Source organism: Chroicocephalus ridibundus, chromosome Z, assembly GCF_963924245.1.
Source record: "Chroicocephalus ridibundus chromosome Z, bChrRid1.1, whole genome shotgun sequence".
In the NCBI taxonomy this organism is placed as follows: Eukaryota; Metazoa; Chordata; class Aves; order Charadriiformes; family Laridae; genus Chroicocephalus; species Chroicocephalus ridibundus.
In genome coordinates, this window is record NC_086316.1 from 2,651,988 (window position 1) to 2,724,076 (window position 72,089).

At 41.7% G+C, this 72,089-nt stretch overlaps 2 long non-coding RNA genes across 2 annotated transcripts; one reads left to right on the forward strand and one right to left on the reverse strand.

Annotated features, from left to right (window-relative positions):
• Positions 1 to 15,707: 15,707 nt before the first annotated feature.
• LOC134508563 (uncharacterized) lies at positions 15,708 to 28,592 on the reverse strand. The gene is made up of 3 exons (XR_010069086.1): positions 28,510 to 28,592; positions 16,149 to 16,363; positions 15,708 to 15,861 (listed from the first exon to the last, which is right to left on the reverse strand). It is a non-coding gene; the product is annotated as an uncharacterized LOC134508563 (long non-coding RNA).
• Positions 16,839 to 26,565, forward strand: LOC134508562 (uncharacterized). Its single transcript, XR_010069085.1, has 3 exons — positions 16,839 to 17,009; positions 19,025 to 19,171; positions 25,405 to 26,565. It is a non-coding gene; the product is annotated as an uncharacterized LOC134508562 (long non-coding RNA).
• Positions 28,593 to 72,089: the final 43,497 nt, after the last annotated feature.

Consider the following 72,089-nt stretch of genomic DNA (forward strand, 5'->3'; position numbering starts at 1 on the left):
AAAGCCATCAGCCCTTCTCTCATTTGGGGGTTATTGAGTTATGTAGTTTTTTGCAGGTACTAGAGGCTTTCAGACAACCCCTGTTGCCAACGAAAAATGATCAGATTTCTTAGGAAAAAAAAAAAAAAAAAAAAAATCCGCTAAATACAGATTCACTTCAGGAATCAAGAAGTAAATGTTGCTGATTTCTTGGCAGCGCTGCGGGCGCGGTACTGCCAAATCGCTCACTGTACAGCGTGAGGCTGAACCAAGAGGCATAAAGAAGAACTAACAGTGCTAGTCACATGCAGCAATTAGCTATGGTAACAGAATTGTTTTTAAACCAGGATTTGGACTCCATTTAAATAAAACTCGCCTCAAATTTACATGTTACAAAGCACTCTGCCTGCAATGGAAGTACTTAGTGTGCTGAGTCTCTGTGATTAGATTTTAATTTCAGGCAGCCAGGCAGGCTTGGATTTGGGGGTAAAAAATACTCCTTGCTTGTAGAAAACATATTAATTCTTTAGATAAATAAAGATTCACCCTTCCCACCCCTGCCAGAGAATTATTCAACAGTTTTTTAAAAAAAGCTATATTGTTAAATAGTTCTCTTCAGTCTTAAGCTGAAGACCAATATACCTTGATTAAGAAGTGATTAATATTACTTGGTGAGAAGTTAAGCTGTCATATAATAGTCTGGAGGATCCGCAAAAAGTCAGAAAGATATTACAACACAGCATGAGCTACTCTCTGATCTTCTAAATACCTGGACTATATTTGCTTCTACAATTTCTGTCTTATCTAACCTTCTTTATGTTCACCTGTAAGTTTATATTAAAGCCCCAATCAGTAGCATGGCTTCTAACACTGAGGATTTCATACTGTACAGAAATTAACCACCTCCAGTACACGCATTTGCACTTTGAAATCCTTCCTGCCACTGCAGTGCCTTCCCACGATAGGAAAGCCCAGACGGAAATACCAATGCAGACATGTAGATGTTACAGCATGGAGGTACAGACATACATAAATGTGCGTACCTGATTTTTAGAATCCAAATTACTAGAGGTTATTACGAAGACGACTACCAACAACAGCAGTGATAACAACAATTAGCCGTATTGGAGAAGTGTGACGACTGGTGGCTTCTCAGACAGTATTCTACCAGGTGTACTTTAACATCCAGCATAATGTATCCTTAAAAAACAGATGCTTATGCAGCCACAAAGTCTCCTCAGGGGAAAAATGTAATAATAATTTCATCCAGCTCTGAAAATCTGGTGAAACCAGCGCAAAGGCTGCACGTGGGCAAGCCTTGGCTGGCGGTGGTCGCCGTGCAAGATGGTTGCCCTCTGGATGAGGGGGAGAGCCGACGTGGGAAGGGCCGAGGGAGAAGCTCCCTTCGCCTTAGGGCACGTGGCTGAGCGAGCAGGAGACCCCCTTCTCCTGGCTCCCAGCCTTACCCGCCTGACCCTGCCGCTCTTGATGGCAAAGGGAAATTAATTGGCAAATTCAGCCGGTGCACAAATCGCCCTAATTTGCTGTGACTTTGCCAGCAGCGGTGGCTACTGTGTGCTCAGGGGGGTTGTTTCCCCAGACTGCCACTGGCTCTGGAGCAGAAGTGGAGGAGGATGGACCCCGTTCCTACATCGGGAGGCGGGAGGGCAGGACCTGCATCCCGCGGCCCGCTGGTGGCGATGCTTTGGGCGCCGGGAGCAGGGAGCAGAAGGCGCATCCCGAGGCCGGTGACTTCTGGGTCACGCTGGCTACTTGCCACCCAGCGAGGTTTTGCGCTGGTTTATGTAAAAGCAATTAGCAGGAATAAACTCCTCGTTAGCCCATGTGCTAAAAAAAAAAAAAAAAAAAAAAGCCTCCTCCCTCCGTTGAGCTGCTACAGTCCTTCGGTGAGATGCAGGCTCCGAGCCGGCCAAATGAAGTACAGGCTCTTCTGCTGAATCTGCCTGAAACATTTTTCTTATATCCCAGCTGTTACAGCACCCAGTCGACGGAGCTGTGAGATGAGGAACATATGCCTGTAACACTTCATTTCAACAGGCTCACTTAGTGTCTCTTACTTTGATCTTTCACTGTATACTTCCTGTAACTGGAGTTAGTTACAGGCTGAAACAAAGCCCAGAGTTACCAAAGCGGTTCCCCCCCACCCCCCCACTAAATATTCCTTTTGTACCAGATTCTGTTACCGAGTGCGTCAAATGAACCAGCTGGAGGACAGTGTCTCTGCGAAAACGCTGCTGCAGTTCAGACTCTTTCTATCTGCCGTTGTGGCCTTTGTGGTGCTGCACCATCCTGATAACTTTGGACCGGCTGCAGTTTTTCAGACCTGGTATTGCCCTTTATGTTCTCTTTTCTGCTAGAAACGGCCCAAACTAAATGCAATAAAGAACTGTGCAGGTCTCTGGCCGAGTCGAGGGGTCAATGCCTTGCCACTACTCCTTTATCCTTCATCATCCTTCGTAAAAAACAATGAATTTTCAATGCTAAGCTTTGGCCTGTGTATTTACTATTAACTATTCAGATAGGGCTAAATGTTTTCCCTCAACAGGAGTTCCCAAATGCTGCAATATTGTTCTCTTTGCACTGCGGACGGGCAGAGAATGATAACTCTCCATTGACGATAGAGTGGTCTTTTCCCAAAGAAGTGGTTGAACGTCATGAGCTAGTTTTGGCTACAATGGAGATGAAATGTGCCTTAAAATATACCCATGAACACACAAGCCTGCAGCGGAGTAAGCAGTCTCTGAAAACATTTAGTTTCCACAATCATGCATTCGCTTGTTTTTCCAGTATCACCCTTGTAGCATAACAATCTGATGAAAATAAAACACCGGCATCGCCCCATAATAAGATTATTTTCTAACAGCACTGCCTGGGTCTGTGTACACAGAATATCTTTCACATTTGTGTCAAGTGCTGTGATTCCAATGATCTTTGTTAAAGGAGAAACAAGTTTTACATATACATATGAGCAACACGCAGGGATAAAGCTTTGCTAGAATGCTGTGGTTTTTAAAAATTAAGTATGTAAATGTTGTGCTGCATAAGCATGAGGTACATTTCAAACATATGGGGATAGAAATCGAACTAGAATTCAGTTATTCTGGATTCTCATTCCTATGCTCATTTCATTACAATATGGAATTGCAGAGGGAGTCTCGCCATCTTCAGATTTCAAAGCGTCTCAGACTTCCTAATATGCATGTCAGGCTACTTGATTTTTATTATTCTTGTAAGGCAAGGTGACTGCTTAGTGCTTTACATCAACACAGTGATGATTCCTACAGAGTCAACAGAAAAGAGAAAGTTAGTTCTCTTATGTTTTCTCAAATTCTAAACTTTCTGTTTGCTGGTTTTGTGGTAGAACCCAAGAGCCCTACATTGAGGGGGGTTTGAGTTTCCCAGCACATACACTTAAGGAAAGAAAACCTGGAGGTGAATTCCCTGGTGAATATAAAAAAAAAATTGAAGATACTCGTTTAAGGCTATGGAGGATGTTTCCTTGTGTGTCCTCTGGCCTACGTGACAAACCAAAGCAGATTCATTTTAAAATTTTGAGTATCTTTGAGAAGATGTTCTAACACTGCATGCTTACCATTCCCCTTTATATTTGACTGTTGATAGGCTTTGTGGAGAAGGGACTGTGTCCAGATTTTTTAAACTATGTTAGCCACCTAAAGAAGCAGACAGCAGCTGGAGGCCCTTTAAAAGCAAATAGTTGCCTGATTTTTTTGGAAATAGCCCACTGAGGGCTTCTGTACTGTTAGGACCTTTGAAGACACATTTTTACCTGTATTGAAAACAGACAAAATACTGACAGAAATATATGACACAGAATCTGAATGCATTCAATAAGAAGTTGCAACACAATCTCTTCTGGGGGAAGATCAAACCTCTAAAATCAAACCTGGGAGAAGTCCACCTCTAAAATTTATTTGGGAGAGTTGTATTAACAGGAGGATGCATAGGAAGAAAAAGACTCAGTAGCAGAAATTAAAAACATTTTAATAAGATTATTGATTAATAAAGTCGATGTATGTATTAAAATAAGATTATAACCCAGAAATGATTACCAGTTTGAATAACTAGCCTGAAGCATCTGGAAAGGTCTGTTTTCACAGAAATGACTCACCCTGTGAAAAAGAGTTGTGGGGAGGAAAAATAATTTTAAAAGAACAAATGAAAAAGCTTTGAACAAAAGTGCTAAGCATATGGCTTGTTTACGTGTCTAGCTACTAATTAGATATCCTCAAAAAAGTAATTTGTGAACTTAATGTCCAGAAGACTGCAGCTCCAACTGTGTGTAGCAAACGTGCATCAGGTCTACCCCAAGGTCTGTGGCAGAGAACATTAGCTTTAAGCATGCTTTGCTTGCTTCAGCCTAAATCTTGTACAGTATATGAACAGAACACTTTCAGAATATTCCTGTACAGCAGAACAGACTTGCTGGTGACTGTCATTAGCTAGAGTCAGTCGTACTGGATTACTTCAGCAATCCCTTAGTCTTTGTCCAACAGCCCCCAGCACCCTTTGCTTGGCTGGAGGATTGCAGCCTCACCTCAGGCTGAGTCCAGAGGAGGCAGCTCATCAGGATTTCTGTTTCTGTTGTGTGGAAACTGCCATTTGTCCTGTCTGCCCTCTCCATAAATGTTGATGTTCTGCAGGTCTGTGTTGTGAAAAACCATCAATAACTGCAGACCTGCAGAAGGAACCAAAAGTCTCATCCAACATTGGAGTGACTGGGAAACAAATCATTCTCACACAGAACAGAGAAGACTTCTTAAAAAAAAGCTAACAAAACTTCCAGCTGTGGTATTGCGTTGATGGACCTGTCCTCTATGATAGCTCAAAGGCCTTTAGGACTAAGCAGCACGAGAAAGCCACAAAGTGTGGAGACACCATGAACTGGGGAGAGAGGTGTCCAAGAGTCGGGGTGTCATCTCACATAAGTACCATTAGGGTCACCTTGCAGTCTGACGTTTGAGGACAAGACAAATACAACTCTTTTTTCCTTCTGCAGAGGAGGGAAGGCCTAGAGAGAGCCCAGGCTAATTCAGCACCCCCATGGTTACAGGAAGCTTGCGATTTTGAAAATATTTTTCAAATATAATTAAGTTGAGGTGAAACATCTTTTAAAAAATACTGCTCAACAATGAAATGTTTCTGTCCTCCTCAAACTGTTAGGCCTGAAATCCTGCCAACAATACCCTTTGCAGCTGTTTATATTGGTTCAGTTCCCTTCCTGTTATCCATTTATTTGTTCTGTGCTTGTTAGCATTTTGTGCTAGTTCTAATTTCCTCTCCCTATCTAATCTACGCAGTTGACTCAGTTCAACTGTCAGATTCCTCCTTGTTACTGTTGCTTTTTCTCTTTTTTTTGTCTCAAGGCTCACATATTGTTTTAACTCCTCTTTAACTTAAGAAAAGCTGTATATCTCTGTGTTAAATACTGTCAGTATACGCTGCATTTGCTTGCAAAACAAGGCAGAGCTTTTGGTTTCCTATCAATGCATGAAGAGTCTTTGGGATTGCGATTCCCGCTAGCAGTAATGGGAAATGTGCTCATGCAAATCTCTCTTTTACCTATAGTCCCTGTTTATTTGTTTGGTCCCTAACATAAAACCAAAATAATCAGATCAAACATTCGGTGTCTTGTAGAATTTACTAATAGAAAATAGATCAGTCTGTCTCATTTTCACATTAAATTTTAGGGTCAAAATAGTTGGCATTTAAAACTCATAAATGTATACCTAGAGATGTTCTCACATTCTTGCTCCATTCTTACTCTGGCGAAACTGGAATAGAGTTCAGTAAGAGTTCAGCCTAAAACGAGTTGCATAAATCTGGTTAAAGAATCCAGGATTTGTCGATGCATTTTTAATATACTTGAATATTATGGATAATTCCATTGATTCATTCTGACTCCATAATCAATGCTCACATATTCACTAGCTTTCTCAGACAAAAGGGAACAGTGCACAGAGGGGTTAATTATTCAGAAGTGACATCAGTGCTCATATCTGCGGTTATTGTCCCACAGTCCATTTTGACCAACGTCTTTAGCTCCATTCACCAAGAGCACGATCCGGAGCTCACAGGAATCAATGGCAATAACCCAACCCAGTGCAGTGAGTTCCCCGGCCAGCACAAAAGGGACTGAGCTGAAATGTGGTTTGAAAGACCGCATTGAGGAGGCTTTGCCAAAACGGCTGCTCCTGCACTGAAGGTTCTGGCGATGGAAGTGCTTCTGTAGCAGAACAGAGTCAGCCCCTTGTTTTCCAGGGGCTTTGCAAATTTTGCAAATGCCCCTGGATTTGCAAAAGTGAAGGCTGTCGAAGGTTTTATGAATTTAAAGGAAGGCAAAGCAACGTAGGAACCTTGCAATGAAAGCAGTTCTGTTTCTAAATGGGTACAGCGGAGTCTCAGACAGGTGTGGTGAACTTCCTCACCCCCTGCACTTTATTATGAAAGGACATATGAAGCACAAATGTTCATGCTCCTTGAATATCTAGGAGGAAAGACTTTACAGACCTCTATCTTAGACTGAAATCTTACCATTGTATATACCTTAAAACACCTTTTCGCCAGCAGCAAATTTCTTAAACATTTTCTATTCCATCATGCGCCAGAAATGTGCTGAAAGCCATGCTGCGTAACAGCACTGGTTTAGTGATGGTATTGACGGCTGTCCTCAAGTCAGTCCCCAAATAATTTTTTTTTTTTTTAAGTCAGTGGATCCCCCTAAAACTTTCTCAGTCTCTAGAGAAATTAGGCCTCCGCGTATGCCAAAACCAACGACAAACAGTAGGTGAAGGCACCAATTAGGACAGAAATAAGGAAAGTGACTAAAAATCAGAGCCCAGGACACTGCTTTTTGAAACCCTAAAAGCTGCTACAGCATAAAGGCTGTCAGGCAGTCTGGAAAGTTAGTTAAGAGCAGGACCCCGAGAGAAAGCTCAAAGGTGTGTCTTGTTGGGCAGAGAGCTGACTGCAGCGTCGTATGTGGGAGCTCTGGGCTGGGAAAGTGCCCTTTGATGCTCATTACAAGTGTGGAGAGAAGACATCTGGACGTGTTTTGTAAATAAACAGGATTACACTAAATAATATACCTGACTCAGAGCATCCATTTCTAATGGTTTATTTTAATGATTTATTTAGACGGTAATTTCCTGCATTATTCTGCGTTCTGTATCGCCTATGTTTACTTTGCAGTTAGTGAGCCAGGCCGGCGAAATGAGCCGCATGATCTTAAGGCTCTCTCAGTGGCGAGTGATCTGAAAGCGATGTTTTGCTGCTTTCTGGAGGGAGCAAGCACGCCACTCGACGCTCCTCTCATCCTTCTGAAAAGCCAAATTAAATCACTTGCAAAGAAAATGAAATGTGGCATACAGGATCCAGGCTCGGGCGAGCTCTTAACCAAAATGATCGCTCACGGTTCAGCTCACAACAGAATACGCGGGAGCTGGGATCCTTGCTGCAAAGGCTGGGGAGCAGCTAGGTCAAGAGTGTGATAGGCAGTTGATGTCAGCTTACCACTGAAATCGTGTGTGATGTTCTGCACCGTCTTCTCACCGCTCGTGGGAGAGCATGAGAACATATGGCTTCTCTGGAGCAGCCTATGTGGTGAATTAACAGTGTATAATCTTGGAGAGATATATGCCGCCTTGGTCTAGCTTGGCTCTGGGTATCCAGACTGACTGACCTTCCCCTGACCAGCACACCTTACACTCCCTGGGGTCACTGACAATTTTTTTTTTTTTTCCTTTTCCATGTGTTTAACTTATTTTTCTCAGAGAGGGCAGCGGTGTGTGGCTTACGACACAGCAGACTCACAGGCACTGGAGCAGGGGCGCCTGCTCTTGAGGAGCTGAACCAGGCTGAAATTCTTTGCAGGCGCTGTAGTGCTGTATGCCAATAATATCTCACATGTGTCATCGGTCTTCTCTAAATGGGATGTCTTGACAGAGCACTTGTTTCAAGGAAGATCTCCCCCAGGATATGGAAGACGGTGAAAGAGTACCTCAAGACACAAGCCATTTATTGCATGGGTTCTTGGAGGAGTTGGTACATTTCAGTGGGAAAATAGGAAAATAGGGTTATGATTATTTTCAAAAGAGATAGTGAGTCCTCTGATAAAACAGAGAAAATATCCAAATGCTTCAGTCGGAGCTGTATTTTGTATTTTTGAGTACCTCCCTGCTGGACCGTGATCAAGATCCCTGCTGAGTGCTACCTTTTCTGCCCTATGTCGAGCACAGGACAATCTGCTTCCTTTAAGATGAACCACACGTCAGAGCAACTGAGTTGAAAAACAACGCCATCTTTTCTAACACATGTTTTCTGACATTCAAAGTGGATCTTACCTCATTATATATTTGTAAAGCTTTGAGCAGACTGTTGTCATGGGTCTTGACTGTACACTGTTAAGTCATGGACTATTTGCCCATCCTCTTTTGATGTGCAATGGTGTTTCCCCATCCTCTTGATTTGTGGAATGTTCCAGGTCCACCAAAACTTGGGTGACCTTTGTCCTATGAAAGTGTTAGGATATCTCAAAGAGAAAGGTTTTGAATACGTGTCTCTCAAATGGGGTAATGAACATGGCTGAGCATATGCTACCTAAAGATGTGGTGCCTCCCAAAACACAACTAGGCATTACTCCATCACCTTGCTCTGTGTCCGCTTGACCCGTGGCATGGAGAAATACTCATTTCACGGGCTCGTGGAGCTCCAGCAGTTTGATACAAATGGAAATGTGTCCAGCAGGCTTTATCCCACTAGCTGGGGATGCTCCAGTGACAGGCTTATCACCTGAATCAGTAACTCCTCTGTGAAACTTGTTTTGGCATCTTTCATTAGGGGAAGTTGGTTGAGGCACAGTGAATACAAAGGGCTGAGCACCTTTCTTCAGCCTGATTAAATAGGATTCCTTCTGTTTTCTTAGTCTGTTGAACAGTCATGGGAACACTTGAACTAAGTTAATTTGATCTCATCCAAGATTTGAAACTGATTTATTTCCTCACTTGCCTTATGGATTAACATCAGGCTTCAAAGTCATTTCCCACTCAAGAGTCTTTATGCTGTGCACAGGATCCAGCTCTTTCTGTGTTTTAATGGTGTGCAAGGACTTTTTGGAGGAAGCAAGGGAAAGGAGGAGAGCTTCATATGAGCCAGGACAGACCCATGAGTAGTCCCAAAAGCAGATGTGGTGTTTGTCCCTGTGTCAGATCCAAGGTAGCAGAGGTTTCTCAGAAGACAGCATTTGCAGTCCACACACTTTGGCTCTGAGTTTGTGTTAACAAGTAGTTCACCTATAGGAGACTTGCTCCTTGAGCAGCACACATGCAGGTGTTGACCCTCCTTATGACAGCTGTGATATATGGCACCATTAGCGGTGTGTTCATCACGTAGATGCCTAAGCGGTGGGCAGAGGCACCTGAGTTTCAGGCCACACGGGTTTCTCCTGAGATTTGTAGATCCCTCACTGTTTTGGCTTTCAGGGCTCCCTCTGCCAAGCCATAACTGCTGGCGTGCATTGTTTTTACTCTTATATGGGTAATGTGCTGCTTTGGGTATGTATACGCTCTTGGCAAAGGAGGTAGAAGTGAAGCAGCTCCTGAAAAGGCTGGAAAAAGCCTTCCCACCACCCAAAGTTATTGCAAATCATACCCCAGTGCTCATTGATGTCACTTATTAATTAGACTAGCTTCTCCTACTGAGGGTAACGTGCTGCAGAGGCCTTAGCTGGTTAAGATTGGACCAACCATGTAAACCTACAGGGGGAAAAAAATTCAGTATGAGTTTCTGATGTGCAAACTGAAATGTACGACTGCTGAGCAGTGCTGTCCTTGTCTACTTGTGTAACTTATTTCTGCAGAGTCTTTAATTTCCTGTGCGTAGAAGAATCCTGTGGTTATAGCTGTGGTAAACAACATGCACATACAAAGTATAGAGAAAGAAATTATCTAATGAACTTAAATTTTAAGTAATTTATGTATAAAATCCAAAAAGTAGGAAGAAGGAGGACTACGTAGTTTTCCCTAACATGCAGAGCCATGTGAATACCATGAAACAATAAATGAAACATGACACTAAATTTTCTGGCCTCATAAAAATACGCAGGGTATTTTCAATCAAGAACAGAGGATGAAATTTATTGTGTTTGCATTTTACCTGTAGAGAGGCAGAAGTGGGCTGATCAAAAGCAATAACTTCTACAAATCTTTCAATTTCTCAACAAAACATGAGTATTTCTATTCTTTAAGATGCAAATACTGATAAATAATGAATCGTTTTGGTAATAATGATCTAATTTATCCGTTTAAGGAAACCCATTATAAATGTAAACAACAGTGCAATTCAACATTTATGAAGTCCCTGTTTTCTCTTCCTATGGAATTTATTTAACAAACATCACTAGAACCATCCATTATTTATCATCTTTTAAAGTTTAATGAATATGGATACGAAAATTGTTAAAACCTGAAATACAGAAAATGTCTCATTATCGCGTTGATGAATCTGGCCTACAAGTTCAAATCCACAAGTGAAAATGAGTTGGCTGGTCAAAGCCACAGACTATTTGTCTACTAAATAGTTTGAAGAATTAATTCTTCACAGCCAGCGAAGAGACGTCTTGAAAAACTGATGCGTTCCAGAGTCAAGCCTGTGAAATGTGCTAATTGTGAGAAGAAAATTAGTTTAAAAAAATGAAGTAATTTGAACATTTGGCTAAAATGCCCTGCAAAGTGAATTAAAGTTGAACCAAATAAAGTAGGGCCTTTTTTCTGCATATTTATGCATGCTTCTGTAGCTCATTGCTTATGCGGACAGGATGAGTCAGTAGAAAATCAGGTCTGAAAAAGCTCAACAACATCTCTTCCAATGTGGTCAAAATAGTTTACACTCTGCTTTTTTGACATTTGATGGTAGATTTCAAGAGCAAAAAAAGTCAGGTAATCTTTGGAAGTTGGCTTTTCATTCAAATTTTGGCAGCGTATTTTGAGGACACTTGCTACAAATAAAGTATATTTGACTAGTCAATGCAGCATTTAAAGACAAATTTAAGCTCTACTCTTCCTGTAACTCTTTTCAAAATACGTCGGGAGAGAAACTAATTAAAAATCAGACTGCATTTTTATTTCTCCTATAATTGGACCCAGTGACAAGACATTCTTTTCCTGCAACAGGCTTGCTGTTTCCAAAGTCTATGGAAGATCCACATTATTAGGAGAAGGGTTATGTTTGTTTGGGGTTTTTTGTTGTTGTTTTTTTTGTTTGTTTGTTTTTTTAGCAGCAAATATTCTGTGCAATAATCAAATATTGTGTGCAATAATCAAATATTGTGTGCAATAATCTTGCAACTTCGGGTGGTGTCAGAACACAGGAAGAAAATGAAGCACAGGAATCTACAAGAGGCTCCAATCACTGCACCTAAGAATAAAGAAACAGACAATTGTAGAAGAATAAAAAAAATTACTCTAACAAGAAAGTGTTGAAAAATAAAAGGCACCATAGAGCTTACAGTTCTTGCCAGGAAACCATCTATCAGGAGACTACTAAAGAGGTATCATTTTTGGGAGTTTGCCAATGGGACCTGATGATATGCCAAAACAGGTGTCTTAACATTAGGACAAAAGATAAAAGCTCAGACACTTCAATAGTTTTCATCACTGGAAGCTGAGGAGCAAGACTCTGCTCCTAAGAGAGGGAGTTACCCTTCTTTCCCTTGGCAGAAGGATACGGGAAGAACAGAAGGATACAGCACATATATTTTAATCAATGTGAAACCAGATCAGAGCAACATTAAGCCCTGAACCACTGTCTTTGGAAGGGTTGTCACTGGGATGCTAAAAAAAAAAATAATTTTAAAGCCTATGCTTATTTTGCTTAACCCTCCAAATGCAACAAAACATCATCTGGCCATTTTTTATTTTTATTTTTTTAGTGATTGTACTAATGAGCTCCCAAGTTTGCAACACAGAGGATGACTTCAGGTCTATGGCTCCAAAGCTCTGGCTGTGCCTGGGTTGCCAGCTGGTTGCCTTCCGCAAGCCCAGATCAGCACACCACAGCACCCTTCTGCTCTGCACATCCAAGTTTCCTACGGAAACCTGAATATGTTTGTGTATATGAGGGGGCTGCCAGGAGGAGGGTGCATGCCTGAATCCTGTTATCGTGTGAGCTGACACGCGGCCACGTGCTACCAGACCTGGGAGGCGCCCGCGGCTCCCCTCGTGTGGACTTATCTCATGTGTCTGAGGTCTCGGAGTCGCGGCATTTTCCTACTTTGCCAGGGTGCTCGGGTACATTCACAAGCACTTGTAAGGCTCACATATGCTACAGTAATAAGTCTTAAAAATAGACAAAAGGCAGATTTATAAGCCGCTCATCAAAGAAAGTGTCAAATATTTTTTGACTCTTCTAAATTGTTCTACACTTCCTTGTACAAAAATAATTTTTAGCGGTGCAGACTGGAAAAAGTCCTAGCCAGTAGTGATTTCTACTTACTTGTTCGACTGCAGAATAGGCTATATTACCTACAAATAACTGGATACCCACTTCATACTCAGTCCACTGAAGCAAAGAAATTCACATGATGAGATAAGTAGATTAGGACAAATTCAAGGCAGATCTTCCCTCACAGATCCCTCTATGCCCCTTCCACTCCCGCTCTGGAAGAAACATCTGCCTATTTGATCTGAAATAGCATATTACGGCTCTTTTAGTGAGTAAGATTACAGATTTTGATTAATTCACCAGCCTCTGTGCTTTACTTTTTCTAACAAGGAAGGTGACTGTCTACTATAATCATCATTACAAGGTTAGAATAATGGTGGCATATATCTTTGGTCTCTACCCAAATGCTGCATGTTTTGGTATCAAGACTCCTTAATTAAAAGGATATTCAGTGACAAGCAAACTAACAGCACTTCACATTAAGCTGAATTATAATACCCAAACACTTTATTGTATTTCTGCCAGTTCCAGTAACTCTGTAATTGCATCCGCATTCTGACACGCTTCTGCTGATATCACAAATGCATTGTGGCATCTGAGTCTCAAACACACCCCTCATTTTGCTAAGCTGGGAACAAAAGGATAGCACATGGAGAAAATATTGGTTTTAAATGCTGTGTAAATATTGCCGAGTAAAGCATCACTGCTCAATAAAACACATGCATCAGCAAAATGCCAGGCGAACAACCAGCCTGCAAGGCAGGGTCTGAACACACGAAGATGCTTATGGTTCTTCACTAGCTTCAGGTCTCCATATCATAGAATCGTAGAATCATAGACTGGTTTGACTTGGAAGGGACCTCAAAGATGATCTAGTTCCAACCCCCCTGCCCTGGGCAGGGACACCTCCCACCAGCCCAGGCTGCTCCAAGCCCCGTCCAACCTGGCCTTGAACCCCTCCAGGGATGGGGCAGCCACAGCTTCTCTGGGCAACCTGGGCCAGGGGCTCACCACCCTCATTGGAAAAAATTTCTTCTTAATCTCTAACCTAAATCTCCCCTCTTTCAGTGTAAAACCCTTCCCCCTCATCCCATGGCTCCCCTCCCTGCTCCAGAGTCCCTCCCCAGCTTTCCTGGAGCCTCTTTAGGGCCTGGAAGGGGCTGGAAGTTCTCCGCGGAGCCTTCTCTTCTCCAGGCTGAACCCCCCCAGCTCTCTCAGCCTGTCCCCACAGCAGAGGGGCTCCAGCCCTCCCAGCATCTCCGGGGCCTTCTCTGGCCCCGCTCCAACAGCTCCATGTCCTTCTGCTGTTGGTGCCCCAGCGCTGGAGGCAGCACTGCAGGGGGGTCTCACAGAGCAGAGCAGAGGGGCAGAATCCCCCCCTCGCCCTGCTGCCCACGCTGCTGGGGATGCAGCCCAGGCTGCGGGGGGTTTCTGTGCTGCCAACGCACATTGCGGGTGAATGTTGAGCTTCTTGTCCACCAACACCCCCAAGTCTTTCTCCTCAGGGCTGCTCTCAAGCCATTCTCTGCCCAGCCTGGATTTCTGCCTGGGGTTGCCATGACCCAGGTGCAGGACTTTGCACTTGGCCTGAACTTCATGAGGTTCACACAGGCCCACCTCTCAAGCCTGTCCAGGTCCCTCTGGATGGCATCCCTTCCCTCTAGTGTGTTGATTGCTCCACACAGCTTGGCGTTCTTGGCAAACTTGCTGAGGGTGCACTCAATCCCACCATCCATGTCGCCAACAAAGATGTTAAATATGCACGTGATAGTTAAATACCCACCCTATCTTACAGTCCTTTGCCCCAACTCACATCCCTTGCCTTATGGCTTGCCCCTGCTGTTCCTCCTGCACCACAGGCCCTCATCCCTGTCTTTCCTCTGGCTGCCACCACGGATGATACTTGAAATCTGTCCACTGATGCTGCTGTGGTCCTGCATGTCAGAGAGGACACGACTGGCCAGTGGTTTGCCTTGGCAGCAGGCATCACCCGCAGTACGTCCAGTTCCCGTGCAAATGTACCAGCTGCAGGATCACAGGGGACCCATTCTCTCAAAAATTTCTACCAAAGATGCTCAGACACCAGGAGAGAGGTACAGCATCCCCAGCCAGCCTTCCTCCCAGCATTTTCTGCTGGCGGCTGTTTTCTGCTTTTCCCACTTTATTTTTCACTCTTCTCCTGAAATGGCTTTGTTTCTTTTAAAACGTCAGTTGTTGGGTAGTTAATGGTGGCATTAACAGCTCAAGAGGAAAATGGGAGAGAAAGGCTGGGGGGCTGGGAGGGATGCCGGGCAGAAGAAGAAGCACTGATAGCAAGGCCACAGAAAATTACTGGTAAGTGGTGTCTGGGTTTGACCTGCAGATCAGGTACACAGAGCACTTTTTCTTCGAGAAAGGAATGATAGCTACTTACCAAAACTCTGTCGGTTGTAAGTCTCTCATGTTGGGTATAAAAGCCCGGCTGCAGAGAAAGACCACTTATCTTTTACCCGCGACAGTCCAAAAAAGAAATGGCAGCGAGCAAGAACACCTCTTCAGTTTTTACTGCGAGCTGGATCAGCCTCATAAATGCCTGAACTCATATATAAAAATGTTAATGTTTTCCAATTGCTATTCTGAATTTATATTTATTGCAATACAACGTATCCATTAGCACATCTATCACTGGTAAATTTGTTACTGCTTCAAATATACAGTACATAACGTTGCAGCAATTTCATTTTACAAGCTAATAATGTACTGTAATGTAGCTTACAATATCATGTAGATGTATTTGATTAGGGAGGTTCAACAGTCAGTCAGGTTGAATAGTGGATTATATGAGAATCAAGTTTTTAACTTATTTACTGTACAAATGAACAGCTTTGGTGCACATTAAATGTGTTAATTTAACAGGTGTGTCGTTTTATTTCCTCAAATATTCATCGAAGAGGAACAAATGTTATTTTGACTCAAACTGAAGCACAGTAGACCTAGAGTGTTTTTTGACACTTTACATGTTGATTCTTTAAAAGAGGGTCGTAATTGTACTTAATTGTTTTCTAAATTTATTTAACTGCTGCATTCCACTGATTGCAGTAACTTCCCAAGAGCAGGAGATGTAACCAAAATATGTTCTCCTGAAATGTTATAAAAATACAGTGATAGGCCTTTTTGCAAAAAAAAAACCCCAAATCTTCAAAAATATAGTACCTCGGAGACAATTTTTTGGTAAAGTTTTCCACTTTGTTGAAAAAAAGAGGTGTCGCTCTTCCTACGTGCCTTTGCCGAAAATTGCCGCTGCGTGCTGCGCAGGGAGGCAACGTCCGCTGTGCCATCGGCAAGGCACAGGGCGAGACAGGGGGGTCCTCACACACATCGTCCTTCCCCAGGTCCCCTGGGTGGGAGTGTGACACCTCCAGCGGGCTGAAAGGTAGGGTGGGATTGATACGAGTCAATATTTGTCTTGTTCCACCAACCATTCATAGAATCACAGAATCATAGAATGGTTCGGACTGGAAGGGACCTTAAAGATCATCTAGTTCCAACCCCCTGCCATTCGTATTCCGCCAAAAGAAATCCAGGGCTGTGTTTTAGGAAAGGTGTCTACCAGGGTTTCAAAAGTGTCCTTGAAAACTTGTTTTTGAAAGAGTGTCGTTTTGGAAGGGCGTAGGTGCATTGAGATGAATCCATAAATTCTCCCAGGGACTTACCTTCACCCTCTGGAGCCTGCAGCTGGTGCATCATGTAGATCGGAGATTCCTCTAGGCTCCTGCTCGTTACCACGCAGGTCAATACAGACATCATCAGACATCATCACCAGGGCTGGAGACCTTTGCAAGACCCAAATCTGGCTTGTGGGTGAGCGGGCAATGCCTGCTTCTGTTCCTAACTCACACGAGGAGCAAGCTCATCTGGGACAACTCTTCTGCGTGCAATTAGGTAAGAGACGGGAAACACATTCATAAGGATATGTTTGCAGAACAGCACATAGGCAGTGTTGTTTTGTTTTGTTTTGTTTTTCGAATCACGTCTACAGATATTGTCTTTGGGATGCACATTTATCTCGAGTTTTACTGCTTAGGTAACTAGAGTCAATTGAGAAGCCAGAAGTTATCAGGCTAAATTAGTCATTGCTAAAATTCTGTGCTCAACGTCATGTTTGTACATCCATGAAAAAAATGAAGAAGCGTTTTAGCTCCCTAATCCTCTCCTGCTCCTTGCAGTACATTCCAGCTGAGAAATGGGACACAACAGGAAATAGTTTACAGTTTTTTTATGCGAAAGGGGACTATAACTGTCACTTCTGTTTAGCTTATAGTTTCCCGAGTTTTGCCAGTCTTTTAGCCCATTCAGATAGGATAGCTTTTAATTTAGCTGTCGTCATTCATAAACTACCCACATGAGTATTGCGGCAGGGAAAAATTACGTGAATGACTTCTGGAAACACTGACTTCCTAAGGACTGTTATGAGAAGTAATATCGCGTTATATCTGCAGTCATCTTTGGTACCAGGGATCAGCGGAGAGCCGGGGGAAAGAGTTTGACACAGACAGGGCAGAGTTACTGGGAAGGTGAGCTAACTTATACAGTGTTAATGAAGAGAAGTATTTTTTCCCTTGTGATAAATTGAAGTGACATGCGAGGGTGGACCTTAATAATCCACCCTTTACTCCCCTAGGGCAAAATCTCTTAATGGGCTGGGTCCAATTTCACTAAAGGCGATGAAGATTCTTAATTGGCTTCAATAGGCTTTGGATGAAGGCCACAGAAGTTACGTGGATCAAAATATTTTCGGCCATCTAGCTGGATGGCAAGAAGCGGCTGCGATGATAATGTTTGTGCGATCAGTTTTTGCTTTTATGCTGCTGTTTCACTGTGGGGAAAAAACATGTTTGTTGTTTGTTTCTCTGTCCAATAGACATCTACAGCTTTCTAATGTCATGCAGAGGACACTAATGCAATATATTATGCATGCTATCTATGTTCTGTTATGTCATTGGCTTTCACCTCGCCTCATTTGTCTATTGAGTCTAGAAGGTGGTTGAGGGGTGATGAGAAGGGAAATACCCTAAATCTGTCAGAATTACTTAGACATGTTGATATGTTTTGAAAAAAATGAGTATTCATTGCCGTGTGTTGCTTTTCCAAGGTAAATTTCTGAACTGGCACATGTTAAATTCTTTAAATGTGCACAATTGCATTGATCACCCTCTATTTTATTACTTTTCCAGGTATGCTATCAATAATTTATTATTAATCAATGTTTATTAAAGAGAGACACTAATATTCTCAGGAAAAAACCAACAACCTATACCTACCCCGAGCCACATTTTCCATTTCGGATTTTTGTTTGCACATTTATTTCATATTCCACCTATCCTCTCTGTGCTTTAGTAATGTACTTTCATCGTGAGATAAAACAAGTACGGTAGGAATGCTCCACACAGCCCCCTGTGACTAAAGAGCACACAGTCCCACCCACGGTGGTATTGTCAGCACCCACGCAGTACCGTGTGTATTTTCACAAATCAAGACTTTAACTGAAAATACACAGTCTTTTCTGGATCTTATTCATGCAATTTACTGAATGATATTCTCGCGAGTTTCCTTATCCTGTTTTACTCCTTTTTCTTTTTTTTTTCTGTGAAAAAAAATAAAGGGAAAGACTTGAAAACATTGTGACAGCTTTTATTACGATGTTAAAAAGAAAAGGAGCTGCTGACTGTTAGCCTGAATGATTAATATCCTGTACAATTTAGCCTGAGATGGGGAAACAACATATTCTGAAATCCTTGATTGCTTAAAGGTCTTGGACCTCTACTATTCAATGTGTTTTATTACATTTCACAACACAGAATAACATAACATAGCTTCCATCTCGCCATTGTACCTGATTCCACAGAACTTCTGCATGTAAGGAAAAATACTTTTGCATACAGCATTTTTAGAAATGTTTCCATTTAAAGCATATGCCTATTGATTCATGAAACCCCCAGAAATGTTTGTGGAACCCCTAAAACTGTTCACATTGGCTAATAAAAGAAAAATAAAGTCACTACTGAAATAAACACCTTTTTGAACATTGCATTATGATTTCAGAAAAGATAATGAATAGTAAATTCAGCGCTGTCTTGGCTAATTTGTAATGTGAAGGTGTCACCAGATGTTAGGTTTTCAAGTTGCCTGTTTGCAGCAACTCTTTTCAGACTCGGGCAGCAGTCGCGCATGTGCTATAGGCACCCCCTCTTGCTTCCAAACTCTCATAAATTAATAAAGTAAAACTCCCTTGCCTTTGCCAGTAAAACACAAAACAAAAAATAAACTCTCCAAAGGCTCCATATCCTCTGGTCTGAAATAAGAGGGAGATAAAACAATTAATTTAATTAGGACTCAAAATAAAATATGAAAAATATCCTCTAAGAACTTGTCCAAAGGATAAAGCACAGAAAAACAAAGAATACAATGGAGACAACATTTTTTTTTCCCCTCTATGTGTATCTTTTGTTTTCTTTTCATGCAAAAAAACAAATGATGAACTTTGGATGTACTCTAGTCTGTTCTTTTCCTTTTTTTTTTTTTTTTTTAGAGACTCCATCATATCCCCTGCTTCCTGTGAAAAGAACAGGGTACTACAAATAGTCCTAATCCAAGTCAACACCATTTTGCTTCTCTGGAGAGGGACTGAGAAGCGGAGAGAAACAAACGAACACACGGTCAAAGGGAATGCAGATAAGTACGTAACAGAACGGACAGTGAATCCAACTGAAAAAAATTCTCTCTCCTTCTCCAGTTCTCTCTCTTGTACACATCTACACACTTGATTTATTTGTGAAACGGTGTCTTCTAAACATAGAATTTTGCATAGCGGAAAGGCAATTAAACAGAACAGCTTGAAGCTGCCAATCACTCCAACCACCAACAAAAGCATCTACTATCAAAGCAAATAATGTAAATGTATAAAAAAAAATACATTCTATCAAAGCAAATAATGTAAACAGGCAAGTGAAAAATAAGCTTGTTTATCACCTGTCATAGGAAAGTATACGTTTTTTAGCCCTCCCCCTTCAGGATATGTCTTTTTTTTGTATTTCATTACATTAATTTGTCCATTTATCTGAGATGGAAGGTAAGAAACAATAGCAGAAGTTAGCTTTTCTGCACGTTTTTCTGTTGGGGAAGCATACTACTGTTATTGCACGTTGGTTCTTTTTTTTTTTGGCTTCTGGTGTACAAATAAATTGACAGTCGCAGCTTATCATCACTTAAAGATGCATGTGCATGCTGGAGTTTACTGAAACATGATTGGCTGCTACATAAATCAATCTGATAGAGATCGGTCCCATGAAAAAAAGATAAATCATTAGCCTGTGCTTTTGGAATGTAATTCATTTTAGATAGTGATTATTGATGATTTCATTCCACTGGTACATGTACATGTCTAGACCATGTTTTTGTATAAAATGTTAAAACAGTGGAATGTGTTCATTTCAAGAAAGACCATGAAGAAATAATTATTAAAACCTTGTTACTGCAACACTCCCAATGTAAAATTTTCATGCAGAAAACTTGCTTTCTTTTAAAGTCAAATCCATGGCTTTTACAATTATAATTTAGCCATCTCCCTTGCATGCAACGTTTTCTTGTGTATCACCAGAAGCTTTTCTCCACCAGAATAAAGGTTCTGTGCAGGCACGTTCATATGGCATCATGGTGACACTAGATTTTGCCGGTGTGCAGTATGTCAGACAAAGCCATTCACTCAAACATCCTCAAATTGTCCCAGTTTGGGTTAACCCTTGTTACCGAGGGGAAGTTCTTTGCTTGTGCAATAATTTGGGTTCATATTAGTTGTTAGCTGAACACGTAACTATTTTGTTTTTACGCCATGCATCATGATGATGGCAACAAAATGGACTTCGAGGACATCTTGTGTAGACACCTAATGGTTTCTCGCAGCATCGCGGTAAAGGAGGTGAGCACCCTTGTGCCGTTGTGCAGATGCGGAATATGAGCCAGAGAACAGTAGTGATTTATCAAGAGCTCATAGCGAGCCAGTGGTAGAAGGATATTTCTGAAACATCACCCTGATTTCCACTTTCAGTGTGTTTTAAACGCTGAATCACATGCAAGCTCTGTGCAAGCCGAAACTGAGTCCCTCAGCAAGGAAAATTTTATGTTCTTAATATTTTCTATGCAACTTTTACTTGGTTTCCACTTCCTTTCTCTCCCCTCCACCTCTTTTTTGAAACTGATCAAAGCATACATTCCCTCCAGAAAGCAATCTCATCTATAATAGGCCATTATCAAAGCTAAAAAATAAAGCATTCCGGAAAACACCTTTAAATACTAAAAACATTTTATTATGGCTAATTCAGAATCAGCCAAACAGAATGCTACCAAACTTTCCAGAAGAATTTACCTTCTGGCTGAGAACAAGCATGGAAAATTCAGGGCAGTTCTTCAAATGTTTGCTCTTACTGATCTCACCTCCCTGCAGAAAGCGCAGAGGGGCAAATGAAAGATAGGCGGGCACTGTGCTCTCCGGGTGGAGGAGACCTCAGCCTCTCGAGAAACGTTCGCAGCGGAGGCACCGAGTGGTCCTGAGTTGGGAAAAACTTCCAGGTTCACTGACAAAAATATTTCTGCAACTCCTTCCTCCAGAGGCCGTAGATTTTGAAGTTTGCACCTTATTTTGGGGAGATGCTTTCTGAACTTGTATGCCTGTCTCTCTGCCTGTCCCTCCATCCATCTCTTTTTCTAGCAGGCTACTCTGAGAAGATATTTTTTGCAGGTTTCTCTGCTGTGTCGTCACAAGCTGCATGCAGGAGGCCCACAGAGCAAGCTCTCCAACAGCAGCATTTTTCACTCATTCACAGAAATCCTCCAGTTTTGCTGCAGATGTTTTTCTGCCATTCTTTGCATCTCCACTTTCTGCTTATACTGCAGAGCTCCATTCCCATTGGTTTTTTCGATGAATAGAGAGCTGGAGGAAAGAGGAAAGGAAGGGAAAGGGATGGAAAAAGGAAAAGAAAAAGGCAAGGAAATTGCAGAGGGAAAATCTGTAATTTTCTGCAATTCCCAACAAGCACTAACAGCAGAGTCATTTTTTTCATGGCCTTGGGGACACTTGCATTTGAGCAATCACCACCTTCTTGAAAATCTTCTGAGACAGTCAGGTTGTTTAAATTGGCTTGTTTTAAATGGGTATAAATTTAACATCACTTACAAAGAGTCTGGGTATTAGCCCAAGGACACCTTGCTTTTGTATCATTGGTTCTGTCATTTCCCGACTTTCTGAAGATTACAGGATTGTTTGCTGTTTTGACAGAAAGCCGACACAACATACATTTATTTCCAATGAAAAAGAAATAAATATAGCCTGGTTACAGCTACGTAACAATAAGGTTATTCTAGGAACTAATTGATCTTACAGTAAGTCTGATTTTGTTATATCTGACACTGATGAAAAAGATGATGCTAACTACTAGTAGGTTGCTAGTGTGTTTACAGTGAAACACTTAAGCATATTTTTGTCAAATGCATTTGTGTAGGCACCTTTTGCAGGGAGGGGGAAAATCAAACTTAATTGTTCTGAGTTCTGCAGTCAGAAATAAAAGTTACTCTTTGCTGGGCACTAGGTTTATGGAAGTCTTTGAATGCTACAAACTTTTTCCAAGTGATGTTTTATAGAATTGCTTTTAAAAACCCCAGAGGGTAAATAGTATTCTCAGAATAAACAGAAAAATGCTGACCTTGTCAGATTTAGCTGCTGAAAGCCAAGCTGTTTTAAGACTTGGAGGATCAAGGGTCATGGTTATAAACAACACAGATAAAAAGAAAGAAAGGAAGGAAAAAAGAAAGAAAGCTAGAAGTAAAAAAGAACTACACAGTGAATATAAGTAATAAATACGTTGACCTTGACAAGAAGGGAACGAGATATTTATGCAAAAGGCAGGGACGGGGGGAGAGGAGGCAAGGAGAGGAAGAAGAGAAAGTGCACAAACTGTACTTGGGAAAAAAATGTTTCTTAGAGCTTGTTTAAAGCCGGAAATGAGTCACTTTAGCTTCATATGTTTTTGGTTTCAAAAGGGGAGAAAGGTCAAAGCTTCTTTGTTTTAAATAAGCTGGTCACTACTTCTGAAGTGTAATGTGATAGGGTTCAAGAGTCTTAATGAAACTGGTATTTCCCCGACACCCCGGGCTGCAGCACCTCGGCAGTTGCATGGTCATGTATTGTAAGCCCAGGGAGTTCTATAAACAAAGGCATGGCAGAGCGTGACTTTGCTCATGACCTTCATACCCTGGTGCTCCTGTGGCAGCCATATGGGCAGTGTGATGGCTAAATTTGCCACCACTTATATACTGTCACAAATTGCAGCTGCCTACGTGGCCCTCCACCACCAGGCTTAGAAACATGAACCGGAGCTATTGCCCGGAGCCCTGTAAGACACCTCTTTCCAAAATGATTCTGATCGGGTAAAGTTTCACAGAAAACAAAGTGCTAGAGACACTCAAAGTGACACGAGAAATTAAAACGGCCATTAAGAAAGAAAGGTAACAGGAACACTACAGAAAAAAACAACCCAAGCCAACCCAAAAAGAGCAATGCAATTTTGAACCGGGCTTTCGGTGGAAGTGGGATTGATGGGTCTCAGGGTTTACCAGAAACATCGCTCCTGGGTCTATGGGGAGTTTGTTTATACTTCGCAGCTTCTACATCTGATGTACTACTCGGCTACACCCAGTTCTAATGGCAAGCCAAGAAACAATTGCAGAGGGAATGGAGTGACGGCAAAGAAATCAGGTAGCAATACGTTGAGCACTGTCTTGCAGTGAGGGGCTTGATGTTAAATGACTGTCTTCAGGCTGTCCAAAGAGAAAAGGCAATAAAAGTGTCCTGCATCACATTAGAAGGCAAAAGAAAAGACTACGAGCAGAACAGGAGGGGACAGATACCACTGAAAATAGATGGAACAATCTCCTGTTTTCCTATTGTTCAAATTATGCTTCTTACTACTTAAACTCTTGTTTCCCTGTTCTACTGCATACACTTAAAACTCCTTATCCTTCCTTGTCTCGACTCTCCTACCACCACTCCCTCCTTCCTGAGTTTCTTTCCTGTCATGCTTCTGGCAACGTCCTTCTTTCCAGTTGAGAATTCCTCCTCATTTCGTTTGCTCTTTCATGCTGCCCCTCGTGCCTAATGCAAGACACCAAGCTGTATCTGTTATACATCAGTCCTTTGTTTTTTTGGTCACTTTCCAAGCTTTACCTCTTGGCTAATACTCTGAAGTCTATATAGAATAATATCCATTTAAAACTTCTTCCCTATATTGCTCCTGTAATTATTCTAGTATTAGACTAAATGTTCTTTAGGAGAGTCATTTCTTCTTCTGGTGTTCGTAATGTATCTGCTGTAAAAGGCCATCTGTTCCCAGAACGCTAGAAACAACAATGGAAGAGCACACTCATACAATAATGTGGGGGTATGTATCACTGGCAGCAAAATTGAAAGGCAATTATGGTAATGAAAATTGTGAACTTTCAAAATGACCAGCTTCATTATTCTTTGTGGCATCAATCCCCAAACTGGGACAATTACTCAGTTTACAATAAAACTGAATAAAAGGTGACTGATTCATTGGGCATTAGCTGTTTCAGAGCTAGCTTCATGCTTGCTGTTAGAAGTTTCACTCGAAATGGCGCATTATGCAGAAGCACCCCAAGAGTCTGGATTTCCTACTTTGACCTTGCTCCAACATTCAGCTCCCTATTGTGCCCACTCCTTTCTCTCTTGAATCAATTTGCCATTCACTCAAAATTGGCCGATAATCAGAGGTAACCAATTCCTTTCGTGTTTACTTGTTCGACTTTCCCCTCACCTTTCTGCCTACTCATGTCTGCCCCATAGTTATCTCCACTTGTGCCTGAAAGAAGTCAACCTGCCTATGGCTGCCTTGATACTGAGGCATCTGAGTCTCTGAGGATGCCCTGATCATGCAGATGTCATAAAAGTGAAATAAGATCATTGAACAGAGCAGAATGACGGTACTCCTAGCCAACCCTGCAAACACATAAAATGCCCGTAGCTTTGCAAAAGCCAGGAGAAAAAAAAATAAAAAAATGAGGAGCCATGATAATTTCAACCTGTTTCTTGAGTATGGGACCGACAACTCAAACTGCTCCAGCAGTTGACTGCCGTGTCCAGGTTTCTAACAGACTGAAGAGATTCTTGATCAGAAACCAGCCATCGGGGAATACTGCACTGCATCGGTGGTACAAGGGAGGGTGCTGGTCTTTATTCTGCTCAGTGAACCAGGATGAAGCACTGCTTTCTTACCTTGAAAGACTTTATGATTGTCCTCAAATAAATTGATGTTGACAAAGCATCACTAAGTCATGTTATCCTGCTTATCCACTTGTTGGAAAAAAAATTGAAAAAAATGAGAAAAAATTCGGACCTACGACAAGCTTTTCCAGACATTGAAAGTGGATGAGAATTAATCTGCCGTCCTTCTCTTTTCTTTTTCTCCCTGAAGAGAGAGAGAGAGATGCAAAGTAAATACTATCTTGCTCTCCCTCTCCATTCTAAAAACAATGCACTTAGAGATTCAGAAAAGCTTCAAATATGTCATTGATCTCTGAATTTCTAAACCTTTTGAAAGTTTCTTTCTTACTGAAAAGTCATCAGATTAAGACCTAAATTGAAGAAGGATGTTCCTGTGAGTTAAAGCATTGGACTGGGACTCAGAGACTCACATTTCAAGCCCTGGATCTGCTATAGACTTATTTTGTGATTTTGGTTGTGATCCAGCAATGCACTTAAATTGGTGTTTAATTTAAAACCCTGGAGTAGTCCCATGAAAGTTAAGCACAAACTTAAGTCTTTGTTGAACGGGAGATTTAGTCTGTCTGAGCTCATTTCTCTAGCTGTAAAACGGGGATAATACTTACATTCTGCCATAGTTTATTTTTACAGAAAAACCTTCTGGTGCAAAAACTGGATCTTCGTCTGATCTGTGCCACACTGAGACCGACTGATGTCAGCTGGAGCCTGGAAAAATTACTGTGCTGCAAAGCAACGGCAGTCAACGAGCGAGCTTCTTCTCGTCCTGTGGCAGCACCCTGAAGATATCATGTGCACAGAGGTTGCGTGGGGAGGGGGAAAAAGGGTATTTACCAGCTTCTCCTGGTTCCCACCCCTGTTGTTGACATGCCCCTCTCCACCTGGCTGCTGTCCCACCAGTTTTAGCTTCTGGCTGGGAGAGGAGCCAAGCTTCTCCATCAGCATGGAGATACCCATGTACCTACGTGAAAGCTTTGGCCTGCAGCTTGAGGAGGAAACTGAACAAATACACAATCTTTTCTCTTATTTGTTAATATTTCTCTCGATAAATCTCTTTCCCTGCTTTATGCTGTGTCACGTGGGGCCTCCCAATGCCTCATTTATTATTTGACAGGTCCATGCGTGCTTTGGACATTGGGTTGTGAAGTTGCTATACTTTGCCAAACATGGCTAGAAATTTTGTTCACAGAGTGAGAAAAAGTGCTCGCAAGCGAGAGGGATGATTGATTTCCACAGCAGCACTGAGAGTATGTAAGCAATACAAATCGTCTGTATTTTGCTTTAATTTAAGTCTGGATTGGATCCTTAAAGATCCTTTGAATACGTTCTTGCTACATATATGACAGACTGCATGCTCCATTGCACGAGGGGCATGGTATACGTAAAAGTATTTATATTTTCTCCTTAAGATTCTTTACTTATGCAGAACCACAGGGAGAAACCCACTTTGTGCCTGTGTGTGAGACAGCCTACCTGAAATTTCTCAGAGGTCTCTAAGACCCGCAACCTCCCCCTTGTTCCCCTCATTCATCACAGAGCCCACGATCCAGCTTCTGCCTTTGGATGACAAGCGGGAGATTGCCAATTGTCTTGGAAATGTAAAATAAACACTTTTTCTACATATGTTAATGCCATTGTTTATTGACTACTTACTCAGCTTGGATGTAATTGGGGTCATTAGGGAAACAGAAGCAGCTCAGTGCCTGTCAATACCTGACCTTTAAAATATTCAGTACATTCAGTGTTACATGATGTTTAACAAGCTGGCCTTTTCATGTGAATGCAGCTGTTGTTGCCATGCAAGCAGGAATGGAGGTGCTGTTCCTCCTCGCAAACTTTATTTTTAATTTTTTTTTTTCTCCTTTCTTTCTTTCTTTCTTTCTTTCTTTCTTTCTTTCTTTCTTTCTTTCTTTCTTTCTTTCTTTCTTTCTTTCTTTCTTTCTTTCTTTCTTTCTTTCTTTCTTTCTTTCTTTCTTTCTTTCTTTCTTTCTTTCTTTCTTTCTTTCTCTCTTTCTCTCTCTCTCTTTCTCTCTTTCTCTCTTTCTCTCTTTCTCTCTTTCTCTCTTTCTCTCTTTCTTTCTCTCTTTCTCTCTTTCTTTCTCTCTTTCTCTCTTTCTCTCTCTCTTTCTCTCTCTCTTTCTCTCTTTCTTTCTCTCTTTCTCTCTTTCTTTCTTTCTTTCTCTTTTTCTTTCTTTCTCTTTTTCTTTCTTTCTCTCTTTCTCTCTCTCTCTCTTTCTTTCTCTCTCTTTCTCTCTTCTTCATCCGTGGTGTTGAAGAAACTTGTAGCAAAATAAATCTCACCACTGAAAATTTAGTCTGGATCCACAGTCTTTGGGAAAAAAAAAGTGAAAACCAGCTTCCTGTGAAAGAGGGGGGGAAAAACAAAACAAAACAAAACAAAACAAAACAAAACAAAACAAAACAAAACAAGGAACTGCAAAGCAACAAAGTGAAAAAGGGCCTGGATGTTAAACTCAGTTTAACTGAGGGTATCTTCTTGCATTATGACAAATGTAAATCAAGCCACCCTCAGGATGTCACAAGCAAAATTTTCAGCAGCGGTTGTGCTGAGGGAGGGGCTGCCGAAGAATCCCTCATCAGCAGACCATAAAGCCTAGAGCGCAAGCTATCGCTAACGTGCAGATGTTATCAGGATGTGACTTCAGCACGGCTATGCATCCCGGTGGGGAGACAAAACTGCAGATGTTTAACGCATTATCGTGGAAACTAACTGCAAACTATTCTATTTTAATTATTTAAATTTTACACAAAAGAGAGATTCTGTGTCTTCTGCCTCTATTGCCAGAGTGCAAGTTAACAGTTCCTGTAAATAAAAGTAAACAACTTTTTTTTTTTTTTTTTTTTTTCCACCGAGCTAATTAAAGCTGTTAATATTTCTGAGGGGGCTGATAGATAAATGTTTCCATTTCAAATTACTTTTTGAAGCAAACAAACAAACAAACAGACAAAAAGAAAAGCCCAGACATCCTGCGTTCAAAGAATGAAATAAACAATGTTATTCTGTTTTAACAGAGAAGTAACAAGAAACCAGAGTATGTTCAGACAATGGAGGCATATTTTTACAGTGTAGATCAGGAAGAAAAACAAGATAGAAAGACAAAGTGACAAAACGAGTGTAGAAGGTAAAAGTTGAGTCCAGTAATTTTAAATCAACATTTGATGTGAAGCGCAAAAGCACAGTAAGAAACCAGTTGTACAAACTTCAGCCCTTGTGAGGGATTTTACCTCCTGAGCAAGATTTCTCCAAATGGCTCTTCCCACAGTTTTCACCAGCCTCAGAAACTTCTGAGTCTGGGGAAGCAAGGAGAATTGTTACAGAAGGGCTCTGAGCACAAGGCAAAATTGTGAGACCACCAGTTCCCTATAGGAAATATGAATTCTCCCTCTTTTTTTTTTTTTTTTTTTTTTTTATAACCGACTTTTCACTTCCACGGTCTTTACTTGCCACGTTTAAAAAGCTAGAAGGCAAAGGCTTCAGTGACACTCCAGGATGTGAGGGTCACTTCTTTAATAAATGAAATGAAAGGAAATAAATGACGTGAAGTGAAATGAAATGGAATGAAATGAAATGAAGTAAAACAAAATAATAAAAAAAGTAAAATAAAATAAAATAAAATAATAAAATATTAAACCAAATTATTAAAGTATAAAAATAAACAAACCAAAATAATAATAACAAAAAGAATAAAACTGGAATGAAATACCTTTGGTGCTACTCCCTCGCCAAACCGTGTGATTGCCTTCAATATTCAATCAATTGTTTTGTTCTATAACCAGCCCGGCGTGCGAGAGTTGTGGTTGAAATAGGTCAGTTTACTAGTGCCCTCTTCTGCTTTACACGGGTCTCTGCTGCCCTCCTCTAACCTCTGCTCTCCCTCCAGCAGTTTCTGTTCTCTCACTCACTGATCCAGCAGGACCTTGGCCCCCTCAGGTCCCTCATGTCAAACAAGCAGGCATCTACTGCATTACACGGCCTGAAGGTGACTGCACAGGGAGAGGGAGAGCGAGAGAGAGCGAGCGAGAGAGAGAGAGAAAGAAAGTCCTTGGAAAAGCAGGATGGCATCCCTGAGCAAAAATACATCAATCACGCCAGTCCAGCTATCTCAATTAACCCTTAGTTAAGCTGGGACCTCCTGGAGAAACTGAAAAGAGTTTGAGGGAATAAGAGATGCTATCTGCCACAAGGATTACCACTCTACATGCGGATCAAAGACAATTCCACATTTTACCCTAGTGATTAGCTGTAATTAAATAAAGTAAGTCTGTTTAAACTTCATTAGCAGCAAGACGTTTGCTACAGCAGAGTGGGCACAAATCATCCATTCTTAATTAAAAGATAATCCACAGGATGACCATAATCTTCTTCTAAAAATACACCATTTCCCCCTGAAAGATTTCTTCATCAAATAAGGATAAATAACAGTTTCTCTGCGTTTAAGCTATGAAGGAATGGATGCTCCTTCCCCTTTGCTTGAGTGAGTGCTGAATGTGCCTGATAACATCACTTTGGCATGCTATTATCTAAAATGGTAGAATACCTCACTTCAGCGAAGTCTGACATAAATCTTTGAAAACAAAGACATTGCATATGTATGAGCTGAAATAGATATGACAGTGTTGGCACATTAATATTCCTGTCACTGGGGGGTTTCAAACTTTTAAGGAGATGATATCAATGAATTCAGGCTGTAGCTGGTGGAAGAGGGCAATGTACTGTAGGACAATTATTAATTAGGTACAGCCAAACATATTGAAAAAAACCCCACCATATAATAATGCCCGAAGTAGATCACAGTGCAGACTTTCAAGAGCAATTAGGAGGGACAGAAATCAAGACCCCTCTGAGCCCTCCCACGACTCGGTTCTGGGAGGATCAGTCCTAATCAACAGCAAAAGGACATCTCCCTTCCTACTGCTGTGGCCGCGGTGGTGGTGCATGGACAACATATGTTTTCAATTATCCCATAACAGCCTTCGTTAACAGCAACTGCAGCGCCTAACCGAACAGCTCTCTGCCTAGATGCATGTGGCCTGAAAATGATCGTAATGTAGCACGATACGGGGATATTTGGTGGGGTTTCTTTTTTACCGCCTGATGTGAAAAACATCCACTTCACCCCGAGGTGGGAGGTGGTGGAGCATGTAGAAGTAGCTGTTAAGGAAAAAAAAAAGCAACATACCAGCTTCTCCTCAGCAACAACAAAGCTGAAAAACTCCTATTCCGTTCTGAGGAGCAAGAAAAAAAAGTGCAAAACCTCTTCATTTATGGCCCTTGTGGGTAGTGTATGCACCGCGTCCTCAGCTCTGCCTCTTGTGGTGGGAGTTTGGGGTCAGAATGCTGGAATTAGAGATCAGAGACACGAAGATTGTATTGCAAGGTCTGTGGGGCAGAGGCTGTTCCCTCAATGAGGTACCTTGCATGTCTTTTGATCCCTAAAAGTAAACGAGGAACATGAAAGCCACTTAATCAGTGGGAGAAAATTCATGCTAGAATCACACGCAGGATCAAAACCCATGCTTGAATCCGAATATAATTCCGCAAACGGCTCTTTTCATTTTTTCATTTTAATTTAATACAGAGAGACTTGCAGGCAGTGACCACACGGCCTGCAAGGGTCCAGCTGACCTCCAGGTTTAGGACAGAAGGGCTGCTGAAAAGGTTTTCCCGGTATGGCTTTTGCTTTTTTACCCTCTAGCTGTTTCCCTTCCTTTTCTTTCTCTCTTTCCCCCTTTCTTTTTCTCCCCTTTCCCCCCGCACAGTTTTGTACCTACGGCAGGCTGGTCTGAGCCCTGACACCTGACATTCAATAACCTCCCAGCAGTCGTGGACAAAGGCCTAAGAAAATTCCTCTTTCACAAACAGGCATGAAACTAGCTCCAGATAAAGGCATCTCAAACACACTTGATGACAAGTCAGCTCTTTTAGGCTATTACAAGAGAGCACCGCTCACCTCCAAATATTTTTAGACTTTACTAATAAAATCCTGCAGAGGTGCTTAGGTCAGTGCTTTCAAAACAACTAGAAATACATCTGTGCTTTGGTTTTGATTTAACTCTTTTATTACACTAATGCTATCTGTCATTTCCTGCGTGTGTCAGCATTGCTTCTGAATGGCGAAAAACGTCACGGATACACCATGCAAAAAAGAAAGAATCTTGTACCCTGCTATGATAAGCAGCACCGCTTTGAAAAGGAAAGGAAAAATTACACGTTGATAGATTATCTGGCGACGGCAAGGTATTATATTTGCCATGCTTTTACGCCAAGGCGGTGGAAGCCAGCCACAGGAGCAGCGTTGCTCGCACAACTCCCTCCCTCCCTTCCAGTTAGCTCCTGGTTCCTCTGCGGCGCTGGAATCCGATTTTGAAAGAAGGCCGGGTCAACGTTTGAGATTGTGGAGTGGCTTCTGTGTGTCCACGGGCCAGGTGACCACGCTTTAAGTCTCATTTTGTGTCCCCGAGCAACAAAGCGCTTAAGCACAGGCGTTAACTTTGAGCGCGTGAGCAAACCCGTCCAAGTCAATGGAGCTGGTGCTCGGGCTCAGCATCGTGTCCTCGCCTGCGCGTCTTGACGAACCGGGGCTCTACAAATTAATCCACGCGAGGAGAGGTGACACGTTGTGACTTTGTGACCATTAGAGGGTCTTGGGAGCAAGATCTTTTTCCTAATTACTTTAGTGCTTCTCTCTCTCGAGGAATTGCAACAACAGCAAACTCCAGCGGGACTTCAAGAGCGATTCGTAAAACCCAAAAGATTTTAAAGCAAAACAGCTGAAACCCACTACAGTTTACTATCAGAAAAAGACAGACCAGAAAAAAAACACAAAACCAAGTTTCCCAAAAACCAGTTTTCTTTTTGACCCAAAATCAACCCATTGTTTATCAAAGAATTAATTCTACGTTAACTAGGCGAAACATCCCTGGTATGGAACCACTGATATTCAGTAAGCAAAGAAAGCGAAGTCACTGGATCCTTTAAAATGTAGTCTTTCATGTCAGTACATTGCGAAAAATAATGAATTACAGCCTCTTCTTCTTCTTCCCAGTGCATTTTTAGGATAGTTTACATGACTCTGGAATGGCTGAAATACTTCACCGCCTACTGTAGAATGTCCTCATAAAGGAAAAAAAGAAAAAGAGACATTTACTTTCACATGGATTTTGTACTACCATTTAGGACCAAGAAAAATGTAGATTTTGTTTAAAGAAATAGCAGCAATATGTTAGAAAACGTTTATATAATGCAAAAGTTACCCGGACAATACCTAATCAGAAAAAAAGAGAAATCCAATCCATATATATGGCTTTTAGTACAGTAAGAAGATTCTGCAAATCCCCTCATAAAAACAAACTAATAAAGTTGGCTTGTAAAGTGGACTACAGATAAGGATGCATCTATTTTCCGTATGGACACCACTGCTGAAGGTTTGCACCTATAGAAATGATACCCATGTACCCTGTTTAAACGGCTGGTATGACTAGCGCAAAACTTTGGTGCCTACGTATGCTTGGGATCTCATTCTGACAAGTAAATCATATCTTTGCCCCTTTTGACTCATGAGACGGGATATATTATGATTTCTTCTTTTTTTGAGAAATAGAGATCAAGTACGAGAGGCCACAAATTACAGAAACTACAGTGGCTGGACCTCCACTTGTGTTTTTGTTTTTCGGTGTCTGCGAAACATCCCATTGTTTCTACTTTTTAACAACATTTGAAGATATAGTACTTAAAAGTACTATAAAATTATTGGAGCAGCAACTGCTGCTTTCTGTTTTGCTTTTCCTAAGCTTATGTGCCTACATTGTTTATTTTAATTGATCATTAAGGCCTGGATCTTACTGCGTAAATAAATCTGCTGGGCCTCTGCAAAATATCATTGAAGTCAACTGGGTTTCACATATGTGAAGAACCTTATCTGTGCCAATCACACGGAAAAACTAGGCAAGATACTGGAGCAATTTTCTGAATCAGATATTCTTATACAAATCGCAACAATATGAATATGTTTTTGCACGTTTTGTGGATTATATGTCTATCTTGTTGTAAATAGATGAATAATCCTAAATGCTTGGAAAAGCGCATATGTATACAGGAGAGACAAAAAGAAAGATATAAATACAGATGCATGTATTTAATTCCATATGACAGTAAGCAATTAAACATAGGAATGATAACATTTAAACACTACATCTTCTTGAAAATATGTACTTTCATTTTATTGATAGATTCCTAAGAAATGTGGATTTTTATTAGTACTAAGGAAAGAAACACTAAATGTATTCACCTGAATAAAGTAACATATGTCTGTGCTTCAAGAGAGTTTTTTTTTAAAAAAAAAAAACTCCTGTCTGGCTTAAAATAGTCTTGAAAGATGACTTGCCTGGATCAACCATTTCTGACAATCTTAAATTCTGATTTGCAATGCAATTTTTTTTTTAAAGTTGTTATACTGCAACGTCTTCTTGCTCCTAGGAGACAGTTCAGAGCGCCTCAGCTGCCACCAAAGTTGCAATGATTCTTTATAGTAAAAAGTAATACTGCATATATAAAAATGTAATATATAGTGTAGAGCCATAAGTAACTATCACAGTAAAGGAGGTTTTCATTTTATCATTTGGGTGATGTTTATCAGCTTACTATCTGCAGACAAATTGTTTTCAATACAACTATAATGATTAGCAAGTCTTCTGCTAACTTAAGTTGATTCCAGTTCACAAACAGCATCAATAGCAAGAGGGATTCAGGCATGTGCTTCTTCTTTATGCTTCTAATCCTATTTATTTATGACTCCAAGATCTTTAATAACAATTGTTCTGTTCCACTAGTCTGGAACGTGGTTGAGGAAACTGAAAATCAGGGCTTTTCTTAGAAATAGGAATTTGCACGAGGTTATGTAAACTGCCGTAGCGCTTTGCTGTGGTTGTGAGGGTCTGAGAACAGGCACGGGAGAGGCTCGTAGGTGAAGACAATGCCTTTTGACACAGAGAGCAGTGTCTATTTTGTGGGAAATCTCTAGGAAATCACCTGATCTAGGGAAAAATCATTTCCCTGACTACAACTTTGTGCTTTATAAAGGTACGCCAAAGAACTGAAAATCTTAATTCTATTGGAGACCAAGAAAACATGGATTCAACAGCTACTGGTTTTATGGCAGATTACAACTTCCCACTATGCATCTAAGGCTTTCTGTTTCTCTTTACACCACAGATATCAACCCTCTTTTCATTCAAAGGTAGTGTAATCGGTGTATAACTACCCAATCTCTGAGAAATCACTCGTACTCAGCTTTGAGAGCTGCAGCTTCTGCAGATCTAAATAAGGGCTGGAGAGCCCCAAAACTTATTTATTTTTTCCAGCTTTACTGATTGGATGACTACATCAAATTCCTTCTACTCACAGGCCTTGTCTTCTCTTAGGAAAAGTGGGCACTGGGAGCACGCCAGGGTTTAGCACAAATGTTCATCCCTAAGGGCCAACTCATACTGCCGTTGACTTCAGGTCCATCTGCCCATTTAAATCAGGCTCCGTCACGTCTATCAGGCTGGGGCTAAAAATCAGGAGTTCCATCAGGCATTATAGGTCTCTAGAGATTAAGTATCTGAGTACGGCTTAGGTGGCAATGTATGGGAGCAACTACACTGCCTGCTATCTCATCTAATAATTCAGTGATGGTGCAGTTCAGGGTCACCACATAGCCTCTCTCAAAGTGGTCAACTTTAAGACCTTTTCAGAGAAGACCTTGGTCCTTGCCCATTGTCAGTCACGGGCTGTGACACGATGAGAAGATGGATGGAGCAGGCCATTGGACAGGATAGGTGCCTGCACCCTTTTGTGCACCAGCACTTCCCCCACCCAGGACAGCCTTCTGGATGCAGACCCTACCTCAGGATGCTGCTGCTGGTTGAGGGTCTTGTAGATACGTGACATATTGACCTTCAAGCTTCGCTGCATGAGTACTCCTGCTTGCAGCATGCACACAAGCTAGGCTGACATCCTATCCCAACACATTACAGTACTACTGGTGGTGTCAGGAATAAATCTCGGTGCACTGAGCTAGATGCGCTATCCCCAGCAGCATACCTGTTCTGTAAGTGCTGCTGGGTAGCACACATAGAATCATAGAACGTGTTGGGTTGGAAGGGACCTCTAAAGGCCATCTAGTCCAACCCCCCTGCAGTCAGCAGGGACATCTTCAACTAGATCAGGTTGCTCAGAGCCCCATGAAGCCTGGCCTTGAATGTCTCCAGGGATGGGGCCTCCACCACCTCTCTGGGAAACCTGTGCCCAGTGTCTCACCACCCTCAGTGTAAAGAACTTCTTCCTAATGTCTGATCTAAACCTGCCCTGCTCGAGTTTAAAACCATTGCCCCTCATCCCGTCGCTACATGCCCTTGCCAACAGCCCCTCCCCGGCTTTCCTGTAGGCCCCCTTCAGGGACTGGAAGGGGCTCTAAGGTCTCCTCAGAGCCTTCTCTTCTCTGGGCTGAACACCCCCAACTCTCTCAGTCTGTCCTTATAGGAGAGGTCCTCCAGCCCTCTGATCCTCTTTGTGGCCCTCCTCTGGAGGGTACCTCTGTGGGTACAGCTTAGCCCCAGTGATATAATGGTGTCATGTTGGACCAGCCACCAAACATCTTGACTGTAGGAGCCATCACCACGGAATAAGGTCATTGTCAAGACACCGAGGTGCTGTAGCGTGTCCAGAGAAGGGCAACGGAACTAGTGAAGGGTCTGGAGCACAAGTCTGGTGAGGAGCGGCTGAGGGAGCTAGGGGTGTTCAGCCTGGAGAAAAGGAGGCTGAGGGGAGACCTTCTCGGTCTCTACAACCTCCTGAAAGGAGGAGGTAGCCAGGGGGGTCGGTCTCTTCTCCCAAGGAACAGGCAATAGGACAAGAGGGAACGGCCTCAAGTTGAGCCAGGGGAGGTTTAGATTGGGTATTAGGAGAAATTCCTTCACCAAAAGGGTTATCAAATGTTGGAATGGGCTGCCCAGGGAAGTGGTGGAATTGCCATCCCTGTAGGTATTTAAAAGACATGTAGATGTGGTGATGAGGGACGTGGTTTAGTGGTGGACTCAGCAGTGCTAGGTTGATGGTTGGGCTCAATGATATTAAAGATCCCTTTCAACCTTGACAATTCTGTGATTCTATGATAAGGACACTGAGACCAAGCAGAGTGACAAAGCATGAAGAAGACTGTGTTTCTCCTTCCTGGCAGCCTGTGACAGGCTGTACGAAGGGTAAAAACACACAGTCAAAAACTAAACATGCAGCCTACTGCCAGAAAGGAACCTGAAAAAACAAGAAGCAAGGGGACTGCTTTGAACTCCAGAAGTCACAAAGGGCAACGAGACCTAACAGACCAGGTGAGACAGAAGTAAAAGTCACGTCCCTGGGGCCCACCATGCTGAAGAAATATTGACCCTTGAAAGTCAGCGAAAACTTTTTAATAATTCAAAAAGAAAACTGAAACAACAAGGGCAGAAGCTGGAGCCAAGAGTGCAGCTTGAAGGAGGGAAGAGGCAGGAGAAATCCATCCATGTTTGCACGGCTGCAGTTGCGACAGCTTTTTGGGTGCTTTTCTTAATGGAGAATTGTTGTTTGCTCTTTTTTTTTTTTTTTTTTTTTTTTTTTGACCAAGGATGTGAAAGGTGGAGCACAGAAGCTAGAAATAGGCTCTATTTCTCATTGCTCATATACGTATATATATGGATATATATGTATATGTTCATATACGTGTATAAACATGCATGTATGTGTGTGTGTGTAGATATACACATCAACAATACATGAATATTTGCTGATATATTTGGATATGCCCTCTTTTCTCACAATAATTTTACGTAGTATATTATCAAATGTATATAGAATCATCACTTTACACCCCTGAAGCACTCAGACAATCTCCCCCTAAATCACCTGTTTTCAGAGGTATTGTAGGAAGCGTGGGGCTCAGAAAGGAGTGTGGAGGAGGATGGTTTTGCAATCCCATCAGTCAGATTGGGGAGGGCACTGTGTGGGAAGGGGTGGGTATGGCATAGAGACGTCGACTGAAAGATGTGGAGGATGAAACACTCAGCGGTGACACTAGATAGGCAAAAAAGGGGCAGAGACATGTCAGCGTTGACAAGAGGGTTGGATATGGAGTTCGGCAGTGAAGGAAACTGTGTGGAGCGCAGGCTGAAACGGGGATGGGAATCCGTGTGCTACCATATACGTCTGTCTTTGAAACATCTCAATTATGTACGAGGAAAAGATGAATTTTCCATTTCCACTGCTAACCTTTTCTGCTTCTTTCTCATTACAGTAAGTAAACAACATTAAGTGGCAAATCCTACAGTTCAGAAAGTACGGTGCACTGCCGAGCTGTCTTTAGGAAAATACAGTACAAGTGCATTAACCGGCACATGTCCCTAACAGCACCTAGAATTTTTCTCTCTTCTGCAATTCTCAAAGTTATGAAGTATATTGGCAGGTTCCAGTCAACAACAAAGGCTGCAAAAGTCTTCTTTTTTTCCGATACTGAGCTTTTAGTCTAATTGCTTATTTGCAGTCTCAGCAAGCCAGAGAGAAGAATTTTATCCTCTTTGGCTTGTTTCTGAATACTAACTAGCCAGCCCAGCCAAGGCTCTCTAAAGAGTGAAACTGCATGAGAGACACACTGCATTTGACACAGTCAGGAGGCAAAAGAAAGAGCAAAACAAAAGTCTATTCAGGGCTGAATCCTCTGATATACTCACCCATCCCCCACCTCCTTTAAAAATAAAGAGAAAGGGGAAAACTCATGAATCCATGGCTGAATGCCTGAGGTTGTCAGAATAAAGGACAATGAGTGACAGCTGACTGTCAGCACAATTCTCAGAGTCTGAGTTATCACTTTTTGGCATTGTTCAAATAGGAAAAAAGCGTGCGCGCCTAACGAGGAACTATCGCAGGAGCGCTTTGTGAGGGGCTGTGCTCGCACCGGCTGCAAGCAGCCGAGGAAGCTGGCGTTCTGCACGGATTTTTCCCTGACGAGGATATTGCTCTGTGAAATCTTCCCAACTGAACTCATTAAAAACTTTTCTAAGCACGCTGGCATTAAATGATGCCTTAAGACAACAGGGGTCAGAAAACTATTTTTCCTTTAAGGAAATCAGGCCAGGCATGTCTGAAGCTCAGACAAGTTGTGCGTTCATGACACTGGTACCTACCTGTTGGTTATTTGAAAAAACACACACCCATGAAGGCCAATCTTTAAACATTTCCTGCGTGTTCAACTTGTTTAGGATCTCCTTGCAAGCTTTTTTTTTTTTTTTCTTTTTTTCCTGCACATTTGCCTACACTTTCATCTTCGCTGACTGCCTTAATCCTCCAGTCTTTGTTGTTCCAATGCGCGATCAGCTTGTTTTTAAGTCACATCTACCCACATTTGTTAGTGCTGAAACATTACTTTAGGCTTTTACATCTCCATAAATCCATACAAACGATGCACAGGTTTTCCTGAGAAAGGTTGAGCAAGCTAAAGCAGAGAAGATTTTAGGGTTATTTAAATAATGCATTTTAAGTTGGCAGATATTTAACCGCATGGTTTATGTACTAAAAAGAACTACCTGAGCAGAGCGACAGCTCATGACAGAGAGACCCTAGAATGACAGGTTTTTTCGTAATTAAAATAGATCTGGCCTGTGCTCAAAGCATTAGCTCACTTAAGCCCGTTGACCATCTGTACTAGAGAGACATCGGTTTTATTCTCAGCTCCGCGGCTCTGTCAGGGTCCATAACAACCGCAAATGGGACCAAGTGTCTAGGTCTTGCCCCGCTAGGCGTGAGGGCTGCTCTGGAGTGTGGTTGTGCCCGAGAGGGGGGACGTAACCGAGGGGCGGGCAGTGAGGGGGACCCAGACGCTGATCTGTGTCGCTCCGCGCGCGCAGCACCGCTACGGGAACGCTCAAAACTGCCGTTACCACCCCAGCAGGTGTTACTGTATGTTATGAATCTGTAGAGAGAAATGAAGAAAAGAGGGAGGGAGTGCAAGTGAAATGCAACAAGAAAAACAGGAGGAAGCTAATTCGCAGGCTGCTTTTTTTCCTTTTTCTCTCCCCCCCCCCCCCCCCCTCCCCCAGCTAAAAGGGAGAGATTTCTGTAGCTGACAGAGATGGTATTTAGAAGTTCCAGACTTTCCATAAAACCAGTAAAATAAACACCTACAAACAGAGGATGTTTGTAGATAGGGTTTTAGAGAAAGTTTTTTTGCCTGTTTCCATAGTCTATCTGTGCTCTGGAAAAAAAAGACTGTTTTCAGGGTAGAGAACAAAAACTGTGCAAAACCCTTGCTCCTTTGCTCCAGAGAGCACGGACCTGCTGCTGAACTTTGCAGCTTTGCTTCAATGCCTGTGCTCATGCCACCATTTGCTGCTCTGTGCATATAAAAGCAGTAAGTGTATAGACGTATAAATGCTACCTTACTATGAAGAATCCCATATTTAAAAAAAACAACCAGCAACAACAAAAAATCAACCTTTTTTTTTTTAATAAAGGATGTTCCTCGTCTTGCTGGATAGGTGCAGTGATTTGCAAAGACTTTTTGAGGGCTTTATTGTGTAGAAGACATGGAGAAGGGGCTTTTATACAGGCAGCCTTGCGATGTTGCTCAAATTGGTCACGAACAGGTTCTGACAGCCCAGTAGGACTGTTGGCCATAACTATGAGAGGCACTCTCCAGACGTCAGGTGAGAAGTTTTAGGGGAACAGAGAAGAAAAGGGACCAAAAATTCCAATGCAAACATGGGAAACTTATTTTTGAATTTTAAGAACTCTCAATTCTCATCAAAAGACGTGCTATTTTTTCCTGTCTCTGCCATAACAGTATGCTAGTATCTCAGGTAGGAGCTGTTGCTCTAGTCTTCCACTTTCAGCACTCATCTTCCCTTTGTAATTGATTTTGAAATAATAGAATGCCTGCTAAAGGCAAAAACCAAAAACCATTTTGGGTGGCAGGAGAAAGAAGCATATGGGAAATTTACAGATGAAGAAAACACAAATGTGAACTGCGTGCAACCCTTTGTGAATAACCACATGGAAAGAAATAAAATTAATAACCCTGCTATGAGTCCTGTGAAGGCAAAAGAAGCTCTGCCTCTCTTGCTCTAGTCTTGGCATTCACAGGACGCCAAATAATTTAGTATTTTACCGCATTACTGTCCCTTCCAACTTAAGTATGCAGCTTGGTTAGCTAAATTAGCTGCCCAGAGTCCCCTGGCTCCCCCTCTAGTCATTATATAGGCTTTCCCAATAGCTAAGCTAATTAATTTAATTTTAAATAGCCTTTTGCAAGAGACTTTTTCTACCCTTTGACTGAAGAATGAATTTAACTTACATGTAGAGAGATGGAAGTTATAGACGAAATTTCCTGCCTGTGTTCAGGCCTAAAATGGGATAATGTAAATTTCTGTTTAGGTGTTTAAAGTTGCTTGTTCTCCCAAAATTTTCAGGCCAAGGGGACCTGGGAGTGACGTTGCTGCTGGTGTTCCCCAAAGAGCCTGGAGTCCTCCCCTCCTCAACAGAGACTTCGTTCAGCGTTGTTTCTGAAAACCCTTGGAGGGTCAGGGCTTTGGTAAATTCTTGTGAGAGTTTGCACGTCTGTGGTAGCAGAGACACAACACTCCAACCTGTTAATCCTTATGTACTTTATGGCGCTGGTACTGACTGTGAATCACTCACCTCGCACAGAACACTCGCACCCATTCACCAGCGCTGTCTCTAACCTCAAGAAACTTTCTAGATCCCTGTGCAGTTTCAAAGAAGGTGTAAATATGGCCACCAATCTCTAAAGAAACATGTGCCTGTAGCCTATAAACCAAAATGAACCAAGCTTTGACTCCTAGGCAGTTAGTCCTGATAAACTTGCTAAACTACTGAACTTCTGCTATAACTCTAAGATGGGAGATGAAGACCACAGATCTTATTCATGGTGTGATTTATTCTTGTTTATTCTTTTTGCCAGGAATTCATTGGGGACCCAAACTCTGAAGACATTCAACTGGTTTTGCTTGCTTCCAAATCAAAGTCCTTCGGTCTTTGTAACCACAGTTATGGCTTTATACGTATGTTTTTTCCAATCCTGATAGCCAGAGCATAGTGCATGTTCTTGAAATTTTACCCCTTTTGTATCACTGCCCTGATGATAAGCGTGCAGTCATAAGAGATTTCTGCAGAAGTATCTTAAGCTATGGGATTTGTTCATTTGCGGGGGTTGTTTTCCTTTTGTTTTGTTTTTTTTTTTTTTTTTTTTTTTTTTCAAGAAGTGATGGGAGATGTATGGGAAACCAGGGAGTGAAATCCCAGTTTGTCAAGCCAACGGGGACACTTCAGCAGCCTTGCTTCGTACTTTGTAACTTTTCGTCTGCACTTTCTAGTGCATTGGAAGGATATTAGCAGCTCCAGGAGCTGACAGTTTCACCGCTGGAATGAGAATGCAACCTGCCACTCTGCAAGCTGATATAAGGTGTACAGGAGAAATTTGAGAATATATTAGTCTAAGAATTAGAAAACACATAGATCTCCTGAGATCCTGCCTGGGGAGAAAGTCTGAGAAAAATCTCTGGATGTAAGTAGGCTTCTTTCCTTTGCCTTTGCCCTGGGAATACAGTTGGTAATCAAGATGTAGTTCCTGTTTTGGCAGAGCTTCACGACTGCCGTAGGCACATTTGTCACCCATGCCAAACCAGTTCCCTCCGTTTCTTCAAGACTTACTGTCTAATAACCTTCAGAACAGGATTAGAGTTTCCCAGGTTACAAGAAGCTTTAACTTACTTCTGCTGAGCAGAGTATTTTACAAGTTATTCTTAATCTCTGGAGAGTGGAAGAAATACCCAGTCAATCTTTGAAATATCTGTTTCCGGGATATATGGAGCGCGTGTACATAGTCTTACATCTCTAAGACTAGACTGGTCTCTCATGTCTATAAAAAAGCTTCCCAAGAGGCAGAGACAGGGGCCCCGATGCTCAAAGGTAATCAGTGGGAGCTAGGCTCCCAAATACCTATGTGGAAAAAGCCCTGTTAATAATTGTATTATATATCATCCCCTCCTTCATAAAGCACATGTTGTTGCATTCCCTGAATGCCTTGCAGCCTTTGGTAGGTCACTCTCATGCTTGTATCTAAGTAGAGTGACCAAAGGAAAACAAAAGGTCAAAGCAATAAAAGACCCTTGGACCTTTGGATGTCAAAGGGAGCAAGCTATTTCTGGGCACAGAATTGACATAGGTTTCCTTTTGGACTAGAAAATGCAAGGACTCTCAAAATATGCAGAATTGCCCCTTTTTTATCGCCCACTACTGGAGCGGAAAGAAGTCCATGTATCTCACAACCGATTCAAGACCTCATAGGATCAGTCCAGCATGGGAACATGGCCCTGATAAAATAAGTTCTCTGACTACCAACTCATGAACAGGATCCAGAGAAAGAGCACAGATGAAGGCAGATGGAATTGGGGAATACATAGTGCCGTAGGTCACATCAGAAAAAATGATGCTTCTTAATATGGTTTCAGTTTGGTTGGTTGGTGACAGTTTGGGAGCTTTTGAGTTTTAGTGGCCTAATGTGACGATACGGCAAATGATTACTATTTTAGTTATCTAATGAGAAAAAATAGACAAGAAAAAACACAAGTTTTGAATATCTTTCCGCAAAGTTAATTCCCGATTGTAAAACACGTACAAATATCTTTAAATATTTGTATGTAAAGGCATCACCAAAGGACAAGGCTGGTTTTGCTATGAAAGCACCACGCCTAAATTCTTCTTTCAGTCTGTGCTTCCAGCAAAAAATAAACATGTGCCGTGTATCTTTTACAGTATCTAGTATCTTGGCTGAAAGTAATGATAACATAGCTCTATTAAACTGATAGAGTTCTATGCTTACATTCCAGTTTGACAGGGAGATCCACAATTACCTCTGTTACTTAGAGATGACAGGAAACAAGTCAAGAGTTGGGGTTTTTTTTTAATTTGTTTGTTTAGGTTTTTTTATTATTATTATTTTTTATTTTTTTTTTTTAATCAATAAAACCTGTACAACACAGCTGTTGTACCTTCTACCAGTGAGGAAATTTTCTACCCGATTCTTTTAAAATGGGATATCGGGATATCACCAGTTTACAGCGGTTGGGTGAACATTTGTTAACAAAGCATACGAAAAGCCTTTCTCTGTTTTGGTACCTGTAGAGTAAATTGGACTGGTCTGAAAATACACCTTGAAATGGGCAGTGCAGCAAGGAACAGAAGCCCAGGAAGCAGAAGCAGGTCAGCAGGTATCCCCCCAGGAGAATGGAGATTATCCATAAAATGAATCCCAACAGTAAAATAAAAAACATGAAAGAAAATGGAAGATTTATACAGAGGAAAGGCTCTAAAGGATACATGATTGACCCTTCTCAAAAAAAACCCCAAACAACCCAACCAAAACAGGTAGAAATAGACCAGATTGCCAATTTCTCCTATGCTGCCTAAATGGAGGCATGCAAAACCCTGAGGTCCCCTGTCTCGCTTCTTAGCGATAAAATAAAGAGACACAATCGCTGAGCTTTGGTGTACTTGGATGTCCGATCGGTTAAACAAGTGCTGCCAGGGAACCCTCCATGGGCAAGTGAGCCCTGATGTGTCCTGTTGGCCAAAGCAGGCTGCTCTTGTTACGATGTACCGTTAAAAAAGTGCCAACCTTCCTGTGGAACAAGGTAATCTGACGTTCCATTTTGCAATTGATCAGTTTTGAATGCCCTTTTGTTTACAAAGCTTTTATTTTTGGATTATGACATCATTGAAAAAATTAGTGATGTTTGGGGACTACATTCAGGACTAGTTTTTATCAATGAACACAATTGTTCCTTCTTGGGTAAATTTTAATGGGAAACACCAAGCCAACCCTTTCCAGAGGGGTGTTTTTGTACTCAAGTGAATAATAGTGAAAGTAGTTTGTGAAATTAAATAAGAAGACCATGCTGGCAGCGATCATAGGCTGTGGATCCACAAAATGTGGGTAATAAGAGTAAGAGCATCACCAAGAAGTGAACATTTTTGCTATTTAATGCTGAAAGTTTTTCCAGTTCGGGCAGAAAGTTAGTGTTGTTGAAGATCTCTAGGAAAACTACCCTGGAGATCTGTGTTCTCCTTTTCTTATTTGCAAATAGGACCTATGGCCATGAAATGAACTTAAAATTTCGTTACTAGCAAGTATTGCATGTCAATATATCCATCCAGTGCAGCAGACTAAGACCATCAAGACCATTTGCTGTGGGCACTAGACAGCTATTAGATGGCACTAACAGACAACTGCAGTCCAGATTAGAAAGGTCAGCCTAGGTGTGAAAGACCTGTGTCTTGTCATCAACCTCTTGCACGGTCCGTCCATGCCATTTTGCTTTCCATCAGGCTCACGCTGAGAAATATTTTTGCAGTGCTCTCTTGGTCATTGTCTTGCTCCTAATGTAAGGAATAAAAACAACTCTGAAAATATGAGGAAAGTTGCTTCCTCTGGTGTGATGACTGTGCACCTGGCAACCAGCGAGCAATGCAGAGAGCACGTGTTGGTGGTCAGATGTGGTTCTCTGTGATAAGCATTTGAACACAGGGGCGTGCTCAGTTCACAAGTGGTTTATGCTTTGGGTGAGGAAAAGAAATAAGATTGAGTTTTCCCTTTGGGAGTCTTATTTCATATTTTGGTATAATTTGCCAGTTTTTTGTTTTCCGTGTGAATAGCCAGTAGGCAGCCATTAGGGACACGGGCTCATCAAACGGGCAATAACAACAATAAAGTTTATGTATCTTGGCTGTCAACTACTCCAAAAACCTGTGGAGTTCTCTGCGGGAATAAAGAACCTGCAAAAGCACATAGAGCAATTAACTTTTAAGGACTTGCCCAGAGAAAAGCGTGCAGAAAACTTGTTTTTTAAGGAGAGCATAAAAGAGATGCAGGGAATAAATTTATTGCGTGGACTGTTTGGAATATCACGTGCAAAATCTCAGGTTCCAGGAAGGGACATTGTAAAACTCGAACCACTTAGTTTTCATGAGAAAAACCCCACTGTTTTCTTTTGTTAAGTCTCTGACATGTTAGCGGCATGCCAGTACTGCCCTTCCTCACTACCATTAGAACTGGCTTGAATTCCCTCTAGATAATATGTAGTATTTCTCAGGAAGTGCCCAAATATTTCCTTACCTATTTATCATTTTAAAAGGTCTTTTTTAGCCTATATTTTACGTTCTGTGTCAGAGGTTAAGTAAAGATGGATAGGCTTTTTTGAACTCATGAAGCAAAATCCATGCATTTCACTTGATGCTTCTGTGTAAACCATCACAACAATGTACTACTCTGCAGTGTGTTCAGGATGAATTATGGCACTCCAACCTTGTCCTCCTTCTACAATTACGCATAAACATGCATACATGCATGTTTGCTTTGACGTTCTCATATATATTCTTATTTTTTTATATATATATGTGTGTGTGTGTGTGTGTGTAAATGAATATCTGGAAAGATTCTTACGTGTATTGGGTCAAACACGGAAAATAAGCTACAGAAGACAGAAACTAAATTCAAAACAATGGTAATGACAAAGTTAAATAGATATTTACCTATACATTCCTTTCCTTTCAATTTAACATCAATGCACACACATGAAAAACTGCCCTGGCTGGGGCGCTGAGTAAGTCATATGAAATGCTGCTCTGGTTCCCTGCTGGTTTACAATCCTAGCTTTTCAATGCAGAGCTGCTATTCAGGCTTCAGTACTTGTCTGAAGAGCTTTGTGTTGTCTTTGGGTGTTTAATACTTATAACAAGGCACTTTCATTAAGTGCGGCCCAATTTTAAACATTCTGTCCATTTATCTGAGCCCTCTGTAAATGTCTGAGGGAGACCAGCTGACTGTTCATACTGACTCACCTAGATAACATTTCTTAATTTTCTTCTGCTTCTCATCAGCTTCAGACTTTGTAAACAAGCGCCCTTTAACAAAGCCTCGAAAGGGTAGATGTTTAGCACAGCCTACATTACAAAAACATTGGAAAGATTTATTTTATCCCCTGTTTAGAGTGGAATACACGCTGTCCCTTAAAATACTGGCTCTCTTCAATTTGCTGTGAAAGTGTGAAAGTATTCTATAGTTCATTGTCAATCAGCACTGACATTTTTTATTTTTTTTTCCTGGGAGAACTTATGGGCCATTTCAGAAGTGTTCTCTAGACTGTTTGAATTTAAAAATCCTTTAATTTATACTGGGAGTCTGAATCATATAAATTCCAAAACACTCCTATTTCTGGAACCTCCCACTCAGGGAATCAAAGTTTTCCTCACTCTTCGTATTTTCCCAGGGAAAGATCACACGAAGAATGTTTGTTTTCATCTGTGAATAATAAGAAATTATTCTCAGTACCTTCAGACAATAACTCTGTTATTAAAAAATGGATATTCTCCAAAATATGCATATCGTACAAGCTAAAGTATGTATTTGTTTGAAAGATTCACTACTTTATCTTTGCTCTGTCTTTGAATAACTCATTATCTGTCTGACCACACACAATACCGCAGACTAAGCATTAAAAGGATGAATATGCTTAGGAAGACCTAACGCTTGGCTACGATGCGTATGAACAGTAAGAATTACTTGTTTAGAACCAGTGACTGCATTAATGCAAAGAATCAAAGACCTGCATCAAATTCAAAAAGGTATACACTCGGCAAAGTTTCTGTTTGGAAAACCAGGGCCTCATTTCACGTACATGAAGTTGTGGAAAAAAATAATAATAGTTGGTTACCCTGTAGAACAAGCTAATTTCTCTTTAATTCTTTTATTTTTTTTTTGTCCTGATTAGACTTGAAATAACAAAGGATCAGCTTCTTTCCAAGGTTTTTACTCTTCATATTTGTCCTTTTATTCAGAACACAGTAACACAGGGCTAAAAAGTTAAGAACAACGAAGCGCAACTTCAATAAACATTTTTGAACTTTAAAAAAGTTAAGCTTCATTTCCGTAAGCGTTAGGGAAAAAGCAGCTAGTTTTTCTCTGCTCTTTCACACAGTTCTTTTCCTTTCCTTGGACTAAATCCTTCATGCTGGCACTTCTTACAACCAACTGGAGGTTTTGAGAATGGCTTAGGACAAACAAGACAGCAAAAGAGCTCAGTCCACCCATGCTGACTGCCGTGGTTCGATTTGTACCAGACTCTGCTGCTGGATGCAAAGGAGAGCATTGCACCATGAATGCCTAATGCCACAACACTGGAAAAAAGCAAAAAGTACTCTAATACTGAGCTTTCCTCTAGCTGTAAGGCTCAATAGGTATTTTTAATTGTACTGAGGTGCAGGAATTGTCATACATCCAACTGTACATCTAGTCCAGCATTATTGCCCGCTTTACAAACTGCTCCAGAGATGGATGAGTGGGGCATGTTGTCAAGAATATTGAATTTATTGCAACACATTCTAAAAATGGAGATGAATGATGCAGAAGTGGAAGGCCAATACATGGAAGATTGACCTCAAATATTCATAGGTATGTGAAGAAAGCAATTAATAGACCCTTTTCCATTTTTGCCTGAATTTCTACAATTCCATCACCCCATTTTGGGGCCCATTTCTCCTTCACAAAAGGCTTTCATCTTAAGGAGAGCAGGTAGCAGTACAACTGTCGTCTTTGCCCCTCGCGCTGGGAAGCTGAGAGCTCATTTTATCTGCGGCCAGGATTCCTACCACCCGCTTTGTGACTCTGTACGTACTAGTGGCTAAATGTCTCATTCTGAGTTTACACAGCAAACGTTGACTCTGTTGTCAACTTAACTGTGCAGCTGTGAACCCACAGCCAGCTAATAAAATTTAGGATAACTATAAGAATGTATTTCTTCCTCCAGATACAAATTATTGGAGCAGACCTTGTTGAAGCCTTTTCTTTTCTTTAGTCTGCGTGCCTACCTAGCTTCACCCACAGCTAAAAATGATGTGTGCCTCTGTTTTTCTTGGCGTGTGCCCCATGGGTCACTAATATTCTCTCCAGTCATCCCTGGTACCACCTGTCACTGCAGCTGAGAAGAAAGGAAATGGCTTTTTGGCCACAGCTAACGCTGCATCAGGTCTCTGCCACGAGGCGGATGGAGAAGTGCAGTGGGCATCTCATGGTCCGAGAGCAAGCCGTTCACTGCTCTGGTATTCCCCAATATATATCAAACTAGGTAGCAGGAAAGTGCAAAAAAGGTGATCTGCAGAGAGATGTGATGCGCACCACGACTCGCATGGAAGGACAGCAATTTTCACCATCCCTTGTAAAGTGTATACACAACATGTAGGCATGACAATGACACATGCTAAATGACAATACGTGTAAGATGAAATACATGCATCTGCAGCCCCAGATCAAAAACGGGGAAAAGCAGATGAATTAACATTCATATATTTGTAGGCCATACATGTTTTTTTGGTGGAAGTCAACTTTTAAAAGCTCTTAGAGCATTATTTTTGATTCATTTTCTGTCTCTGGTGCATTAGCCAAGTAGTAATGCAATAGGAGCGTTCTTCCTCTGGATTGCATACGAAACAGATGTGTGTGACTATGAAACATTTTTTGCTAAGGTAAAAATAAATTAAAAAATAAATAAAAATTTTGACATAACAAACCAGAATCTTTGGGCTAAAATGAAAACAAAGTGACAGTACAAATTTAGACATTTTTAATAAAAAAAAAGATGTTGAAATGATGGGAAACATTAATAAAAGGGAGCTTAGGTGCCATTCACAAAACCGAGGAGGAGAAGAAGGTGACAAAGGTGGCTTTATGTTTCTGTACAGCCTAGTGATTAGCACACCTACCCAGTAAAAAAGAGAGATGGGTTTCTTTGGTGTCTAACGGAGGTTTAACCCAGGCATGGCACCTCTCAGGGAGTTCCTCAAACACTGGGGTAGAAGATATTTTAGGATCTATATAATCTAATTTGCATACTGTAGTGATTATTAGCACATTAGGAACAGTAAATGACCCATAAGAAAAACTGAGAATGACAAACCCAAGTCTGTCCTACTGTCCAGACACTCATTTTTTTCACACAAGGTAAGAAGCCAACTGCCAGATTCCTGGCCCAGGTCACACATCCTGTGGATGTGGCTTGAGACCGTCTATGTCCTACGTAAATTCCCTACATGTCAGGCCATAGTATTTGGGGAGATGAAGGAGTATTGGTACATCTCACCTCTCCTCAATTTTGCGGTTGGTAAGGATCTTTGTGAACCCAAACCTTTAATTTTGGAAATGTCAGTAAAAACGGTTTTCCCTATTTTCATACAATCGTTTCTCTCCTAAAAAGCAACTTTACAGATTTTGTTTAAGTTGATTTGCGAATAAAAGATGGTACAAAATTCTGCCTAACTTCGTTAAAAAGTACAAATGTTTTCTTTAATCCACTCGATACAGGAGAAAACTTTACTGCTGAGAGACAGATCTTGCACAAGGATGATTAAGAAAACCTCTGCCAGTGTGACCAACACCTTTCTTAAAGCGTGACCAATACCTTTCTTACTCCCCGATGCCGAGTACCAGATAGAAAAGCTCTTGCTTCCTCTAAATTTGTTGAAGGTTAGTTTCTTCCAATTTTCTGAAAACATTGCCTAAGAAAGTACATATTTTATATGAATTTACTCTTTTCCTATACAAACATTTCTTGACAGGTGAAAGAAATCCCTAACTTCTCTTTGTCATGCTTTCTCGCGCGGTATGTGACTTTCTACCAGATATATGAATGCACTTAATATAAACGTTCTGTTTTATTCACACTACTGTAGAGAAAAGCCCCAAACCAGAACAACGACGGTGCACAGTCATTATTAATCACTCACATCTCTCAGAACGATCCCTCCTCTCTCCCGTACATCAGGATTGGTATCCTTCCAGTTACAAACAAATGCATCCTGCATCCAAACTGCTCTGCAGTCCCCTGTGGATACACGATCCCAGTGCACAGCTATTACCAGAATGGATAGCTCTCCAGTTCTGCAGATTTTAATATATATTTTTTCTCATGGGCTTCCTCTTTTAAGAGATGAAACAATGAAAAACATGTCAGCACGAACACAGCCCTTTTTTTATGATGCTGAGTGTTAACATATTGCTTTCAGAAGCCACCGGACACAAGCTGCTGAGATACAGCTGTCTCTGTGGCTGATGAGGCAGACCTTCCCAGAAGAAATGGAGAAAAAAAAGTGCTTGAGTATGTTGGTCTTTTCCCAGTCTTTTGTCACCAGGTGTCTTGCTCCATTTTCCTCAGCCTTCCTTTTGCTGCGGCTAAAGGCTAGAAATTCTACTTGTTTCCTTTTGCATTACTCATTGGATTCAGCTCCTGCTGAATCATCTCCATCCTTTCCCTACCTCCATCCCTCCGTTCCTGGGCAATTGTTCCATATAGCTGGGTCATCCAGCTGCTCTTCTACCTTCCTTTTAGCATTTAGTTTCACTCAGGACCTCTCCGGTCGCCTGTGCTGGCCTTCTGCCATGCTTGCTCAATTTACTGTGTGTTAGAACAGACCATACCTGTGCTCTGAGGGGGTTATTCCTGAAGATTAACCAGGCCCCTGAGGCGCCAGTGGAGGCTGCCAAGTAGATTCCCAAGTAAGCCAAGGGGTTTTCTCTCTTGAAGTCCAGGGTTGTTACTTTCTTATTTATCCTACTCTTTTTTCTTAGGATGTTAAAGGCTACAATCACGTGGTCGCTATGGCCAAGTCTGCCCTTGCTCTTCGCATCATCCATCAATTCTTCCTCGTTTGTGAGTTACGGGTACAGCAATGCATTCTGCCTTAATTGGCTCATTGATCTCTCACATCAAGTAGTTGTCATCAACATGCTCCAGAAATCTCTTGTATACACAAACCGTGCTATATTGACTTTCCAGAAAATATCAAGGTCATTAAAATCCCCCGTGGTTTTCAGGCCTTGCAATTGTCTCCTGCAGCTGTGTAAAGAAGGCACCACCTTTACTTTGTTGGTCTCCATCCGTCCACTCCTATTTTCCAGCTGCATGAGCTACCCCACCATGTCTCTGTAATATGAATAAAATAGCTCTGCAGTTGTGCATGGCCTTATAACACCTCTGTTTTTCCCTGTGGTGGGTGCACTCAGGTACATACGCAGGATCCACCCCCCAGTCTTGCTGTTTTCACGAGGGAAGTGCGAGAGCTTCCAATGTCATATTGTCCCCTGGGCACTTCCTCACTGCTCCATGTTAGTTCACGTTTCTTCAGTTTTGGCTATCCTTCTGTGATATATATATTGCTTAACTTCTCATTGTTTAGAAGAATAGGTGGTACACAGTAAGAACTCAAACTGTGCGTGTCTAAAGAAATGGATGAACACCTTCATAAACTAATATAGTGTCCTGAAGTAAATCTTAAATCTTTGTTCTTAAAATTTTGTTTGGGTTTCAGCTCAGAATAAATCATCATGATTGGAATGCACAGATCAAATTCATCAGAGGATTGCCATGAAGTACACTTGACTTCTGTTTAAAGTTGATCCCAAAATAAATGTATATGGCTAAAGGGTGCAACTTGCACTAGTGTGGCATGAACTAGAGCGTCAAACAAGTGTGGCTTAAGCATCAAACCTGTGACTGTGGTCCATAGCATTTTCCTCTTGTGTTGTCTGCCTTGCAGCCTGACGGGAGGGAAAATCTGGAACTTACCCCACTGTAAAATGATAGAGGCGTAATTTTACATTTGGCCTTTTCTGGGGGGAAAAAAAGAAAAAGTGCCTGAGTGTAGTTGGTACTATAAATATAACTAGTGCCAACTGGTTCAAAGGCAGTGTAAAACTGAATCATATACAAAACACAGCTTTTGTCTAAGAGTGAAAAGCAATGGAGAATTACAGCCCTTGTATGAGATAATCCATCATGAAACAATTATTTTTGTATTGTGACCCTAGTCTTCGTTCATAAAAAGAAGTTAAGTAGCAGCTTTTATTTTATGCTACTCCTCATTGTGTGTGTAGCATGATGAACAGAGCTCCTTACACTAATAATTCACACTTAAGCGATTGTAGAATTATAGAAAAATATGCCTGGAACAGGCTTTGCAGAGGCTACATCATATGTCAGGGTTGGTAAAAAAAAAAATCAGATGTTTGAAACACCACCCAAATTAGAGTCAGGAAGTGCTCCAAATGATTCCTGTTCCTCTACTGATGTAAAGAGATCTGCAGACAATCAAGAGATCCAGTCACAGATCTCCTCAACAGTAGAATTTATCCTCAAAGGTTTAGTATTTATAATCCTATTATTTTCTAATCCTATTATTGTAATGTTTGGATGAATTGAATGTATTTCCTCCTTAATCTCTGTGTGATCTCACATATTTCCCGTCAATGATGACTTCTGGCTGACCCTACAAATACTTTGTCCTTCAATACTTAAAAATAAATCGCTAGAATAGTTAGGAACATTGTATTTTCTGCAGATGCACCTTGCTGTTAGATAATGTCTCTTGACAAAGCTCGTACTTATAGGAGTGTTTGATCCTCACCTGATTTCCATTCAGATCATGTATTTTTGCTTTTTACTCGCTCAGTAAGTGGCTACTGTGATGCAATTTTTATTTTAAAATCGCATTTGTGACTATGCATGGAATAGAAGTATATCTACAGAGCCGTTACACATAGTATACAGAAAAAAATGCTATGCAACTTTGAATTGCATGGATTTAATGCTATTTAAGGGTTTAACGGTGACATCATAAATCACAAGAAGGTATGAATTAATTTATATCCTACCATAAGCCTAAGATAACATTATAGCCTCAATTTTGAAAGTTGATTATTTTTGAATTTCCTTTGCAATTACATTTTCATGTACTCTGCCACCCCCTAACTTCCTTGCTTATTTTGCATTTTTGCCCTTTTTCCCTCATCTCCTGTTTCTACTTTTCTTTTCCATCATGCTCCAGAGTGTCCTACTTGAATGAGGCATAGAGTTTCTATATAAACGGGTGTATGTTCTGCCAGCTAAACCCAGTATACATCAGAGAGAAACTAAGATGTTAAGAGCATTAAAAAGAGAAGAATCAGGCCTCATGACCTGAGTACCCTTGAAATTCACAAGAAGAATGTCAAAATAATGAGATATTTAGGTGACAATTCAAACATAAATGATGAGATTTGCTTGTAGTTGACAGCAGCGTGTTTAATTCTACTATCAACATACTATTAGAGAAGTATTCTCACTTGTGATAGTTATGTAAACTCTGCTTATGATCTCCTTCAAACAGTTTAGGCTTTGGTTCCTGATACAAACTGATAGAAGATAAACTTCATTTTTCTGTTGTCCATCTATCTAGAATAACGACAAATACAGTAGCATGTGAATTATACTGGTAAGACAGACAGATCTGGCATATATTTAGCTGGCCAAACTTCCTTTTGCTATGTTTTGTTTAACAATAGCACATATTTGCTAACAGAGTTCTACAAAATTAAACATTTTGCATCCATTATTTACAAAGTGTTCTCTTTTTTGGAAAAAGGCTATGTAAGCAAACGATAAATGCTTCCAGTAAAATAAGCCTTCTCAAAAAACCCACCAAAACTAGGAAGACCAGGACAAGAGGCTATGTGCAAAAATTGTAACACATGAAATTCCATCCGAAACCAAGAAATCACTTTTGTGCTGTGGAGGGGGGAAGTCACACCCTAGACCAAGTTGCCCCGCGAAATTGCGGAGTCTCTCTCCTTGGAGATATTCAAAGCCTGACTGGACATGGTCCTGGGCAACTGGGTCTACGTATTCCCGCTTGGGCAGGGCTGTTCAACCAGTTGATCCCCAAAGGTCCCATCCCACCTCAACCATTCTGCGATTCTGTGATTTATAAATAAGACCTGGATTGTTGATCTCCCAGAAAAAATGACTCAGGAAATCTTATTTATTATAGTTTGGTTTGTAGGTGCTTGCTTGGCTCGTAATTTAATGGAGTAGAACTTTCTCCTTTTTCACTCATAGTCAACTTGCACAAAATGCAATAAAAAATTATGCTATTATAGATATCTTCTGGTTTTTCCTCAGCTTACTGTGCCTCTATCCAGACATTACACTCCAAGAGTTTGTTCCATAAGTTCTCAGTAATAAAATTAAAGTGGTACAAATGAATTATGGGACTTTATAAGCTTTGTTTCAAGTCACTGTTGATATTGCAGTTCAACCTCATTTCTACAGTTGTAGTTTCTGACCGGTAATGAAGAACTATGTTACTACTATCAGAAGTAGTCTCTGTCTCATACTAAGGTCAACCTTGGCTCAGGCTGCGCAACTAATATCATGTTGGTATACAGAACGTACTACTGTCTTTGAGCAGCAGGGGTATGAACTCTGGAGCTTCTCTGGAGGTACCGAGCTCTTAAATGATATCACATAGCACCAGCAAACTTTGTCATAGGTACATCTACAAAAGATGACACTAGGTTTCCCTAAAGAGCTAGGTGGCACTAACTGGGGTTTTTGAACTAGCTTCTCACTTATATGACATTGTAAGGCAGATGCTCATTTTTGCCTGCTTCTAACAGAAAACAAGCTCTCACCTGTTATCACATAGGGGTAGGAAATCGTCTCAGCTGAAGGAAGTCAATGAGCTAGCAGGAGGGTCTGTGGGACACTACAGAAGTTCTCTTGCAGGAGTACATGCATATGAAGACTCAAGGGTTTGATGTTTAGAGATAGCAAGGGAAGGTTGCTTCAGGAACAAATTCAGAAAAGATACCTAGCGAAAAAAGAACAGTTTCATTATGGGTGGAAAGAGAAAAAAAATCACACTGTAAAGGAGAAATGGGAACTTCAGGATGGGAGACACCCTACTGAAAGTGATGGAGATTTTAAACATCACTGACAGTGTGGCTGTATATGTCTTCATGGTTTCTCAATTTTCTCTCCCTCTGCTTGTTGGCGGGTATCTTTCTCATCTAAAGTTTCCTACGCAGAAATGTTCAGAATGATCTTATTACGTAAAAATAAAATAAAACCTTCTAAGACAATTTTCAATGGGAAATGAGCAAGACAGTATTGGACAGCAAAGAGAGGAAACAGATAGTTTTTTCCTCTACCTATAGAGGATAATAGATATATATTTCCTATACATAGGAATAGGATAGAGAATATCCTACTCCTAGGTATAGGAAATATATATCTATTATATATCCTATTCCTAGATAGGAATAGGATAGAGGAAATATCTTCCTCTATCGTAGGAGTTAGAACAGGAGTTATAAAAAATTATGTTAATTAACACCCTCAAATTCCACATATCTGGGCTTTGCAGATGTCTGTGTAGAAGATGACCACTGCCTGTTCCTCCATCTGAAGGAGGATCTGACAGGAAGCTTGCTCAAAGTGAATTGTGAAACAGCTCCAAACGTTATATTTGTTTATTTACTTATTTACTATTAAATAGCTAATTTATATTGATTATGAAACAGCTGCAAAATTATTTCAGAATTACCAGGGCCTCTGTGGCACAAATCCAATGCCAGCAGTAGAAAAGTCCAAAAAAATCTATCTTACAAAACACTTGACTGAATGGGCAAGTATAAGTATGCCACATGTTTGCACTCAAAACCCCACAAGATTAAAAGCTGGGCTTCAAAGAGCTCCTTTGAAAAACAACACAGTGGTTTCGATTTTTCCTTGCTCAAGAACAAATTCAGTATTCAAATTGTCTTCCGACATTCCTCATACTGTGCCACATGTGGACCAAACTCTTCTGCACGGTCCTGACAAGAGGTTGGCTGTATCCCACTGCTAGACTCTGCACAGAGGATATGTCTTTTTATGACTGGTAAATACTTGGGACAGAGCAAACATTAATGCGGATTCACAGGCTGAGCTCGCTGATGCTCCTTTATCTGGAAATAGGCAAAACCCTAGGAAACACAGTTTTCCAGAAAATGTGTATATTGCAGTGCTTCCCAAAGTGTGCTTAGACTGAAAGTTCTTCAGAGCTGTGTTGCTGAGAGTTGAGAGCTGTGTTGTTTTTATTTCGGGTTTTTTTTTTTTTTTGGTTGTTTTGTTTTAGATGGTGTCAGGTTGAATGGCGCCTTCACATTTGACTGAGGCTTTTAGGCGCTACCAATACATCAACAGCAAATAACACAACTCCGTGACATCCTTTCGCTATGCTGATCTCCACCCCAAATAACCTTGTGTACAGACGGTGTGGAGATTCAGTCTTGTATTGATCTCCCTCTCCTTTAAGTTTCTCAGTAACATTGCATAGAATTAATTACTTGGGGAAATTGTGCAGAGAAGCGGATTACTGGAGAAATACAAAAATAAAAATGCTTTGTGAAAAGTACTTTTGAGCTTCCAAGCTGATGTCTATGTCAGGTAGGTATTACTAGCGCTTCTGAAAAAATATTGAAGCCAAGGTGAAGAGGAAAAGTAATTTGTCTAAAGGCCACAGGAGGAGTAATTTTCAGAGCTGGGACTATAGCTCTGGAAACGCTGGTCACTGAGGCCCACACTTCACCTGGCTTCCACATGGAGAATGAGGGGACACACCAAATAAATAGCGAATATCCACTGTTTTTATAACGGCAGTGCTGGGATTCCTCTCATTTGAGAGCAGGCCAGTTTTCCTCCTGGCTGCACGTTTGCCATGAGCATGTCACTGAGCTTGCTGAGTCAGTTGGGAAGGTGTCGGGACAGGGGCAGTACAGAGCAGTAATTAAGAAATAAGGACTCTTGAGGGGACATCTCATCGTGATCTTTCTCTTGAGGGGACATTTCATCGTGAGCTTTCTCCGCACAACCCCCCCTTCGAAAAAGAAGTCTAGCATCCATAAATGCTGCATCACCTTTGCAACACTCCCAGGTGCTTGCACTCAAAATATCAATAATACAGTGCAAAACCGGACCCTTCCCATCCCTGCCGAAAATATACAGTATTTACTACTGATCCAAGTATCTCTGTTGTTTAACTGCTTAAATATTGTAGGACTCACAATGCCACAAACTATGTTAAATGTCCCCAAGTTAAATCATCAGCAGTGCTTATTAAATATCAGGATTTGATCTATCTGGAGTCAACAGCTGAACGGCAGACACATCAAAATCTGAGCAACAATGACCTCAGAGCTATGTATATTTATCATATGCAGGATTTCCTGGCACACTGAAGCCAAGGGCGAAAAAACGACCGAACTAGTCCAGCTCTGAGGTTAACACTCCAATTAAATCACTGGCTTTAAAAAAAAACTTTTAAATCTGTGGCTCCAAGTTGGAAAGCGTTTCACAGCTTTCCTGTCCTAACAGTGAGGAATGTTAATGACTCCTAGGTAGGAACTGCAAATAAACTATAAGGTGCTTCTCAGCAGCAGGACATTCTTGTCCATATATTCATAGGGGCACAAGGAAGCAGCTGATGCATATGGGAAATACATGTTCAGGAAAAACTTAGCAACAAGCAGCTGAGAAAAGGGACAGTTCACCTGCCAGACGGATGGCTTCATGATGGCAGCCTTGCTCTCCTGCATCTCGGTAGTCCCACAGTTAGCTGGAGTAGACACTGCATTGGGGGGCAGAAAGCGTTTCTGGTGATCTGCATGTTGAAAACCAGTTGGTAAATCAGAATAATGATGTCTACTTAGTCAGGTGTCTGCAGTAGGGCAACAAAAATATGAAAGCTCTCTGTTCCTCTTCACACGGTCAGACATACAATGGGGAACTGCTTTTTCTTCCCCCCACCTCTCCAGTACCCTCACAACAGTTTCATGACCTCGCAGTTCAAGATTTAGGCCACACTTTTGGCAAAACCCAACCACAGTTCATGAAAAACACCACAGCGATATTTCTCCCCATCTGAACTGTCTGTTTCCTTTGTTCTCTCTGGTGATGTTGGGTTGTGTGAGATTGAATTTCCCTTCTCTGAATCCTACACCTTACCTGTGACTGAAAGGAAGAAAATAAACACTTGCACCACAGGCATCTGCCCAAATAATTGACCCAGATAAGATCCATCATGGTAAATCCTTGCTACACCAGCCCAACCTATTATTTTTTTTTTCTTTCTGATATATGTTACATATTTCATGGATATGATGAGATGGGTATGGAGCATATTGATTTTCCATTTATCACCACGCATTCCCAGGGTGCTCAGGCTGTGGTGTCACTATTTTGCAGCTGATGCATACCTCTGTATTTAGTTCTCAGCAGACTAAAATGGTTGCATGGCTTGGCTTTCTGATTGTTAACTAAAAGAGGGGCTTGAGATGAAGCTGAACTGCATGGTGGAGCCATCTGTCAGCTAGTCCCTGCCCAAAACCTGCTGGAAACTTGTGCCTCAATCAGGGTGGTGATCCTTAGTTGGAGCTGAGACACACTGTTGTGTTTCTGCCCCCAAGGACCAATGAGAACCTGAAAGGAAGATGGGCTTTTTTGTTCCCAAATCTGCCTCTTAATCAATAAGAGAGAAAAACAGATCACAGAATGGTTTGGGTTGGAAGGGACCTTAAAGATGTGTGCAGGGACACCTCCCACCAGCCCAGGTTGCTCCAAACCCCGTCCAACCTGGCCTTGAACCCCTCCAGGGATGGGGCAGCCACAGCTTCTCTGGGCAACCTGGGCCAGTGGCTCACCACCCTCACACCAAAGAATTTCTTCCCGAGATCTCATCTAAATCTCCCCCCTTTCAGTGTAAAACCCTTCCCCCTCGTCCCATGGCTCCCCTCGCTGCTCCAGAGTCCCTCTCCAGCTCTCCTGGAACCCCTTTAGGGACTGGAAGGGGCTGGAAGGTCTCCGCGGAGCCTTCTCTTCTCCAGGCTGAGCCCCCCCAACACTCTCAGCCTGTAATGGTTGATTAGATTGATTAGATTTGCAAATAGATCATCTCCTTCCCTATTTTGTGAGTTGAACAGGAGACCTCTATCCGCAGCAGGCTGGATGTCAATGCATGTGCTCAAGGACAAAGTTGTTTCTTTGGGGGGGAAAAAAAAATAAAAAATCTGCTGCTTTAGATCTGCAATATCCTTCCTTGTCCCCTTCAGGCACCTCTGGGCCCCCGCACAGCAATAGTCCTGCCCCGTGGACCGCTGCTCGCAGAAGCTCTCCGGACCCCGGAGCCTCCATCTGTCTGGAAGACCAAAGATCCACCTCGAGCCTTGCAGGAGGCTGGTGATCTTCCCCTGCCTACCAGCAGCACCCTGGCTACCAGTGTCCCCCCCCACCCCTTCACACAAGCAGAACTGTTTCTGCTCAGGAAGCATGTGCGGAGCATTCCTCTAATGCCTTCGGTAGGTGGGCTCGCGCTGGGTGACCAGAACAACTGTTGGCGGAGGTCAGCCAGCCAGGAAAACAATAATGTCTCCAGCCTCCCGAGTGCCGTAACTCTAACATCAGGATTAAGCCTGCTGCACTGTACTCGGGACGTTACATCTCTTGCAGCTGACCTCAATCAGCAGCCGCGTAGACCACCCCGGGGAGAGGGAGTGGAAGGGGTACAAAAGGTTTTATTAAACCCAAAAGAACAAAAGGAAGAGAGCCTTGAACCCTCCAACAAAAGGAGGAAAGTTCTCGTATGGCAGGAAGCCAGGTGATATTTTTTTAAACAGCTTTTTCCCCTCCTTTGTACTTCAGCCGCTAAAACCTGTCTCATATCTGCAGCTGCACAGGGGAGATCCTCCAACCTAACTCCCCTGACTTAAAAAAAAGTATTAATCTAGCAGCTGCTAATAGAGAGCAAAAGGAGAGAGAAGGAGAAAGGGAGAGTTTTGTGGAACTAAGTAGTGCAGGATGTAGGAGGAATTAGCCTGAGCCCTCCCTTGCTCATGTGCGTCCGTATGTCCGTGCCACCACAAGCGTTGCCGGTAAGACCAGCGTTGTAACCGGGTCTGGCAGAGCACGGGGAGCAGACGTCAGTCGCAGGGTAGCAGTGCCCTTGTGGCTGGCCATGGGTGGTGGCATCGTGGCTCTGCACAATAGCAGGAGCGCTGTAACTCTGGAAAACAAAACCAAACAAATCGTCGCTTTTCCTGTGGGGAGGGTTTTGTGGTCCGGGTAGGTATTGCAAGGGAAGGGGTTGGAGGAGGTGAGCATTTAATATAATCCTCAGGGCTCTTCAAAACTCAGCTGCGAGTCACGTGGTTTTTGGTATTTCTAAGGGACTTCACAGGGGGAGCTTTCTTCAAATCCTTGGACGGGTTTGCTTCCCGACAAGGCACAATCGACCACACGTTTTAAAAATATATCATTAAAACCTTTTCACATTGGAACTAGATGATCTTTAAGGTCCTTTTCAACCTGAACCATTCTGTAGTGACTCAGCTTTTTTGAGGAAAGATAACTTTATCCTGGGTGAATCTGCTGTCGATAGTAATTGCCATTACAGCGATCACTAAAATTCATGCAATAGTGATGCCCAGTGCTACACGTACGCACAGAAGGAGAAGTAAAATTTAATCTTGGTTTACAAAAGGAAATTAAGGCACAGAAATCCAGATTCATCTTAGCTAATTTTAGGTACGTAGCAGAGGCACTTAATTAGAATCGCAGTTGTCCTCATCTTCCCAGCTAGTCACTGGAGAAAGACAGGCACATCAAAGGGCAAATAAACCTATATTTTAAATCTGTATTGCCTCTCAGAGGTCCCTCTCTCTCCACTGATGAGCAAGAGAACCTAAAGCAATTACGATCTTAATTAGATGCCTCTGTTATATCCCTGAAGTTAGGCTGGGATAAATCGGACCAAAGAAACTAAATGGCTGCCCAACATGAGGCAAAGCATGTGGCCGGGAGCCAGTCCTAGTCCTTTGCTCGGTTACAAATAGCATTATTTCACATATATCCCTTTAAAGTCTGCTACTGAATTACAGAGGCTTCACTCATAGAAGCCTCAGGAAATATTTAGTTAAACTAACGCTGAAGTAATTTTTAATTTTTTTTTTTTTTTTAAATGCTCTTATCTTTATTACAGAATTCGGAAACTTCAGTCTGGAGGAGCTGTGAATTTTCTAATGGTGACAGGCATCAATAAAAAGAACAGAAAGAAAATCAGTCAAACAATTATAAGAATAATTGCTCTGTGAGGTAACGATTATAAAATAAATGATCAGGAATTGTATCCATTGGGTTTTCACATTGCACGTTTTTGGTAGGATAGGAAAATATAAAACCCGCATTGAAAATGATAACATTGAGGTTATTAGTAACACGGAACTGGTGAGAAAAAGCTCTTATAGAAGGTTTATATCTGGCAGCATAATGTCCAATAACACAAAAGGCAGTGATTTTTTTTTTTTTCCTCTTGCAAGAGCTGCTGTGTCAGCCAAAGCAGGGTGTACCTGTAATTGTCTGATGCCTGGACCCAGCAAAAAGATCTTTGAAACCTTGGAACTAGTGGAATACTTTTCCCAGAGCCTGATGAAAACTGCCCGTTATCCTTACCCCTAAATGCAGAAAGTTATAAAAAGACAAGATTGCAATGTTCAATGAGAGAAAGAGGTTCCCCTTTGAAAATGATTATGGAGTAGAGCTGGTTGACCTTGGCCTGACCAGTTAACCACTTCAGCTGGGTGGTAGTTGTTAATAGCAAACTGGAATGGGTATCAAAAACTTGTTCTCCGTAGAGGAGAGTTCCCGTGTGAGACTCTTCTTTTTCCTCTGGCCTCATTCTGCCACAGAGATGAGCTAGAGGGATCCAAAGCAGCATCTGTAGAATCCTCCTGGTTGACGAATTGCAGATGGGAGGTGCAAAGGGGTCATTAAAGGACCTCTTCACAATCTCTTGTGCAAGAGGTATAGAAAAGAGAGAAGTGCTCTTCCAGAAGGGGCAGGAGGCCACATGTCTCCTGATGGGGCAGAAGATGCCCCAGTCAGCCTCAGTGAGCTGCAACCCCACAGTTTAATACACACGGCTGTCTAAATTTTCCAAAAAGCGTTACAGTGGCTCAAAGCTGGGGGACAAATGTGTGCTGAATCTGTGAAGCGCTGCTGAATTTGACAAATCTGAGACAATCATCTACTGAAAAAGCAACACCATGCCATCCAGGTGTTATCCAGGATAACATCTTCATGCAGACGCTACCTTGGACCCACCAGGGGTGTTGCTGCCTGGATCTGCTGTTCACAAGAAAAGAAGGACTGGTTGGGGATGTGCTAATCAATGGCAACTTTGGTTGTTATGACCATGTTAAAGCAGGATTCATGATACTGAAGGGATTGATAAGGGCAGGAAGGAAAGTTCAGACCTCAGCAAGCTTCAGCTTGCTTGGGGAACTGATGGGTGGGATCCTGTGACGGGCAACTCTGAAGGGCAAAGGAGCTCACGAGGGCTGGCAGGTCGACCTCCTCCAAACAGAAAAACGAGGTATCCCAATACTCAGGAAAATGAGTAGATTTATCAGGAGACTGGCTGAGCCAAACAGGGAACTCACAGCTGAGGTCCAATACAAAGAGGACATATAAAGGAGGTGGAAACAGGGGAAAGCCAATGCTTAGCTAGACTTGAAGCTAACAAGAGATGTCAAGGGCAAGAATAAAAGCTTCTACAGATACAGGCTGCTGAATGGGGTAAGTAATTTAACGGCAGTCAACATAGATAAGGCTGAGGTATTCAGTGTCTTCTATGCCTTGTTATTTACCTCCCAGCCCTTTGTGCCTGGAGACAAGGTTCAAGAAGAGAGGAAGAAGCATTAGCAGAATTGCTCAGATACCCGAGTCAGGGATCTCCTGAGAAGGTCACACACACCATACAGGTCCGTGGGACCAGATGGTGTATGTTCAAGGGTGTTGTGAGAGCTGCTGGCATTGTGAGGACAATCTCTGTTGTCTTTGAAGGGTAATGGAGGTTGGGGCATGGCTTTGAAAGGGAACAGAAAAAGTTGCACTTATCTTCAGAAAGGGAAAGAAGTTTCATCCAAGGAGGTACAGGTACAGGCTGGTCAATCCATGAGGCTACCAAAAGGATAAAGCCAGTCTCCTTTCTGAGGTGCATGGTGGGAGAATGAGGGACACTGGTTATAAACTGAAACAGGAGGCTGACACTGCACAAAAGTAGAAGAATTTCGCTACAGGTATAACTAAGCTTTGAGCTTTGGGCTCAGTTTCCCAAAGAGGTTGTGGAACATCCATCACCAGAGGTTTTCAAGACCTAATTGGAAAAAGCCCTGGGAGACCTAGTGTGAGTTCACTGTTGACCCTTCTTTGAGCTGGAGGACGGAACAGATGACTCTCCAAGGTTCCTCCTAACCTGAATGTTTCTGTGTTTCTATTATGATGCAAAAACATATGCATTGAGTTACTATTACACAGGGGAAATGTTGAGCTCATGGAAACAAATGGTGATTTGAAATTATCCAATGCAGTAGGGGTGATAGTGTTGTTCAGCCTGGAGAAGAGAAGGCTCTGGGGAGACCTTATAGCAGCCTTCCAGTACCTAAAGGAGGCCTACAGGAAAGATGTCGAGAGACTCTTTAGCAGGGAGTGTAGTGGTAGGATGGGGGGTAATGGTTTTAAGTTGAAAGAGGGGAGATTTAGATGAGATATTGGGAAGAAATTCTTTGGTGTGAGGGCGGTGAGCCCCTGGCCCAGGTTGCCCAGAGAAGCTGTGGCTGCCCCATCCCTGGAGGGGTTCAAGGCCAGGTTGGCCGGGGCTTGGAGCAACCTGGGCTGGTGGGAGGTGTCCCTGCCCAGGGCAGGGGGTGCCACTGGGTGGGCTTTAAGGTCCTTTCCAACCCAAACCATTCTATGATTCTATGATTCTCTGGTAGTTGACTGAAAGACTACAGAAGAACCTCGTAAGTCATGTGACTGAGCAATAAAATGGTGTGTGAAACTGAATGGAGAAAAATTTAAAGTGACGCACGTGAAAAAAAAATAAATCCCGGTTTTACCTATGAACTAATGGTCTCTGACCTCACTGTTGCCATACAGCAGTGATATCTCTGGGAGTTATTGCTGAGATATTTCCATGAAAAAGTGTGTGTAGAGCTTGGTGGCAATCAGTCAAAGCAGAGCAAATGCTAGGAAATGGATTAAAAAAACAGATACTATCATTGTGCTCACTCACCTCTTGAATACTGTTTGCAGTTCTGGTCCCTTTCTCTCTAAAATATGCAGTGGAATTGCACAAGGTGCTTATAAAGGCCAAATGGATGATCAGTACCGCAGAACAGCTTCCACATGAAGTATGACTAAGTAGAAGTCTGGAAAAGAGAGGATGTAGCGCAGGAGAGATTTGGTAGAGTTCTCCGGGCCATGAGTGGCATAGACAGGGTGAATACAAACTGACTATTCACCATCTCTTCCAACGTGGAAATGGAAGTGTCAAAGAAGCATCAGAGCAAACAAAAGAAGTTATGGCTGGAAAAAGGCTTCTTCTTGCCAGAGAACACTGGGGAAGCTGTAAGTTTAGGTGGGCTCAAGTGAGACTGAGCAGTTTCATAGAAGAGGAATCTATTGAGGATTATGTAGAATTTACATAGCATTTGCATAAAAATCCCTTCCAACTCAGGAAGTCTCTGAGTTGAAAGTAAGTGAAGGCGGGGAGAGTACTAAGGGAACTAACACATATACTTGCTTTCTTCTTTCTCTCCCCGGACATCCCTTACAGCCTCTCCTAAATGGGCAACGACCATTGATGAGACCCAGTATGGTCATGGAGCTTCTGCCACTATTACAGCGACGTCTGCATCTTGTGGGGATGTTGATAATGAGTGAGAAGTCCTCCTTTGGAAGCATGTCGTTGCTCACATAAACCCATATTTAATGAGAGTTTAGGGTTTTGAGGGCATGTGGCAAAATTTAGTGAGAAGTCACTTCTGTTTGTCTCTTCAAACAACCTGCAGGAAGGGATTATCTTAAAACAGCACCCAGGCAACAATGTAATCAATTAAAAACAGAAGTAAAGCAGATCCTTTGAATTGTATATTCTCCTGCTTTTAGATCAGGTCTTTGTGAATACATTACTTTATCACTTGTAAAATATATTTTTCTGACAATAATTGAAAAATGTAAGGAAACACTAATCATCATTATTTAACCAGTTCTGCCTTACGGAAAGCACTATGAACTCCACGTGGAACCTGAATTCAGAGGTATTCATTTTCCAAAGAGGCATCTTCCACCAACCTTGCCTACAGGTCCCTAGTCAGAACTGCACATTTCCTTCACTGTTAAGCAATCCAGTTTTGAGACATAGTATTGCAGCAAAGAAACAAAAAGATAAGGGAACAGTTATATGCCTTTACTAATCTGCTATCCCTTCAAACAAATATACTCCTGGCTTATGTGTATATAAATCCACAAATCTAACTGTTAAAGTTCGCCTGTGCACGAAATAAAACTTTGTCAAGGGCTGGTAGAAAACCATGGAACCAAATCCTACAAAATGAGTCCAAGGACCTTTGCAAACATCACCAGCCTGTGCTTCCAGGGAAAGATGCATCTCAGTCTTGGATTTTCAAGTTGAATATTACATCACATATTGAAGAACAACAACAACCCAAGCCCTGTGGAGAGCAAAACCTACTTTGCACACTTATTTCCAGGAGGAGGATGGGAGACAAAATGGATCACTGGCACCGCTCACACCTTTTTTTTTCATCACTGACTGAAGTTGCTCAGATATCCTACTGCTGTGAACAAAAAAGGGTCTGAATAAAATAGAAAAAAAACCTAAATAGACAAACATAAACTATTGAAAGGTTGTGTAAGATTAGATCTGTCAGGAACAACAGATTTAGGCAGAGCAGTTTCTGATTTTTTGTGAGCATCATTATTCCCTTATATGTGTGTGTATATGTGTGCGTATACATGTGTGTATAGTACAGCCAAATGCTTGTATGTAGCAGTCGTCATGAAATGGTATTTTTCTCATTTTTGCCACACTTTCTATGTATAAGGACATACGTTATATTAATTTACATAATAGCTAAGATACACATAGGAAAAAAACCCCAACTTTCCCAGTTAAGTTGGCACGGGGTTTGGCTTTCCGTTTTCTTAAAAGCAAGCTCCCTGGCCAACTCTGTGCTCGCCCTTCTGCGCTGTATTTTTTGCAAAAGAACAAATGCAGCAGATTGCAGATGATTCCTACTCGACTTGTTGCAATCTCCAGTTCCTTAATCTTGTGTCACAGCTGAAGGTTAGGTTGACCCATGTGATTCTCAGTAAAACAAGTGGTGGTGGGGGGAAAAAGCTAAGGAGATTCTTGTGATAAACCGTGTTTAATTCCATTTCAGAGAAAACAATCATCTCTCTCAGTAGGGTGATGGCTGAAAACTGCAAAAGCTCACACAAATATACAGTGCTGTATCATTCTTGGTTTAATAAAAACAATTTATATGCAGGGTAGTGAACATGAGGAAAGTTATGGAAAACATTTCTCACCCAAGGACAGAGTACCAGATGTGCTAAGACTTATGGGAGCAATCAAAGGTGGCCAAGGCTCTGCTGTGGGCCTTATTAAGTTAGACTGTGATCCAGCACCTTCAACTTATTAAGCTGTCGGGAGTTTCAGTGATTAAAACCAAAGAAAGGTCAGTCACAGACCTTCAGCATTTCCCTGGACTGGTATTTTCTTTTAGGCCTTAGACCCTAATGAAGACGCTTCACTCGATACGTGGATTTTTTTAAATTGGTCTTTTGAGCTGGATTTGTCCATAGCTTGAGAAAATCTTCAATAGATTTTGCTTCCTCAGAACTCTGCATACAGTTATCAAAAATCCTAACCAATAGCAAGAGATGAGGCCTTATAGGATGGCTTTGCATATCATCACCGCGGAGATCAAAGGAACAGGTTAATGGGGATCTGGAGAAGTTTAATTATGTCCTAGGTAAGGAACGAGGGTTAGTGGCTGTAGGTGGGGCCGTTATAAATAAGCTTTCAAAGCTCTGATAGCTGAAGTCTAATGTTTGTAAAAGGTATAATAAAACCAGTATTTCTTATGGATTTAAGGTTGCCAAAATCAACCCCCTAGTCCTAAAAAGCCACGCGGCAGGAACAGACATAATGTGCTCCAGGTACAAGCCATGTCAACGCTATTTTCTGAGCCCTTCTCAGGTGGGTTAAAGGTTGTTGTTTCATCTGCAGGGACACATTTTACTGCTTACAAATCCTTAATTATAATACTACTGTGAGGCGTTGTTTAGCTCGGCCTCTTCATCTCTGGATGTCTGATGGGGTTAAGAGTTAGCAAGCACGCAGAACTCTCTCCACCGTCTGTGTTTTTTGTCTTTTCTTTGATGCTACCTGTATGGGTTATAATGATGTATTTAGGGTGGACGAGTACTTCTGCAACACAGAAGCCCCTTGTCCTCACAAGCTTTTAATGCAGCTGTAACGATACGTTCTGAAAGCCTGACACACGGTGCCTTGTGTTTATTTTACAATATTAATGTATTAAAATCAGGCTGGCTGTTTTCACGTTGCACAAGATAAGAGAGGAAGCTTTTTTACCCTTTACAATCCAACAAATAAAAAATGCCACCCTGTTACAGAGCAGAACATGATCGTTCTGCTCCGTTAAGATTCATACCCTTTCGGTACCCTCTTTCATTTTCATTTTAAAATTCTTGAGAATTAAGTGTTCTGAGATCATGGGGACACCTTTGTAGTCATTTTAAATACAGCTTTTTATATGGATATAACAATATTCATTATCAAAGGGTGGATCAATATGAAACTAAAAAGAAATTTACATGCTAGGTTTTAACACTCAGGACGAGAAACTGCAAAGTACTTAATCCCATTAATTAAAATAAAACGTGCGTTTCCATCATCTTGAGAAGATTCTGTTCCCATGTTATAATTCTGCTTTTTACTCAGTGAGTTGCAGGACCCCTTTCCCCCCCCAGGAACCCACAGTATCTCATGGAAATCCTGCTCGAGTGGGGCTGGGGGGGAAGAAGGGAGCTGGGAGCAACGGCCGTGTTTCTCGGGGATCAGGTGGATGCTCCTGCCAAAGCATTTCTGGGATGGCATCTGCCACATCAGGGTGATGACAAAAGGAGCAGGGGCGTTGTTACTTTTACCTGTCTCCCTTTTAGCTCATGAAACCTCCCTCTGAGGAATGAAGACTGATGTGTGGTCGTTGCAACTACATTCCGGGATGAGATCTCACCTGTAGCACCCAGTTGTGTTTTGTCCTCTTTTTATTCTGTTGTTGACCAACTCCAGAGAAATATTTCTGGTGTTTTAAAGGCGAGCTTCAGTTTTAATTTATAATGAACGTGTCTATGAAAACCTGTGTATCCTGCAGTACACACTGGGAATTTGAAGACTAAAAGTCTTTGCCTCCACAAAGTTGGTGAGGACAAGGCACCATTATCTTCTACCAGTCCAGCTGATTTCATCCAGGGTTTGACCACAAAATTTCAGTAAAATTTCTGACTTTTTCTGGAAGTACAGGGTACTCTGACAAACTTGGCTAGTTACCCAAAGGTTCACATCAAGTCAAAGGACATGGCTACTGAAATGTGGACACCTTCCTGCTTCTGGAAAGACCTTTGTTCGTGCCCCTTGGTATTAATCCGACTGATAGAGCAGAATGACCCCTTCAGAGGTGCTTGGACTGATAAACGCAATCAATTATGAAAGAATGGTCAAATAAATACCTACACTACCTGCCCAATAGGCCAGAATAGGTTATTTAGATCTCTTGTACTATTTATCAGATAAATAATTTTTCAAAGCCACACTAGGTTGTTTAATAAATATTTTTAATTTTCTAAAGAAGATTCTGGGTCCCTTATTCTAGGATTTATTTTCAGGCAGATAAGTGGCAGGCAAAGTCTTCCTTTTTTTAAAGTTGGGAATTTCTTGTGCAAACTAAGCGAACCTTCTTTTTTAAAAAAACCCACCACTATAGCTGAAAATCTTGAGCTTCTGAAACAAACAGATGGACACAAGAAAGTCAACATAAAGTTTGACATTCCATTTCAGTATTAAGTCATAGCCTACTGACTTTTAATATGACAGGAAATCTATTATTAATAGTTCTTACTTGCCAGAAAATTCCACCGAGATCCTTTTGTGATAAGTAAATGAAGTTGAACTGAAATGTCACGGCAATGGCTTGAAGAACAACTGGGGGAAGAGATCACAGAGTTATATAATAAACGAGAAGGGAGAAAATACCTTCCAGAACGACTGAAGCGGCTTCTCGTGTAATTGTGCAGGACTTAGAGACAGCAGATTTAAGGGTCAGCAGGAAAAGGACAAAAGATGTCTGCACATGTGCATCTAGGGAAAAGACTTCTCTTGCTCTGGCTGATCTGAAGCTGTTTTTTCAGAGGCTATCACTTTATCGGCAATTCAGAGTAGGATTGCAAATATGGTGACACGTACAGAAAACGCTCATTTTTCTCAACAACTTGCAAAATACAATGTGTATTCGGCTTTGCCTAGTGAAGGAGGCAGTCTGCGGTGTACAAAGCCCCTCGGAGAAAGAGCAAGACCAAGTTCAAAGAACTGGTAACTTACATCTGAAATGCTTTTCTACCTCATTACAAAGGAAAGCCAGTTCATCCAACACACATATAATGAAATTATTTATGGACTATGTTTGTGTCATTTCCAAGAAAGCTACTGTCTTTTCAGTCCTGTCTAATAACCAGCTCCATCCTGGAATTATGTTGATTAAAATATAATTGAAATTCTGCATTGTCCCATGGTGGGTTTTTTTTTTTTTTTTGCGGGGGGGAAATGCGGCAAAAAAGGCACAAGTCTGACATTGAATTTTTTTTTTTTTTTTAACTGAATGCCTTCCTTAGGACCCAAACATTTCAAGTGTTGCAGGAAATATTAAAATGGAGATTCTTTTAGCTTTGAGACAAGATCAAGCAGCCTTATATCAAATAGCAGCTTGTAATACAGGCTTATGAGGGGGTTAGAGTAGATATCATTCATACTTTAATTAACTCAACTTCCAGCTGTGAGTACATACAGGATATTTCCTTCACAGGTACAGCTTCCCATTGAAGTCCTTGCCCACCCAATTCTGTTAACCAGCAGCCATGGTGGCATTTAAGGCAGCTATTTTTCTTTTTCTTTTAAAACTCGTGTTTAATGTGGTGTTCAGTAATCATATGAAAGACCTGCAACACAAGCTACAGATTGCTGTTGCTGTTGAGCTGGGATGGGGCTCTGTGTATTTATTGTATTTAACGTTACAACAGATGCCTTAATAATTTGGAATTGTCTGATGACGCTCTACATAACTGAAGAAAGAGGTAATAATTTGGGGGCAGCAGAAAGAAAGGATTCCTCAAATCAACTGAAAACTGTTGCCTCCCTTTAAAAACAATATTATTTTTTAAACATAAACCACCGTGAATCGCCTGCTGCTGGCAGCCTTATTTCCAATTTCCTATACTGCCTATATAGAAAATTTGCTTTAGCACTACGAATTGATTTCTGAGTAGTTTCTAAACATGCTTAGCTTGTGGATAAAGACATCTAATTTCTCTCAACATCTTGATTAAATGTTCTATCCAAAACCTCTGTCAAGAGCTATGTCTCATCACATGAGTTTTCAGAAATGCCCACTGAGCTGCCGGGATAAGGCTTTTGTCTGATATGTCATTAGGCCTTCATAATTAATAATATGCTCTTTCTATTTTATAGAAAACTTTTTAGGTCTTCAACTAATTTTTGAGAAAAAAATATATGGTGATTACCACTTGCAGCTGTAGGAATATAGTTTTACATATGGAAACATAATGTTCAAGTTTAATTCCCCGAAGTGTGCAGCTTTTCCTTTCTTTACTCAGATGCTGCTTTTGAAATAGACCAAATTGTCTGTTCCTTTTAAAGAGTGATGGATGTTCACCCCTTGTAGAGCAAGACAGAGCTCTCACATATGCCTGTTGTACGAAGCTCATTTTTGCCATACCAGCTCTGCGCAATGCACGAGAGCCGTCCGGCTGCATCGGAAGACGACTCTGCCCCTGTTTTGCAAGGCGGGGAGAATTCTGCAAACACTCCCTCTCCCCAAAGCCATTGTATTTTCTACACCCACTCTTAGAGCAGGTGGCTCTAAGAGGTTAAATTTGGAATTCGTGTTTGCAAGCAGCTTCGTGCCCACAGTGCTGGGGAAGAGTCGGGGCGGAATGACTGGAAGGTCCATAACGGAAAAAATTCCCGGGTTAAATCACTTCTGCATTGAAGTTAATAGCGCAACTCGTACTAAGCTTTAACAGGAACGGAATTTTATCTCCGTTATCCACAGACCCCTTTGTAACACGTGCACAAGGACAAAAGCCCTTATTCCGGCCCAGGGCCTCCCAGTAGTTCACGTGGGAGGACCACAGAGATGCTGCGTGTCGTGGACAAAGTTGGCTGGCCGGCATCCAGCCGAACGTGCAAGTTGCTCGTGGAAATCTTCTGTTTATCTTACCCTAAAGGAAGAGGTAACACACTTCACTTCCAATTCGGCACTTCAAAAGTGCGTTTCCTGGCACCGGGTGCAGGTGGAGGCTGCTTTTGTTAGCGCTGGATTTTACAGTTAATTTAGAAAGTGAGAGAAGTGCAGCATTTCCTGTGTATTCGCTGTTTGCAGAGAGGGATCTCTCACTGGCCCGGTTAGATATTGCATTTATCATCATAGCAAATGACCTGTATTACAAAAATACGTAAAAAAAAAAAAAGATGCAACTTCCCCGGGACGAAGGGCCGGTCTGCCATTTATTTATGCTCCGCTCCGTTTAGTATGCAGCGTGGGCACGGTGCCACGCTGACTTTTAACCCTCATGGAGAAAACACACAAGTTGACTGTGGGCCTCGAGGGAACGCAGAGCTTTAATGGCAATTTGAGTGTAAAATCTGGTCTCTGGAAGAAAGGTCACCACATCTGCATAACCCCCTCGAGTCAGGCTTAGAGCCCTGTCTGCCTTCAACTAAAGAGGCATTTTCCTCTATCTTGAGGCTGCTTTAGTTCGAGGTACAGGGAGCACATGACAGAATCAGGGGAGCTGAATGATGTTTGTGCATGTTTGACTGCACTCTGCATCCTAAGAGAAGACTTTTGAGAAGCCCAAATCAATACTACAACCATGTCCTCTGCAGCCGCTGCGCTGTTTCGTTCTGTTGCCATAATGAATTGAAGTCTCACGACGGCAGGCGTACTAAGCACTGCTCAGCCCTTGGTATTCAATCACCTTTAACTGGGTGCATCTGTCCGAACCCCACTGTCAACTGCAGTTGTGCAGGACCCCACCGCAGACCTTTCGCGGCCCTCAGCTCAAAAATGCGAAAACGGGATGCTTTTCAGAGCTGTAGGGTCTAGGACGTCCTTCT